Genomic DNA, 70,196 nt, shown 5'->3' with positions numbered 1-70,196 from the left:
GGGAGAGGTCAGCACAGCCCAGCCCATGGCTTTGGGAGGTTTCACCTTCATGAGAACTTGGGCATCACCATGCCTGAGTGCTGGGGTGGCTGGAACGCTCCTGATCTTCACTGGCCCCCCTCTCACCCCCGTGTCTTCCTGCCCCCTCCGCACTGGGCACCCGCACATCCTGGCACTCACACACAGCTGCACCTCTCCTCTACTACTCATTACCTTTCTGTTTCTCATCTTAGATGCTCTGGCCCAAAGTCCTCTTGGGGTTTGATGTACCAGAGTAAAAGGAAAGCAAAGAACAAAGGAAGTCATGGTCTACTTGCCAGCTCTGTGCCTAGAAGGGCTCCAGAGGCCGCTTTCCCTGCGTCCTGGCTAACCCAGCGCTCCTCCCGCCCACTACGCCGCAGGGCTGCTTTCAGGGATCTCTGTGTTCTCCCCTCACCTCGTGTCCTATGTGACCAGGGGCCAGGAAACCGTTAAGGACCACATTGTGGCCTCAAACCCCCAACTCTATGCCCTTAAACACCTTGACCTTGAAGTTCCAGCCACAGAGGCCCAGAGTCACCACATCTGTTTTTGTAGAATGAAGGGCGGATTCTTCTTTACGTCCAGCCCCTTCAAGACTCCCTTCCTCACAGAGCTGCAAGACAAGGCTGCAGCCTCCTTGACTGTGAACACTTCGTGCAATGCCGTCCCCAGCTCAGTGTGCCCAACCCTAGGTCAGGCGCCAGGCAGGCACTCTGAGCCTATGCCTGGAGAATGTCAACCTCCTGAAGAGGGAGGTCAGGGGCGGAGCTCCTGGCAGCTACACAAAGCCCCACCCACTCACACTGCACTTTCTGGGGCAGCAGCCTTGACCGGAGAGAGAAACAGAGGAGGCAGGGGAGAGTGGGCGTCACCTAAGTGGTACAGAGCACTGAGTTTGTCAGTAGGACTAAGCAAGATGCTAAAGACTGAGAGTCTGGGGCGTAGGAAGGGGTCAGAGGTCCGTCTGGAGCACAGGGGTCCTTCTATGGGCTCCAAGGAAATAAATGAAGCGAACTGAGAACTCTGAGATGGAAAGCCTACCCTGTGAGGCCCAGTCTAGGAGTCAGATTGGACATATGAAGTAATAACCATCGCCATGGCAAACAGTGCAGCTCAGGCACTATTCTTAGTGCTTTAAATGTCAACTCTCATTTAATCCTGAAAAACAGCCTATGGAGTATGTGTTACCATCAAACCCACTCTACAAGGAAAGAATCAGAGGGCAGACAGAGGTCACCTGGTGAGTAAAAGATGGATTCCAATCTGCAATCCAGCTCTACCTGCCTTTCTGCTGGTAGGGGAGGGGTGGTCTTCCTGCTGGGTGCTCCTCACTCCAACCCTAGGCCCCTCCTCCCTGGGGAGGGCCACGATGGGCCACCTGCACTGAGGCTCCCCAAGGTAGCTGCCACCCTGCTTCTTGCTCCTATCCCAGTCCAGAGGCTGCGCTGCCAGCTCACACACCTGAGGAAGTCAAATCGGTTCTGCAAAGAGGCCGAGATGAAGGGGCTCCTGCCCCTGGGTGAACACGCACCCACCAAGCTTCTCACCAACTCTAGCATCACACAAACTCAGGAGAGAAGGACAGCAGCACACACGGTGGCTGCAGCTGTTCCCAGAGGGATGGAGAGCTGTTCCCTCAGAAGGGGGATTTGTCTGTTTGCTTTAACCAATTACCGAATTGTGTAGCTGATTAGTCGGGGGTGAGAGCATGGGGTGGGGCAGTGGGGGATTAGCCCATCCACTCCCCTGTCTACTTTCCTACTATAAAGGTTATTATAAAGGTCCAATGAGCTAATATACAGGAAGGTTCTTTGTAAACTGCAAAGCTCTGTGATAACGACACCTAACATGCATTAGGCATCCATGTCAAGCACATTAACCCTTACAGCGGTTCTAAGAAGTGGCTATGATTATGATCATTTCCATTATAAAGATGGAGAAACTGAGGCCAGGAAGGTTAAGTAAGTTGCCTAAAGTCCCAAAGCCAGAAAGCGGCAGAGCCCAGATTAGAACCCAAGCAGTCTAGCTCCAGAGTCCTTCCTCTGAACCACGTTGCTACCCCGCCCCAGCACTACTGAGTGGCTCTGTGCACCTAAGCAAGTTACTCTACCTCTCGGAGCCATTGCTTCTGAAACAGAAAGATGGGGTAATAACTGCCCTTCAGGAGCAAGGGGATGAGCTGAAGCAGCCTTTGTGTGCGGGTTTTATTGCTTGTCTGCCCACACCCATCCCTTCTAAGGGCATCTCCTGGAGGGAGATGGCTCTTCCACACTCCAGCCCTGTAGGTCTACTGAGGGCTGCCAACCGCAGCCCCTCCCTTGTAGCTAAAAGGACCGGATATGAGATTCAGTGTACCCCGGGGCTATCACATTGGAGCCCAGGGAGAAAGGGTGCAAGCAGCCCAGCTGTGACTAGCTGTGACTTGTGGGTAGGGGAGAAGTCAGCCAGCAGCAGACAGGTGACACTGCTGGGAGAGGAGCTGGGAGAAGGGACAGCGCAGAGTCGGGGCTGGGTGTGTCCCTGGCCCTTCAGGTCCCTAACCAGCACTGTGCTGTCACCCAGCAGCTCGCCCGGCAGCTGGCCTCTGCGACCTGGAATCCCTGCCTGGTCGGAGCTACAAAGAGTTCGGTTCCGTCACTTGTAATAACGAGAGATGCCGTGTCAGAGCTGAGCACTGCCTGGCAAACCGCAACTGCTCTTTAAGCACCAACTGTGAATATTATTACTGTTAGCATCCCCAACGCTCTGCTCAGCTCGCTCCCTCGTTTTCTGCTCCTCCTGGGAATGGGAAGAGAGAGACTGGAGCAGGGGAAGGGCCAGGCCCCTCCTGACCTCCCATCCTTGCTCCTCTCGCTGCTCTCCACCCGGGTCCGCATGCTCCTGACGCAAGCAGAGGGCCTGACAGGCTCGGAAGGCGCTGCCTTCTCCCGCCTCGAGAAAAACAGCCTGCGTCACCCAGGCCACAGACAGCACGTCTCACTGAACCAGCCGGGGAACGGTGACACATCCTCCCCGGCCAGCTCCCGGCTGTGGCCCCCACAGACACAGAAGCAAGATAAGCAGCAGGAAAGAAACCCCGAGGAAGAGAAAGCGAATGGAAGATGCCCAGAGGAGGGAGGCAGGCGAAGGGCCGAGGGCCAGGCTGCAAGAGCGGGGAGGGGCAGCGCTGGCTCAGGCAGCAGCTGGGACAGGAGGAAGGGGCGCGGTGGAAGCAAGGAGGGGTGGGCTGCTGAGAGCACACGCGCTTTGGGAGAAACATCAGTCTCCACGCCATCGCCCTCCCCCAACACCCTGGCCGGGCCTACACCCGCCGTCCCCGTTGCCTCCTCCAAGCTTCCTGCATGCCCTGGTCACACTGTGGGGAGAAAATTCAACAGGCAGCTGCTATTCCTGCGAGCCTGTCACAGCCCCGCCCCGGCTGCAGGGCAGCTGCCCAGCGGGCAAGTCCTCTGCTGTCCAGGCAGCCTGCTGAACAGGGTCAGAAGCCCAAGGCCTAGCCCTGGAGGGCTCCGGGCACCCCTCCCCTCTGGCCAGCATGCTCGGTCTTCCTCCTAGAAGCCACAGCCTCCCATGGGGGTTCCTTCTGTGTGTCCCTCTAGGAGGGCTGGGCCCAGAGAAGCTCAGGCAGGGCAAATGGACTTCTGCAAAACTTGGGTGCTGTGCCGAAGGCAGCCTTGGCCTTCCTGTCTCCTTCGGTTTAAGGGAGGTCAGGGCAAGATATATCAGGACAGGGACTTGGTCTTCAGCCCTGGGCCCTCATGGGTACCTGTGTCTGTCATAAGAGAAAAGGGTAACAAATGGGTTCTGTATGTCGCACACTCACCCTGCTCCTATTCCCTGAAGAGACGATGATGGTGGAGATGCCACTGTCTACCACATCTCTGGAAGACACCTTACTGACCAGACAGCTTCACGAGCATTAACTCAAAAGACCATCAAAAGTACAGGGGGTGATGGGCCATTTCACAGGTTAGGAAGGTGAGGCTCAGTCATGCTACTTGCCCAAGGTCCCACAGCTAACAACGGCATGGCCGGCATCAGCTCCCGAGTCTGTGGATACCACATGCCATGCTCCTTCCACTCCATCTTCCTGCCTCCCGGCCAGCGTGGCCACGTGTGGGGCTGAGGAAATGCAAATGCTCACCTCACTCAAGACCAAGCTGCTTCCCTGGGTGGGGGTGTTCTTACCCAGGCTAGGGGGTAAGCCAGGGGGAGAAGAACCCAACGAGAGTTAGAGAGCTTTACTGAACTTCAGCACGCATTATGCCATGTTTTTCCTTTCCCAGTTTCTTGCCCAAATCTGCTCTGTCACTATGACTGACAGAGCACGGACCCTGGTAAGGCTGGGACCTTGGAGCCCCTCAGGAGGAAGGAGGGGACTGGCCTGTCAGCCATTGCTGGGCCCCAGCTGTTCACAGCTCTGCCCCATCACTCCCAGCTGAGCCCCCACATCAGCAGGCACTCTTGCCCCCCCCCCCCGCCCAGCCTCTACCTGCCTCACAACAGTGCTGGGCATCCCGTTGCCCTCTGCCCAGCAGAACATCAGTGCATCTATGCTAGGAGCTGGGCAGTGTCCAGGCCCTTGCAGGTGATCCTGTCCATTGGAGTTCAGCCTACAGGGGATGCCAACAGAATTACCAGCCAGCCCAGCAGCTGCCAGCCTTTCAGAATGGGTGGGCTAGATGCAGATCCCCTTCCTTCGGGTCTGGCTGAGAGTTAGGTTCCGGTGTAGAATTGAAACAGAGACCACCCCTACTCAAAAATATGTCCATGCTCACAGTATCCTCTCAAGGAGAGATTTTTAAATTTCACCAAATGCTTCCTTAAAAGGTAACTACTTCCCATCCTAACAGTCATTTATATCTTGGCCTAAGTTATTTTAATCAGATTGCTCTCCAAACAGCCAGGATCTGCCTGCATTTAGGGAGAGAAATTGGTGGAGAATAGGAGAGGAATTTTGGAACAAGACGTAATTTTGGAAAAAATGGCACCATTACTGTCCCAGTAACCAAATTAACAGACCTACGAATGACCTGCTGCTGTTCAGGACTTGGCTGCTCACTGGGGGCTCCACTCACACAGTCTCTGCCTTGTGGAGCTGCCGTCCAACTGAGTGGTGCTGGTCCACAGGCTGATACGTGGGGCTCAAGGGGGAGAAAGCACGGCCTGTCACCAGGCCCCAGAATCATACTGAAGGGACTGAGAACGCAGACGTGTCCCCAGCAGTGATGGGTGGCACCAACAGTCCCTGAGGTAAGGTGATAAAGTAGCGCTTTCCTTTGTGATCTTCCCCACACCCACACTCCCAGTCTAATCACGAGAAACAGGTCGGACAAATCCCGCTTGAGGGGTATCTTACACCTGACTAGCCTCCTCAAAATCGCCACGATGGGTGACCAAGGGCAAGTCCGAGACACTGTCTGGCCGGAGGAGCCTCAGGAGGCGTGACGACTAAACTAGCATGTTGTGCTGGGTGGGATCCAGGAACAGAAAGGGGACAGCAGAAAAAACTAAGGGAATCACAGTAAACTTTGGACTTTAGTTAATAAGGGTCAATATTGGTTCATTATCTGTGTGAAAAATATTATAAACGAAGCCACTTCCAAATGGTGGCGGAGCTGCCATCCCAGAGGAGCTGCCTTGCGCCTCTCACTCCTCCAGCTCTGGAGCGTTAGCCGGCGAGTCAGCCCTCCGGCTGGCCCAGGGCAGCACTGTCCCACTGACATCTGACCACCAGGCCCAAAACGAAGGACATTCCTTAAGATCAGCAGCACCACGCGTAGCTGAAGACCAGCAAACTCATCTGCACCTATGGGAAGTCCCTCCTTCTGCCCCACGTAGTCAGGCTCCGTCCCTACCCCGTCCCTATAAACCCCTGCTCACCGGCAACTGGAACACGGGGCTTCCGCCTGAATCCGGCTCCCCAAAGAGCTGTTCCTTTGGATCTCAAGTAAACGCTTGTCGTCTCTCACTTTAATCTTTTATTTTTAGGTCAACATTTGTAACAAACTTAAAACACTTCTGTAAGATATTAATAACGGGAAACTGTGGGTCTGTTGGGGAGGGCATACTGGAACTCTGTACTATCTGCTCAATTTTTTTGTAAATTTAAAATTGTTTTTAAAGGGCTATTAAAAATAATAAAACATTTTAAATTCAGTTAAACACAAAAACAGTCCCCTAACCCCATCCCATCACTTTCCCGGCAAGCAGTGCGAAGCCCTGGGCCCTGGTCTGGTTCAGCAGGACAGAGCCAAGCCAGCGAAGGCTTCTCAAGCTGCTTTTGAAACAAGGGTTTTGAGTCCAAACGGGTCACAGATGGATCTTTGCCCTCCAAGAAAATCATCCAGTTCCCTTGGCTCACATTTTAAATGCCCTTGAAATAAACAATTAAACCTCAATTATTCTGTTTAATAGCCTAAGTTAAAGTGATTGACCCCCTTACAAAGTTCTGGAGAGGGTCTGATGAGCCAGCAGGACTCAAGCCTGAGGCTGCAGAGAGTGGAGGGTGGTGGCATTCTAGGGGGCTAAGGGACTCTCCGTGGATGGACACCTGACTGAGCTCCCCTCACGGCCCCAAAGGCTGCTAGACAGACAGAAGCAGGGCCAGCTGCTTTTGGCCCAAACCTTCACTGCTGACACCTCCCAGGTGGTCCCTTCCCACTGGGTCCTCTACTGCTGCGCCGGCCCCAGCACCCTTCACTCACGAAGGGGGCACCCTGGGCCCACAGATCCCCATGACTCAGCTGTTTCTCTGGAGCCCAGAAACCATCCACCTGGCTGCACAAGGGGGGACGAGAGGGACAAAACCCTGTGTTACATAGCAGACGACTTACTTTTTAACCAAGAGATACCTTTCTCTTTAATATGGAGCAACTTCTTGGGAAGAGAAACAGGAAGAAAGTAACTGATCATGAAAGGAAAGAAGTCCCTTCCTTAGAAAGGGAAACAGAACTCACAAATCACAGGCACAGGCCTGTCTTCCGGAAGTCTCCCTGGAGACCCCAAGCTAGGGTGGGCACAGTGTCTTGCTGCCACCCCGTCCCCACAGACGTCTCAGCCATTATCCCATGGGCCTCTCATAATAGCCCTCAGAGGCAGCACAGCACAATGCTTGTGGCCACCGCCAGCTCAGGCAGTTCCAGATGAGTCAAGGGGCAGGACCCTGGCTGCTGCTTGCTGGCACGACCAGGCCCCTGTCCCTGAGGGGCTCTCAGTCCAGCTGCAGGGAGTCTGGTTGGCGGGCAGCATCCACAGAAGCTCCAGGCTGGCAGGCATGAGTGAGTCAGGCCAGCAATAGGACCACCTCCTCCACACGCCTGCTAACAAAGGACCATTCAAGAGAGGCCAAACAGGCAGTCCCAGGGGCAGAAACAAACTCTGAGCAGCTGTGGGGGAGCCAAAGGCCCAGGGGCCAAACCCACCTGACCCACCCACAGCCACACCACAGTGACCAGGCAACCTCTGCCCAACAGCCCACCTCCCTGAAATCCCAGCTCAGACCTTTGTGTTTGAGCCTGCAGAGTACCTTGCATATATTCACACAGTCTTGCTTGGGGGTGGGGGTGGGGGTGGCCTCGGGAGAACCCTGGCCCACAGGGCCTGCTTGGAATCTGTCCTAGGTCTGGGTGGTGAGGGTGGGGTACATGCGCATGCATGGAGTTTACCCAACCTTGCTTATCTTGGCTCCAGGAAACACACTGTCCCCTCCCTCCCGACATGTGCCATTTCCCCTATCCCCACAGAGCCACCGACTACACGTCTCCACATACTGTCATCACTAGTGAGTGTGTCTCCCCCATCAGACTATGAGCTCAGAGGCAGAGCCACATTCTAGGTATGTCAGAATCTCCAGAGCTCAACATAGTAGCTGCTCAATAAATACTGATAACTAACTAAATGGTGCTTCATAATCCAGTCTAAGCTCAGAATAACCTAAAGATCTGTGTTGAATTTCTAAGGAATTTTAAAAGGTTCTCAGTGCCTCCAGCCTCCACCTCATTTCTGCTCTCTAGGTCTCGGTCAACTTCCAATCAAACAGGTGCCAGTGCCAGTGCCAGCACCTGTCCTTATAAGCAGGCAATGGAGAGCCATAGGTCTGACATAACTGGACTGATCAGGTAAGAGAGAATGGACTGGGACTGAGGCGATGGAACTGCAGAGTCCATCACAGGGGTCTGGGGGGGAGACTGCAGTTGGCTGAGGTGAGAGGGCGTGAGAACCTGTGAGCACATGCTCTCTATGTGTTAGGTATGCTAGATTATGTCGTGTGTGCAAGCGTGAGTGAGCCCGTGAGTGAGGGGGGGTCACATCAGTGGGTCTACCCGAGCAGGAGAGCTCTGGTGAAAGGGAAACCATTATTTCACAGCTCTGTGAAATGAAGCCCACAGAGCCTGGCACCTCAGAGGGACTCAATTAACATTTGTTAAAATGATGTATGAGTGAATTTAAGACATTGGCCTCGGGTCTCTTCTGAAGCCTGGCTTTGCCCTTCAGCTATGCCGGGTCATAGTCAGTCCAACTAGACCATCCCTCATTCCTGGCCCCCTCCACCCCAGATCAGATATTCTGAGCTGGAGCAGCCACACTCCAGCATTCCAGCCCTCACCCCGGACCTTGTGCTCCTTCGCATATATTTCTAACAGACTCCCAGTTGACTTCACACTTCCCCAGGTCAGGTTCTCTCCTCCTGCCTCCTATTCCAGAGCAAAAATGCTGCCAAACTGGCCTCAAGCATTTGTCAGGGCTGGAGACACTGCTTCTCCTCCTGTCCCACTCTCCAACTGGCCAAAGGCTCTCCCTACCCCTCCGGAGGATTTCACAGAAGGAAGGCCCTGGATCTCATCTTCTCCAGAGGATGCTTCTTTCAAGACTCTGCCCAACCCCAGCTTTGGTTCTGGCAGAAGACAGCAGAGAGACCAGTGTCTAGGAGGGGCGGCTCCCACAGTGCAAGAGAAGAAAACTTGGTCTCAGTTTCTTGGGCATCTGAGTGCAAGGAGGAGGCTTTCTCTGGAGTAAACAGAGACCAGCCCCCTTTCTGCTCAGCTCAGCTGCAACCCTGCTTTACGAAAAAATGATTACAGTTCGGTACCTAGAGAGAAAAGGGATCTCTTTCAGGTTGTATAATCTACAAACATTTAGAGGAAGAAATGCCTTTGAAATCATAGACCCTAACCCCCCTAAAAAAAAAAAGGCAATGTTGACAGACATGGAAATAGATGTGGAAATTGAGGTCTAAAATCTTGGAGGTTTTCAGTTGCTTAAGATCAGTTTAAACCATTTCTGGCTTTCACCAAAAGCCCAACTTACATCCAAAAAATATCTGTGGAGTAGCACTTACCCTTGGGGCAGAGCCTGGACGAGAACCTGGGTCTATGCCTCCAGGCTCATAGCCTTTATGCTGCAGGTCTCTGCCTCCGGGGGCTGGGGCTGTCAGGACTGTTTAATTTCCTCAGGGCACTCAGGCAGAAGCTGGTGGGTGATTTGTTAGACAGTGAGACCTGGGGCTGCCTGGCACAGTCTGCCTGCCATCCAGATGGCAGCCACCTAAATCCAACAGGGCTGGGGGGCAGGGAGTGTGTACTCTGATTGACAGGGAGTTTCCAGGGTCTAGGGAACTGCTCCTTTTTGCCACACCTTCCAAAAAACCATAATGAAGCAGGCTCCCCCCCACTAAGGACCCACCCTTGGAAGGGACATACCAGTCCCCAGAGAATTGCTATCAGTAAGAAAAGAAGGCAAGAGATGTGAGACAAGGAGTGTGGGGTCACAAATCCTAGATGAAGGGTCAGAAGGCCCCATCACTACTGGTGTGTGAGCCTCAATTTCCCATCTGAGCCTCAGTTTCCCCATATACACGATGTCTTCAAGGTCGCTTCTGGCTCTAAGGTCAGGGACTGTCTTCCTCCTCACCTTCATGTCCCCAGCAACTAACACATAGAAGATACTTAAACCAGTTCACTGAATGACTGAATGAGATGTGTCCTCAGTCCAAGGATCACAGAGGCCAGGGAGAAGACTCGTGCCTCCAGCGTCTACCACCTGATCACAGAATCCACAGGTCTCGGAAAAGCCCTGGTGATCCTGGAGCCCTCTGCAAACCTGCTTCCTCTCTTGAAGCACAGATGTGGTTGGAGGAGCCAAGCAGGAAAACGTGCCTGGGGACAGAGGGAGGCCTGGACCCCAGACAGGAGATCGCCCTACTTGCACTTTATTAACTCACCTGGCCCCTCTCCTTCGTGGCCCTCTTTCCCCATTTGTCGCCTCGCCCAGCCCTTCCCTGTCCTCCCTTGCTCTCCTTGAATAGTCACCTTTTCCTGCCTCCTCTGTGGAGGCTCGGAGCCTTCTGCTGGTCCCAGATTGCCTGATCCTCTGTTAGGCACAGAGGCTCAGGGCTGAGCAGAGACCCCCCAAGATGTCCAGGAGCCTCAGGCTTTCTCAGAGGCAGGGCAAGGAGAAAGTAGCAGGGAAGAGATTTAAATTCTGGTCTGAGATTGGCCTCTGGAGTCTAGCACCCAGGCGACGGGCTCCCTTGGAGGGGATCTGGAAGTGCGCTTCTCTCTATCTCCCTCTCAGGGTCCCTGGGGCGATGTTTCCCTCCAGGCCTCCTGGGCCTTCCCTTTACACCCTGGCAGGGAGCCTGATAAGGCAGGACATGCTTGTCTTCCAGCTGGGACCTATCTAGAAGTACCGTGTGTGTGTGTGTGTGTGTGTGTGTGTGTGTGTGTGTGTGTGTGTGTTAGGGAAGCGATGGAATGGGTGTGTGTGTGTGTGTGTGAGGGAAGCAATGGTATGGGTTATAGTGTATGTGTGTGTGTGTGTGTGTGAGGGAAGCGATGGAATGGGGGTGTGTGTGTGTGTGTTAGGGAAGTGATGGAATGGGTTAGTGTGTGTGTGTGTGTGTGTGTGTGTGTGAGGGAAGCGATGGAATGGGTGTGTGTGTGTTAGGAAAGCAATGGTATGGGTTATAGTGTATGTGTGTGTGTGTGTCAGAGAAGCGATGGAATGGGTTAGTGTGTGTGTGTGTGTGTGTGTGTGTGTGTGTGTGTGTGAGGGAAGCGATGGAATGGGTTAGTGTGTGTGTGTGTGAGGGAAGCGATGGAATGGGTTAGTGTGTGTATGTGTGTGTGTGTGTCAGGGAAGCGATGGAATGGGTGTGTGTGTGTGTGTGTTAGGGAAGCGATGGAATGGGTTAGTGTGTGTGTGTGTGTGAGGGAAGCGATGGAATGGGTTAGTGTGTGTGTGTGTGTGTGTGTCAGGGAAGCGATGGAATGGGTTAGTGTGTGTGTGTGTGTGTGTGTGTGTGAGGGAAGGGATGGAATGGGTTAGTGTGTGTGTGTGTGTGTGTGTGTCAGGGGAGCGATGGAATGGGTTAGTGTGTGTGTGTGTGTGTGTGTGTCAGGGAAGCGATGGAATGGGTGTGTGTGTGTGTGTGTTAGGGAAGCGATGGAATGGGTTAGTGTGTGTGTGTGTGTGTGTGTGTTAGGGAAGCGATGGAATGGGTTAGTGTGTGTGTGTGTGTGTGTGTGTGTGTGTGAGGGAAGCGATGGAATGGGTTAGTGTGTGTGTGTGTGTGTGTGTGTGTCAGGGGAGCGATGGAATGGGTTAGTGTGTGTGTGTGTGTCAGGGGAGCGATGGAATGGGTGTGTGTGTGTGCCTGTGAGCAGGGACAATAGGATGGCACCGTGGGGGGTGCTGAGATCTGTGCATGGTGTATTTGCCATGCATGTGATATGATGTACGTGTGTCAGTGATGGGGTGTGTGCAGCAAGGTTCGCATGTCCGTGTGTTGGGGGGTGTCTGTGACGTGTAGTATGGGGGTGAGTGGAGTGGGTAACGGGGCCGTGTCAGCTGGGGGGAAGCTGGCTCTGCAGGGTCCCCTGCCCAGAGCAGCCAGGAGCCCCAGGACCTAGGCAGCCATGTTGGGGGGAGGGGAGGAGACGCGGAGGGAGGAAGGGGCAGAAAAGGGGGGAGGCTGAGAATTAGAGGAGTTTCCATGGCAACTACCAGGCAGGTCACATGGAAAGGCTGAGGTGCTGAAAGAGACAGACACAGCCTCACATCCACAGTATGCGGGCACCAGGCCCCCGGGCGGGGTCCCTTCCTCCGTCTCCAAACCTGGAGCCCGGCCCAGGCGGAGAGCGGAGCCGGAGACAAAGGGAGGGAGACGGGCGCGGGAGGGCGCGGGGTGGGAGGGCGCGGGGCGGGCGCGGGAGGGCGCGGGGCGGGCGCGGGAGGGCGCGGGTGGGCGCGGCCCGAGCAGCCCGGCCCCACGCCCCGAGTGGGCAGCCGTCCCCCCGCGGCGGCCCCGCTCCCGCCCCGGGCTCCCCACCAGCCACCACTTGTAAGAGCCCGGAGCAGGCGCCCAGCGGGCTGCTCTTCCAACTCTCCCCGAAGCGCAGGGCACACAATGGGGGGTCTGCCAGGGAAGGGGCTGGGAGGAGGGGGTCCGGGGCTACCTGGAAGAGATCGGGCCGAACGAGCAAGGGGGGAAACTGGGGCGCCCCAGCCCTCGCGCCTCCCGCCGCCCTGCCACTCCCCTGCCCGCGAGGTCCATTTTGGATGGCTCGCGGGCCCACAGCCCGCCCCTCCCAGGCCCCGCTCCGGCGCCCCAAGGGGAGGACGCCCCCGGGGGGGCGGTGCAGCCCCTTCCCCTTCTCCCAGAGCCCGCGGCCCGCCCCACGCCGGCGCCCTGCAGCCCCGGCTCGCCCACCGCGGGCCTGCTCCCCGGCCTCTGCCCCGACGCCCCTCCTTCACCGCCGCCCGCGAAGACGCTCGCCCCCAAACAAGCGGACCCCGCAGGTCCCGGCCCCGCGACCCATCCCCGGCCGAGCGCCTCGCCCCCGGGAGGGGACCCAACTGTGCCGCCTCCGCGGCGCTTACCTGCGCGGCGCGGGCCTCGGAGGGAAGCCCCAGGACGTGCGGAGTCCGCGAGCTGGGAGTGGCGCCCGCGGCGGGCTGCGCGGCGGCCAGGCTCCGTTTTCCCGCCTCCCTGGTCCCTCGGGGCGGGGGCGGGGCGGGGCTCGGCGGGGCGGGGCGGGGGCGGGGCGCCGCTCGGTACAGCCGCCGGGTCGCTGGCTGCCGGCTGGCCACGCAGACCCTGTCCCCGCCCCCGCCCGGCGCCCGCGCCCCCCGCCTCCAGCCCGGGCTGCGCCCCCCGCCCCCTCCCTGCGCCCGCGCCCCCGCCCCGCGCCCGCGCCCCCCGCCCCCGCCCCCTCCCTGCGCCCGCGCCCCCGCCCCGGCCCCGCGCCCGCGCCCGCGCCCCCCGCCCCCGCCCCCTCCCTGCGCCCGCGCCCCCGCCCCGGCCCCGCGCCCGCGCCCCCCGCCCCCTCCCTGCGCCCGCGCCCGCGCCCCCGCCCCGCCCCCGCGCCCGCGCCCCCCGCCCCCGCCCCCTCCCTGCGCCCGCGCCCCCGCCCCGGCCCCGCGCCCGCGCCCCCCGCCCCCGCCCCCTCCCTGCGCCCGCGCCCGCGCCCCCGCCCCGCGCCGCCCCGCGGGTGGGAAGGGAGCCCGCGAAGGGCGCCCCTCGGAGGAGCCGCAGGGCTGTCGCCGCGCGCGGGGTGACCCCCGGCCGCCGGGCTCTCCAACGCAGGGACGGAGCTGGTGTCGCTCCGCACAGTAAACTAGGGGAGCCGGGCGTCGGGTGCGATCCCCGCGCCGCGGGCAGCCGGCTCGTGGGGCCGCGCGGAGGGCCGTGCCTGTCATTCAGCGAGAGCCGGGGTGCTGGGGCGCGGACCCCATCCTGGCCCTGCCAGGCCGCAGCACTGCCCCCTCCCAAGCCCACTCCTCAGGCCCAAGTTCAAGATGGAAAACTGCCTTGGAACATTTAAATCCGAGTCCCGCGCGCTCCGCCTGTGGCCTGACCCAGGGCCGTCGCTGCCCGAAGGGGCGAGGCCACAAGCACAGCGGCGGGGCCCTCGGGCGGAGCCCAGGGTGGAGCCCAGGAAGCCCCGCTGCCGGAGCGCTCGGGCCTGAGCCCCGACGGGGGCCCTGAGAGAGGCCGGGCAGGGCGGGGCCTTCGTCACCACCCCAAACGGGGGGGGGGGGGAAGTAGGGAGAGGCCCGGCCCTGCCTCTGACACCCCAATCCTGGGCCTGTTTCTCACGTGCGGCCCCGCCAGCCCAAACCCTGCATGGTGTAATTGTTTAATAAATGGTTTGGTCTTAAAACCTCATGGCAGGAAATACACGTCAATGCAAGAGAGCTTGGCACAGATCTGGAAGCCGTAGATGGCCACTGAGAGCGCGGCCCTGGGGAGGGCCGCTGTGATCCATGTGACTACACAGACTGTCACCTTTGTGCCCCTGACTTTTCCTCGGCAAGCTGAGGACTAGGTTACAGTGTCCTCCCTCTTCTTTTGCTCTGAGAGAGATCAAACCATGCCACTTGCTAGGCCTGTGTCCTTGGGCAAGAAGATGAATCCCTCCCAGATGCCCTTGAAGGCTGCCTGTTGGCCAACTCTGTGCTGCTTTTTGGAGTTTCTACTGGCGAGGACACGTCAAAACCCGCCTTTGCAAGCCTGTTAGGGAGAGGAAAGACCAGGGGTCAGAACTCAAAGCTGAGCCACTTGTTAGTACCAGCCCTTTTCCTGCCAGAGAATTCAAGGTGTTTGGCCACATTACTCCCCAAGGCCTGTGTCTGACACTACTGACCAGTGACAGGTGGCAGAGGGATACCAGAAGCTACATTCACATGAGGAAGGTGGTGGCTTGCCTCTCAAGTGGTGTTTCTTCCCGGTCTGTCAGGGGGCACTGCTGAAGGAGTTTGGGGTGACACAGCTGTGAGGTCAAACATAAGCTTGTTCTAAAGGGAGCATGTCTCGTGGGAGCAGAAACACTTCCAGTGCCTACCCTATGGCACATGCGGGCATGGGTGAAAAGATCACAGGCTGCTCCACCTTCCAACAAGTGGATTGATTGATATGAGGAGCTACCCTTCACTGAGCCCTGGGTACACTGCTAAAAGGAAGGACACACTAATATGTGGGATTTTTATCATATGCCCCATGAATAATTGTGCAATTAAAACATGGCTCAAAGCCCTGAGGGTGTAGCATTTGAGAAGTGAGCAGAAGAGTCAGCAGATGTTAAGGAGATGAGGTGAAGAAGCCAGGATTGGACTGATGGTCAGGCTTGGGAAATGATTCTGACACAGAACAGAAGCAACATGTGCAAAGGCCCTGAGGCAGAAGGAGCATGGCACGAAAGAAGCCATTGTGACTCTGAAACAGAGGAGACAGGCGGGAGAAGGAAGCAGGCACCAGACCAGGCCGGCCTGGTAGTCATGTCCAGGATGAATCCAACCTTTATCCTCAGGTAGTGGGAAGCCTCTGAAAGGCACCAACAAACTGTTGCAAGCAAGGACTGAGGAGTGGCTGGCTGTTGCCAGGGGCCTCTCCAGCCAGGAGTCGGGCTGGCAGGACGGTAGTGCTAATGTGAAGTTAGAAAATGGGCCTGAATCCCAACCGAAGGAACCGTGCTTCCCTAGAGACTTGAGGAGCAAAGAAAGAGAGAGCTGGGGCAGGGGTGTGCAGCCATGGTGGGGGTAGAGAGAGAAACCTTTCTGAAATACTCCTCCCTCCACCTCCCTCACAGAGCTGGAGCCACAGGTGACCTCAGGTTGGGAGAACAGCATAGCTGTTGGGGGCATAAAGGACTTCTCTCTGCTTCAAAATGTGTGCGCAGACTGACGAACTTACAACTGTGCAGCCCAAACCCCATCTGGATAGCACTTGCCCTGGCTCCCTGACACTGTGGCAAAAATAGCTCTTCCTTGTGTCAGTGCCTGGGTCACACAGAGCAGGGAACATTAAAGTGGGAAGACCAGTGGGAAGTCTTGGAGATGGGCCAAGGAAGCTTTTGGGGTGCCATTTCATCCTGGGGTGCAGAGTGAAAAACCAGAGCAGATCCTGCCCACTGTGGATGCCCAGGGCAGGCAGCCCAGATGTTCCACAATGCTGTGTTGATCATTTGGAATCAAAATTACTTGAGAAACTTCCGGGCAAGAAGAAAACTCCGACTTCTCTATTCCCTTAAAAGCATGAGATGAATCTCCCAGACGATGGGCGCCCTCCCTGCTCCTGAGGGCCTAGAGACACCTTTATCATAAGAGTCCAAAGAACCCAGGGTGAGAAGTGTGTAAAACGAACCTAGTGACGCCTTTATTGATTTTTTACCCAAGCCCAAAGTTTGTTCGGATTCCTCACTGAGGAGTATCCAAACCTTACATAGATTCCTTTCCAATGAGCACTAACACTCTTTGTCCTGTCAGTTTCTCACAATTTATTGTTTGTCTAAAAAATAGAAAAAGGTGTCTGGTTTGATCATGTCTCTGAAACTCACTTTATGATCTGAGCAAGATATTGTGATTCTCCCATGGGTACATGTTAAATTGTGTGTTTTTGTGTGATATTCTAGTCTTGTGTCAATTTTATTACTAGCTCAACCATAGGAACTAAGAGAGGGGAATGGGAATTCTCTCCACCCCACCCTCCAGCCAAATGCTAAGCCCCCAGCCCCTCAGACAAAACCGTTCCCCAACTCCTAGGCTGGAAGAGCTTGCTCACTTCCAAACCACTCCTCCTCCCGGCCCCTCCCTCCCTCACTGCTCTTTCTCTGCAACTCTGGCTTCTCCCTTAAGCAGCTGTGCTGAGAGCTTACAATGGGGTCAAGTTAGTCTATTCAACAAACAGTGCCTCCCAAAAAACAAACTAGACCGCTTTCTTACACCATATTCAAGAAAAACTCAGAATGGATCAAAAACTTAAATGAAGACTTGAAACCATAAAAATTATAGAAAAAAGCATAGGTGGTAAACTCTGACATTTCTCATCAATATTCTTTTATGATATGTCTCCTCAGGCAAGGGAAACAAACAAAAACATAAACAAATGGGACTACATCAAACTAAAAAGTTTTTTCACAGCAAAGGAAAAGATAACCTACTGAATGAGAGAAGATATTTGCCAATGGCACATGAGATAAAGGGTTAATATCCACAATTGATAAAGAACTCATACAGCTCAATACCAAAAAACCCCAAATGATCCAATTAAAAAAATGGGCAGAGGACCTGAATAGACACTTCTCCAAAGAAGACACACAGATGGCCAAGAGACGTATGAAAAGATGCTCAATGTCACTAATCATCACAGAGTTGCAAATTAAAACCACAATGAGATATCACCTCAAACCTGTCAGGATGGCTCCATCAATAAATCAGCAAACGACAAGTGCTGGTGAGCATGTGAAGAAAGGGGAGCCCTCGTGCACTGCTGGTGGGAATGCAGACTGGGGCAGCCACTGGGGAAGCAGTATGGAGTTACCTCAAAAAATTAGAAATGGAACTGCCTTATGACCCAGCCATTCCACTTTTGGGAATATATTCCAAGAAATCCAAAACACTAATTCAAAATGATATATGCACCCCTATGTTCATTGCAGTGTTATTTACAATAGCTAAGATTTGGAAGCAACCAAAGTAGAAGAGCGGATAAAAAAAAGCTGTGGTACATTTATACAAAGGAATATTACTCAGCCAAAAAAAATGAAACCTTACCATTTGTGACAACATAGATGGACCTGTTATGCTAAATGAAATAAGTCAGAGGCAAATACCACGTTTTCACTTATATGTGGAATCTGAAGAACAAAATAAATGAACAAACAAAAATAGAGTCATAGATGCAGAGTATAAACTGATGGCCGCCAGAGGGGAGGGGGCTGGGGGCTGGGTGAGAAAGGTGAGGGATTACGAATTGGTAGTCACAAAACAGTCACGGGGATGTAAAGTACAGCACAGGGAATATGTCAATAATATTGTAATGACTATGTGTGGTGCCAGGTGGATACTTGAATTATTGGGAGGACCACTTTGTAAGTTGTCTGTTTGTCTGGCCACTGTGCTGTACACCTGAAACCAATATAAAAGGGTGCTGAGTGTCAACTGTAATTGAAAAATAAAATTTACAAAAAAGAAAACAAAGTAGTTGTGTCAGGCTTTTGTGGCTCTGCTCTGCCGGATTCTGGAACAACCCTGTCCACAGCCATGGTTTTAGTGCTCACTTGGGCCTGGTCCTCACCCCAGAGACCCAGCCAAACACCCGGGAAGCAGAGCTGCGCACACTGGGTTCATCTTCCCACCCAATAGCCTTCCTCGGTCCCCGATTGTCACCGCCTGGCCCATTACTCATCCTCGCTGCTCCCAGCACTGCTGCTGCTCTAGGCCGGGCTCGGAGGGACCAGCCTCGCACTGGCGACTCTGGCTCTGTCTCCCCACCCCAGGCTACTAACTCTTGTTTGGGAGAGTTATTTTCCAAAACACAGATATGGTTTCAAACCTTCAGTGGTTCCCTAGTTTTTAGTAGTTAAAATCCAACTTTAAAAAAAAAAATTTTTTTTTACTAAATGATGAACATTTCAACAAATTAAAATCCAAAACAGTTTATATCATAAACTCTTCAAGTATTAATTACTCTTTCAAAATCATGAGTTACATTATGTTTATAATTTTTGTCTGTATGAAGACTCTGAATTAGCCAGAGAAGTTAAAGCTTAAGTTTCCTTTAAACATTTAAAAAAATTTTTTAACCACAGGTTACATTTACTATTTTATTAGTCTCAGGTGTACAGCATAGTGATTAGACATTTATGTAACTTACAAGGTGATCCCCTCGATAAGTCCAGCACCCGCCACACACCATGCGTAGTTATTACGTGATTGACTATATTCCTTATGCTGTGCTTTACATCCCTGCCACTATTTCATAATCCCTTCCCCTCCTCACCCAGCCCCCAAACCCCCTGCCATCTTTGTTCTCTGTAACTATGAGTGTGTTTCTGTTTTATTTGTTCATCTATTTTGTTTTTTAGATTCCACATTTAAGTGAAATCACATAGCATTTGTCTTTCTCTGTCTGACTTATTTCCCTCTAAGGGCATCCATGTTGTCGCACGTGGTGGGATTTCATTCCTTTTCGGTCTGTGTAATATTCCTTTGAATATATGTAGCACCTCGTCTTTATCCAGTCTTCTCTCGATGGACACCTAGGTTGTTTCCATGTTTTGGCTATTATAAATAATGCTGCAGTAAACATAGGGATGCATACATCTTTATGAATTATTGTTTTGAATTTCTTCAAATAAATACCCACCAGTGGGATTGCTGGGTCATATGGTAGTTCTATTTTTTAACTTTTTTAACAAATATATCTTTATTGACTTCAGTGAGAGGAAGGGAGAGGGAGAGAGAGGTAGAAACATCAATGGTGAGAGAGTCATTGAGCAGCTGCCTCCCGCACGCCCCCGACTGGGGATCGAGCCCGCAACCCGGGCCTGTGCCCTGACCAGGAATCGAACCCCGATCGCCTGGATCCTAGGTCGATGCTCAGCAGCTGAGCCACACCCGGCTGGGCCTATTTTTTAACTTTTTGCGAAACCTCCATACTGCTTTCCACAGTGGCTGCATCGGTTTGCAAACCTACCACCAGTGTAAAGGGCCCCTTTTCCCCACACCCTCGCCAACACTTGCTGTTTGTTGGCTCCTTGATGATAGTCATTCTGACAGGTAGGAGGTGGTATTTATTGTGGTTTTAATTTGCATTTCTCTGATGATTAGTGACATTGAGCATCTTTCCTATTGGCCCTCTGTATGTCCTCTTTGGAGAAGTGTTTATTCAGGGTCTCTGCCTATTTTTTTATTGGATTGCTTGGGGGTTTTTGGTTTTAAGTTGTATGAGTTTCTTAAATATTTTGTTATCAACCCCTTATCTGACGTGTCACTGACAAATATCTAGTTCAATTCAGTAGGCTGTCTTTTTGTTTTGTTGACAGTGTCCTTTGCTGTGTAAAAGCTTTTTTATATGTCTTTTGTTTGTCTTGTCCAAGAAGACATATCCAAAAAATATTGCTAAGAGAGATGTCGAAGAGTTTACTGCTTATGTTTTCTTCTAGGAGTTTTATGGTCTTGATTCTTACATTTAAGTCTTTAAATCCATTCTGTGTTTCATCTTGCCTATAGTGTAACGAGGTGGTCTAGTTTCATTTTTTTGCATGTATCTGTCTGGTTTTCCCAACACCATTTATTGAAGAGACAGCCTTTACCCCATGGTATATTCTTGCCTCCTTTGTCATAGGTTAACTGACCATATAGCCATGGATTTATTTCTGGGCTCTCTCTTCTGCTCCATGATCTACCTGTGTGTTTTATGCCAGTACCAAGCTGTTGTTGTTTTTTTCTGTTTGTTTTTTTAAAAAATATCTTTATTGATTTCAGAGAGAGGAAGGGGGAGGGAGGGAGAGATAGAAACATCAATGTTGAGAGAGTCATCCATCGGCTGCCTTCTGTACGCCCCCCACTGGGGATCCAGCCTGCAACCCGGGCATGTGCCCTGACTGGGAATCGAACTGAGATCTCCTGGATCCTAGGTCGACGCTCAGCGGCTGAGCCAGGCCCTGCCAGGCAGTACCAAGCTGTTTTGATTACTATAAGTTTGTAGTATAGTTTACTATCTGGTAGCAGGATACATCCAACTTCGTTCTTCTTAAGATTGCTATGGCTAGTAGGGGTCTTTTGTGATGCAAATTTTAGGATTATTTGTTCTAGTTCTGGGAAGAAAATTTCATTGGTGTTTTGATAGGGATTGCATTGACTCTGTAGATTGCTTTGGGTAATATGGAAATAAAATCTAGCTTCTTAACATGACATTCCATCTTTACCACCAACACCCTTTTCTGTTTCATCTCCTGAGACGTTCTGTGCCCTGCCTTCCCCATCCCATCAAGCTGATCACCCCAATCCTTACTGTTTCCAAGCCCAAGAGGGCCAACCACAATTACCCAAGTACACTGCTTGCTTTTCTGTCCCCAAACAATTACTCAGATAATTTTCTCTGCTTAAAACATCCTCTCTCTCACTTCTCTACTTATAAGAATCCTGCATACTGTGCGAAGCTAAATTTAAATGTCACCTTATTGAATGGAAGCTATCTTGTCCATGCTGTTGTGAACAGACTTATGCCTCTACGTCTGTCTTTGTACATATCAGAGTCAGAATTTTATTATGTCTAATTGCATGTGTGTGCTGCCCTAATAGAATGGGAAGTCCTTGGGGTCAGCTGGGCATCTTACTGCATTTATAGACCCCAGTGTCTTGCTTAGTAACACGCTTATTCTGGTTGAATTGAAATGAATTGCAGCTCACAAGACCCTACACGATCTTGCCCCAGGCAGCCTCTTCAGATCCATGTTGACTGCTTTCCTGCTTGCTCTCTCTCCGGTCAGCAGTCTCTCAGCTTAACCAAAGGGTCTTCAGCGCTGGCCCCCTGAGCACTGGTACTTTGGGCCCAGACCGTGCGTGTGAGATGCATTTTCTTTATTCTCTCTTACCAAGGTGAGCGGATGCAGCAGCTTGTGCTGTCGAGGCTGCAAGCAGAAGAAAAGTGGGTGGTGCTTCTCACAGGGCTCCTGGGCCAGGCTGCCTGAGAGGAGGAGCGGCGGCCCTGTCACTGACACTGGGGTTAAAGCAGGACGCCTCCGGCTGTCTGTGGAGCTGTAGGGACGGGGCAGGATGGCAGACACCATTGTTCCCGAGAGCACGCGGGTTCCTTCTTTTTCCTTCCCATCAGAGCTGTTTTCCAGCTGAGCTGCAATGCACTCGGTTTAAACTGCTGGCTTTCGGATTCCTTTGCCACTAGGGGTGTCCACATGGCCCAGCTCTGGCCGAGGGGATGGGAAGAGGATTTTCCTAAGGGCCCTACGAGAGACACGGCAGTGCGCACCCTTGGCCTTCGCCCCTTCTCCTGCCTCGCCCGTCCCCTCTCCCTCTCCCTTCCTTGCCCCCCTCTCCCTCCTCTTTCCCCTGAAACCCGGTGTGATGCCTGGAGGTGGAGCAGCCGCCTTGGAGCCATGAAGAAAGAAGCCTCCCACTCAGGATGGCAGGGCAGGAAGCAGCAACAGCATCCGAATGGCTCCATTCTAGAGTTCTGTTTCATGAGAAAACTCAGCTCCCATTGCATAGATTCACAGCAGCTGGTCATCAGCTCCACGCAGTTAGCACGATCCTAACAGGAACAAGAGGGGCGGAGCAGCCGGGAGGACAGCCTTCCATCCTCTGACCGCCTTCCTCCCCTGGAAGGCCTCTGCTTGCCACCCTCAGCCCCCCGAGCACCCCGACCCGTGCCAGCACCGAGAGCGCAGACAGCGCCGTCCCTCCCTTGGAGTGTGTCCTGCAGGGCCCTGTTCCTTAGCTACCTTTACGTCAGGTCTTGATTTGGGGAAGGGAAGAAAGCAAAGGCAGCCATGGCAGGGGGTCTGAAATGAAACCTCGCTCTGCCCTTCCCCAGGAAACTATAACGCACGTCGGGAAACAAGGCGTGCCGAAGCCTGGGTGAGGTCTGTTTCTAAGTGAAAACTCCACAGCCACACCAATCCCAGCCGTTTGGAAGACCAGTTGCTGCCTGAATAACTGAAACTTGTCTTAGAAGTGTGAGCTGTCACCTCAAGGTGCTGATCTCAGTTATGAGCACACGCCTTCCAGGGCTGCTGGTCATCCAGACTGGAGCGCACGACACCTCCTCCCCCCAGCCTTTCCGCCCGGAAAATATGCCACCATGCCTGCTCCCGATGAATGCTAATGGAAGAAACCCAAGCGATGTGGCCCCTTAGAGACGCCGGAAATTCAATACATAATGGCTCCCTGGACAAGACCAGAATAGCTCCGCGCCTTCCTAGTGCAGGGAGTGGGCAGCCTTTCAGCATCAGCAGGCGTCTGAATCCCCGCCCTCCCTGCGTGCCCGGAGCCGGCCTTCACGGAGACAGCCACCTGTTTATCCTCATAGAGTTTTGTCCAACCCGCTGGGTCAGGCTCCAAACAGGCTGCAGCTGAGCTTTTGAGCCGCGGAGAATCGAGGCGACCCAGCAGACACCTCCCCTCAGTCTGTACACTGGCTTTGCAAGCTGAAAATCACCCACTAGCCCAGGCACGTTTGCCGGGCAAGTAAGACTGATCTGAATCCGCTTCCTTTCTTTTGCATCCCCACCTCCCCTGCCCACCCGAGCCTGAGCTGCAGTTTAAGAAAACAATGAAAGTGATTGGGGCTGGCAGGCTGTTGAACTTCTTTATAAGGAAGTCACGTGAAGCCTGCAGACTAACTGCCACGCAGAGAGAAGAACTTCCTCAGGGAAAACTCGAGGCCTGCAGACAGACCTGCACTTCTCCCGAGGACGCCTGGAACCCTGGGGGTGTGCCAGGCATCTTGGGGCAGCACCTAGCACCCTGAGGCTGCACCTGGAACCCTGGGGCTGCACCTGGAACCCTGGGGGTGTACCAGGCATCCTGGGGCTGCACCTGGAACCCTGGGGGTGCACCTGGAACCCTGGGGCTGCACCTGGCATCCTGGGGCTGCACCTGGCACCCTGGGGCTGCGCCAGGCATCCTGAGGCTGCACCTGGCACCCTGGGGGTACACCAGGCATCCTGGGGCTGAGCTTGGCCTGTCTTGGGAAGGGGCTCAACTCTGATGACAGTGGGCATCCAGGAAGGATGCTGGGCAGGTCTGCAGATCACTTGTGGCCATAGAGGCACTGCCTCTCTTATCTGTTTATAATGGACTCTTGGGTCCTTCGGCTTCTCCATCCCTCCCAGTCCTCCTGTAATTCAGTTATCTCTTTAATGACGATGTTCATGTAATTGCCTCTCAAACCAGAGGCATATTTGATGTCCACTATTTAAAGCACTATCTCTACTGGCTTTCATTTCTCAGGGTTTGTGTTGAAACCTAGGCGTGGCTGGTGGGCTCACCATTGGCCATTCGCTCTAGCAGTAAACGTCCAGTCCTTGGACACAACCACTTCCTGGCACGTTGTTAAAAAGAGAGTCCACAGTTGCCCTCCTAAGTTTAACTCACAACTTTATGCTTTAGAAACGGGAGGAGGGATGCGGTGAGTTAGCCAGGGGGTCAACTAAGTTGTTCGCTCTCCGCTGGTGAGTGACTTCAAGACCCGAAGCCTTGTTTCTGTTTTTAACTCTCTTCCCCCTCCTCCCCCACCCGCCAATATAATTGGTGTATAATCGGTATTTGCTGAATGCAAAAGACAAGAATGACTTTGACAGAGGAAAACGACACGTATTAGTTAGCCCCACGCTGCCGCTCCGAGGGGGCCTGAGGGGCGGCAGGTCTGACAGAGGGAGAGCAGGCTTCCTGAGACAGTCACGCACCTCGGGCACAGCACACTCATCTAAAGCCTCTTTTTAAATTACTGTAAATCGTGTTTACGGAGATGGCCTCAGTAATACCTCCGGTCCCATGGGCTCTCCTGCAGTGAAACTTGACCGCTCCTCCCATGAAGAGGTGGAGTCCGCTCCCCCCCAGTCTGGGCTGGCTCTGTGACTTACTTTGAGCAACAGAAAGAGGCAGAACTATCACTGAATAACTTTGGAGACTGGGCCTCTAAGGCAACTGTGCCTTAGAATTTTGGAATGCCACCTCTGGGAAGCCAGCTGCTCAGTAAGTCAGACGCCCTGCTGCAGAGACCACATGGAGGGCATCCTGAGGCCACCTCCGATGATCCTGTCCCTCCCGAGCTCCTGGCTGAGGGCAGCCCCTTGAGTGACCCTGACCACAAACCATTCGGCTGGGCCCTGCCTGAATTCCTACAACTCAGATCAGGAGTAAATAAAATGGCGTTTTAAACATAAAGTTTGGGAGTATTCTGTTTTGCAGCAATAGATGACTAAAATGAGGCGATTGGGCCCCACCCAGGCTCATGAATTGGATGTTCCAGAGATGGAACCTGGGCATCCACATTTTAACAGCCCTTCCTGCAACAGAGAAATAGAGTGGAGTCTCCCACTGGCTGCTTCATTTGTGATTCACAGACTCAGCGGGTCTGAGCCTGGACCATACAGTGAGTCTGAGCTTCAGGGACACACAAGGCAGCAGAGACCAAACGGCCTCAGAACGGCAGAGTCTTGGAAGAAACAGAACGGGAGAGAGTTCTGTGTGCAGAGCCTAAACCAGATACGGTGCGGAGAGTCAAGGAAACAGCCAGGGAATATTTGAGCTGAACAAGATCTTGAGAACAGTTTGCAAAGTGTAAGCCAAAGGCCCAGAGAAGGGAGCTGGCTGGCTCTGTCTCGCAGCCCATTAGTGGCCAGCCAGGACCAGAGCAAGGTCCCGGGAGAACCGATCGGGCCCCCTTTCACATGCCCATTCATCTCTCAGGATCTCTGTCTCCTAAGTGAGGAGTGAAAACACACGCTTCCCAGATGCATGGGCAACATTTTAAAATATTGACTAAGCCGTGTACATGTGAGTACAGATTATTAATGTCCCAATTAAGGTGAAATATCAAAAACATCCAAAGTAAGAGAGGGATCAGAGCAAGAGGTGGGACTGACCAGGGACATCTTCCTGGAAGAAGTGGCCTTTGAAGGAGGAGGCTGGGGGTTGGGTGGAGGCACTGAGGCTGGAATGGGATGTGCTGGAGGTACAGGCTGATCCAGCTGGCTGGGTCAGGAAGTCCTGCTGGGAAGGAACAGGGGTTTACAAGTTTCCATTTAGGCTCCATTTTTCTTATCTGGTTCTTCCAGCAGCAGAGGGGAAAGAGGCTTGGCTGGTGCCCAAGTGCGAGGGCCTGTGACACAGGCTTCCCAAGGCCCTGCGCTGGCCCTGCTGTGGGAGAGGACCTGCCCAGGGCTAAACCAGAACCTGGTGTCAGGATCTGCTCCGCTCATCTCCCCTCAAAGCCCAGCCCCCCGGATCATCAGAGGAGGCCTCAGAGACCCCACCCAACTGAGTTTGTTTTTGTTTCCCATCCTATCCTAAGGACCACTGGACAAGGGGCACACACTTTGCATGTTACCAGCTACCCTTTGCTAAGGACTGAACAAGAAGAAGGGAATTTGCTTGTGGTAGGAGAGCTCAGCACCAAGAGGAGGGAAGAGCTCCCTGTGGTCAGAGTGGGCAAAGTGAGCGAAGCTGGCAAATGTATTTCTCTGGCAAATAATCCTTGCTCAGCGGAGAGGTGATAATGCTGCCTGCAGCGTCCACGCCAGAGGACAGTTTCCACGGGAAGGTGGGAAGAGCGGGCAGGTGGGCATGGACAATCACTGATTAGAATCCAGTGCTGTTGGTCTTGAACAAGTCACTTAGCTCCTGAGCATCAGTTTCCTCACCCGTGAGATGGTATTAATGCTGTTCCTGTTCCATAGGGTTGTCATAACACATGGATAATACCTGCCTGGTGCCAGGCGATGGCAATGGTTCAATACTCGTTTCTTAACTTTTCTGTGCTAATTAAACCCACTCTGAGCAGCCCCAAGATAAAACTTCCTCTCTAACTGCCAGGCACAGAGCTGGGCACGCAGCACACCTTCCACACAACGACTTCACTGCTAGGTATTGCTTATCCCCATTTTCTTGTGACTCTTTTTATGTGAACCCTACCCTGTAGCAGACCATTGTGACAAAAGTCAGCAGATGCAAACACGCAAGTCAGCAGCAACCAGGGGCCCGAGGACACACGCACTGCTCTGAGCTAACCCTGCCAGGACACGACGTGCTCCCGCGGGGGAAAGCACGCGGCCCTGCCGAGCGTCTGGGCCCTGCCAGGCCAGCTTAGCTCACTGAGCCGCTCAGCCGATAGAGCAGCAGAGCTCAGGCGACTCTGGGCTGGGGGGCTCCAGGACAGGCCTGCAGACACAGGAGCCACTCGAGTATTTACCGCCCGCTGACACGGTGCCAGGGAATCAGTCCCACGCCACCCCTTTCAGTCTGCACGGCAGCCTGCCCTGCAGATCCTACCATCCCCATTTCAGAGATGTGCCAACGGAGCCGGAAAGAACTGAAGCAACTTCCCAAGGTGGCTCAGTTGGTAAGTGGCGGAACCGGGCCTGAATCTGGGTTTTGTTTGGTGAAGGTGCGACCTCAGCTTGTGTGTTCAGGTTCGGCACTCCTGGCCCCTGCTTCCCACGAGGAGATCCCGCTGCAGGGGCTCTCCCGAGTCCATCCTGTGACTCAAGGGCGCCCTCCCCAGCCCCAGACACCCCACCCTCCCCGCGTGGACTATCTCTTTCCACAAACCCCACCCTCCTCACTCTCTCTCCGCACACTGAGCTCCATTAGCCAGGGCAGGCAGAAAACTGTTTACTTTGTCCCAGCACCCTGGGGAAGTGCAGAGAGGTGTTTTTCCACTCCGAACCAGCCTCTTCGCTTACCTTCCCATGTGAACTCCCTGCTTTATGCCCTGGTAAGGTTATAGTTTTGTCTGTAATAAAAGAAGGTGCCTCGTGGCTGCTCTCCCCAGAGACTGGTAAGCAACAGGGGCTCAGCTGGAGACATTTCTGGCCTCATGATTATCACCATCATTGATATCTGCTAAGTGCCCCTAGTGCCTGCTCTAGACTTGGCAGTGCTCTGAAGGGCAAAGCTAAGAACAATGAAGTGAGCGTCCTGCCTCCAAGATGCCCAGACACAAACCTCCACCTGCAAGTCAAATACCCCAAAGCCTGGAGCGCACGGGGCACTCAGACACCCAACCGCAGAAGGGTTGTTAAGGCAGATTGCTGGGCTCACCCCCAAGGGATGGCGATGCTCTGGTCTGGGGACCGCGCTTGGAGAACCAGTGTACTAATACGCCTACTAACAGCACTTAGATAGTCACACGTGTGCTCAGATGCAGGCACATGCTCAAACGTCCATAGTCAGACACGGGTCCTGCCATCTCTTCAGCGTCCTCTGGCCCACCCTCCCCCTCACTCTTTGGGCTCCAGCATCTCCAGTCTTTGCTTTCTTCAAGACATGCTCCTCCTGCCTCCGGAGGAAGAACAGGTGGGGCGGGGGCCTGAGGGAGAAAGTCAGGAACGCCCGCGTGTGGAGAATAGCTGCGGATTCTGCCAGCGAAATGGTTCCCACTGAGGGTGGAACGAGAGCAAAAAATTCTCTCTGCCTTGAACACTACTACTACTACTCTTCGTCTAGTGACTGTCTCCTTACCCTTCAGATTTTAGCTCTAGCATCTCTTTTCCAAGGAAGCCTCCCTGATTCCCCTTGCCACCCAGACCAAGGCAGAGCCTAGTTATGGGGGGTCACATCTGGTCTTCATGCACTTACGGTGGGTTTTTTTTTACTGTATGTTGACTTCATGAGATGTAGGATCTTGTGTTTCTCTCAGTTGCAGCCCTAGCTGAGTGCCCGCTTCATGGCAGATGCTCAGAAATATTTGTTAAATGAATAATTAATCCCTCAGGCATGTGGAGAGTTCACAGGTCCACACAGGTGGTCACATCAGAACACATGTACTTCTGCCTTTTATGCCGGCCTCCAGCATTATTTGAAGTGTAAGGCAACAGACGTAGAAGATGTTGGTGGAGTATACCTTAGTAACTCTTCTGAAGATAGCATTTTGGATGAAAATGTAAACAACCCTACTTACAGGAATTGACCCTGAGAAGAACATTGCTTCAGAAAAAAGCGAGCACAAAGAAATCCGTGGAGCCATGTCTCTCTCATCAAAATCCGGACACTAGCTACTTGGATGCCCACTGACAGATAAAGTGAATTGGTGCATCTCTACAATGAAATATTCTACAGCTGTTAAAGATAATGCTAATATCCATCCCCTTTCTCATGTCATTGAGAAAAAGAAATCAAGATACAAAATAACTTGTATCACATGATCTTATTTTTGTAAAATTATAGACCTCTCTCTTGGATGCATAGAGAGTTCTAGAATTTACCAAAATGTTAATAATATTTACCTCTGAGTAGTGGGATTAAAAGTGACTCTTACTTTCTTCTTTGCAGGGGTGCCTGTTTGAACATGTTGAGAGATTAAATGAATACAGTATGCTATGACGTGGAGAGTTTACACACAATGCTTAGCACAAATACATGGTATCCTTTTTATTATTTTTCCAATTTTCAGGATGGTTTGGATGCTTTCCCTTTGCTTCCTTCCTTTATTAACATTTAGCTACCTACACTAACATATTCCCCCTGGGAAACCTTGGGCCCTGTAACCCTGCAAGGGTAAATGAATGAAGCTTTCATCGTCTATCGTTCCTTCTTGCTGTCAAGGGGCAGAGTCCTGCCGATTCCCAGGCCCAGGGATTCTTTCTATCTGCCAAAGGAAGAGAGGAGCAGAAAGTAAAGGGGGTCTGCAAGCAGGGGAGAGGGACTTTGCAAAGTCCAGTTAGTCCTTGGGAGGAGGCATACACAATGTCTAGAGGCTGGCACTGCTGGACATCTTTGGCTGGCATCTTTGTTGTATTCTAGAGGTGACAAATTTGACAAGAAGGTAAAAAAGGCATGGTCCCAAAATGAGGAGAACTGTAGCAACTGAAGATCTGGTGAGAGGTAAGGATCAGGTGATAGAGGGAGGGACTAACTCTACAGTGTCCCAGGTTAGGCTGGAGGAGGGCCTTCCTGGAGGAAGGTGTGTCATACTTCTCTGGAGCCCTCTTGTTTACCGAACTTAATTTAAATGAGGCCACAGGGAACATTCTAAGATCACCCCCTGAAAAATGTCGGACCTTTTCTGTCTGAACCATTTGGGCAGGAAAAGGAAAGCAGTTTCAAGAGAAGCTTATAGATCACCCCATGCTTCACCGACTCAGTCGTCTGTCTATCCAGCCATACCGCAGAGTCTCATTTCCAGAGGCAATGGTGCAGATGGGCTGCTCAAGGAAGCTATACTGTGTAAACAAGCAATCAGGTAAGTAAGGTCATGGGTATACACCCTGTGAAAACGGACAGAGAAAACAGAAAGGTTAATGAACACAGCAAATCCTAAACCAGTTTCTGAGTCTGCAAGACTATCAGTTGAGAAGACATCCAAATGCAAGGCTTTTGCTGGAATGAAATCAAGCAGGACAATCTGCCAGGCCCTCTTTGTCTGCAGTTTGAACATCTCTGGTGATGCATCAGGTGCTGAGTAAATTCTGCATGGTGTATACAGACACAGCCTTAGAGAAAAGCTTTAGTTCCCAGTAATTCCTAGTCCAAAGGTGGGAGAAAAAACAATATCCACAAATGGGCATTATGATTTCTATTGAAACACAATTTTTCTCCCCCAAATTACCCTTATTTTCAAAGAGACTGCATTAAGTTTAGTCTCCATTTGGCCTGATTGTTTGCATAAAACAACAAGAACAATTGATTATATAGGCTCTTTTAAATCAGCTTGCTGGGATCTTATAAGGAAACTTCAGACTGAATTTCAGCTTGAAATTCAAGAATCAGCCTCTCAGGGAGAAGCCCAGCCACATCGTTGCCATCAGGTTTGCTGCAGTACCTATAGGTTTGGGTGAATTCCTCAAGTCCTTGAGGTCCCCAAAAATGTCTTGAGGTTCCTTCCTTGCCATCTCTCAGGAAAGCAACCTTCATTCCTCACCTGGAAAGACTGTCAGGAATCACATGAATAAGCAAGCTACCAGGCTGTTTCTCCAAAGGGCTTTTATTAGCTTCAAAAGTCAATCTTAATTCCTTCCCGCTTTCTGGTGACATTTGGAGTCCGGGCAAGTCTCTCTTAGATACGACATTCCAGTCAAAGTCTTGGTTAATAAAAACATAATTGGGAGTTTGTCTTATTAGATTCGTACAAACATACTGCCTTGACTCACTCATTAAGAGTTGCCAGATCCTGGAGGGATCAGGTAGGGAGGAAGATTTAAAGCAAAAGGACAATCTTGTCCCTTTAACAGTGAAAATGAGCAAACTCCGATTCTGAATTAGCATTTTAGATTGGCAAGCATATTTCATAACTTCTAGAAACATAGGCTCCTTTATGGCAAACGTTAAGAGACTTTTTCATGAGATAGGTATTATAAAGTAAATCTTACTGATCTAGAAAGAAATAGTTCAAGTAAGTTAAACTGACTTGCTCAGATGGCTGAGGTTTTTCTCTCCATAAGATTTGCCTTCAGAAATTTGCGTTTCAAAAGATGGCCAGGAGAGCTCCTGGAGACCGGGCATTTGCATTTTAAAGGTCCAGGCTTTGGTTTCATAAAGCCAATCATCTATAAGCCATTTCCTTGAGGGACCCAACGTTACATTTCTGCCAGTGGGTGAGTGTGGACCCCAAAGCGGCTCTCCTGGCACTGTGCATGGAGGCGGTATTGTCTACTGTCTTCGGGGAGAGAAAACTTCTTCCTTGTAAAAGAGGGAGAAATGGGATAGCTGAGGGAGGCGTGAGCACCCTTGGTGCTCGCTAGCCTGTGTCACATGACCAAGGCCCGGGATGGTGTGTGACCCCGTTTTTGCTGGCCATTGGCTCCCAAAGCCTGTTCCCGCCTGCGCCAACCACGGTATTCAGCCCATGCCTTGCCCCTCCCCCAGCTGGGGTGAAGACCCTCCAGAAGAGGGCAATACGTGCCCAGGTGCGGAGCCTAACCAGCAGTCAGTGGTGATCAAGCACTGCTCAGTTAGATTAATTTAACTCCACATGGGCAACTGTGATGGCCTTTGGCCTTAACTAGCCTCACTGAAGGTTCCAGCTTTCGTGTGTCTGTACAGGGATGCCTGGTACCTCTGCTGCCTCTGGCGGAAAAACTCGTCCTATGACTCAAGCCTCCTCTAGGAAGATCATAAAACGCTGGGTGCCCCTGGGTACAAGCGGGTGCAAAAATTGTGGGAGAGATTAGCAAACCTGTGGTCAGTCCCAGATTAGTTTACTATAAGCCTTCCCATTTTGGTGAGCACTTGCTCCTGAGGCTTTCCACTGGTTGCGCCTCTGCAGGAGCGTTAATGAAGGCGGGCTTCTGCCCTGGAGGCATGGTTGCCCACGTTGAACTGCATGGCCAGGGACACCAGGGCTGTGGGCTAAGGTTGCGAACGCTGCACCCTGTGCCCGCAGATGAGGGGCAGCCCCGGCCGGTGGCCTCCTCTGGCCCAGGATGCGCGAGCTGCGCTGCATGGGTGAGGCTGGCAGCCCTCCAGCGGTGCCCACCTCCCGTAGCGCCCAGCCCCAGGCTGCACAGAGGCAGCCACTCGCCTAGGGGCCCGGTACCGGGGTGCGCCACCAAGGTGGAGGTGGGAGGGAGTGAAAGCCCAAGGGCACAGGGCTTGGCGCCCCTCAAAGGCGGCTGTGGGGCTGTGGGGTGCGGTCGGTGCGCTGAGCACAGGGATGGAGTGGCAGGTGAGGCCGCCAGGGGCTCGCTCAGGCCTCTGGGCTGCGGGCTGCGCTCTAAACCAGGGACTAGTACTGTGTGAGGCCTAAAGAGGAAGCATTCCTGAGCTGGGATCTGAGTCCTGTGAGGCATCAGGCCTGGGCAATCTGGGCTGGATGGCAGGGAGGGAAGAGGGAGAAGATGAACTGGAGAAATGCAGGCAGTCATGGGGAGACCAATGCAGTGAAGATCTTCCAGCAGTTTCCTCACCACGAGCCATGGCACCTGCCCTCCTGGCTGGCTCACCAGATGTTGCCAGGGGAAATGAAGTTCACAGAGTTGCAAGGAAAGCATTCCAGGGAGCCACTCTAGGAGGCTGTGGCATGGTAAGGTTTATTGTGGCACCAGATGCAAAGTCAAAAGACTCCCACTGTCTCATCTCTGTCCATCCCGCTGTGAAAAAAGTTCAGCTTTATCTTCATCAGGCTCAGAAACAGGGCCAGTGTCCAGACATTTTGTGCCATTAGTTCAGTCCATGTCTTCCCAGCTGAGCTCTGGCTGGCGTGGTGCCCAGCCTCGTGTGCTCTGCCAGGGCCCCAGGCAGCTGCCAGGTCCACATGGTTGTATGGGGAGAAAACGTGACAATGTGCTAAGCCCCATTACAGAGAGAGAGGGGGAGAGAGAGGGACGGAGGGCTGTTTGCATTTTTTAAATGCTCCTGTGTGAGAGTTAAATTAGAAAATTACTGAAACAATAGAGCCTAAAAGCAGAGACCGGGGCAGAAAGGGCCAGGAGGAAGCATCATGGTAGATTACCTGGAGGTGCGTGCAGTGTCCTCCGCCCATCCTCAACCCCTGCTCCAGCACTTAGTATCGCCCTCAGCACTTGTGACAATGTGTTGAATTCAGCTGAATTTGGGCCACCTGTTAGTCCAGTTAGAGGGATCATCGGAGAAGACTCTGACCCGTTCTGATCTCTAGTTCCATCCACTAAGCGGCCCTCGCCCACACATCACTGGGGACACTGAGGGCATCTAGGTAGGCTTCCCCAGGCCTGGGCAACATAATTGAAGTGTCTCTAACTAGAATTAGTACAGTCGCTTGGGATGCATCAAGCTCAGGAAGTTAAGAAAATGCAAATTTTTAATCACTCTTCTTTCTCCCACCCACTGAGCTCTTCATTAAACTGCAATTAAATCAGCATCCCTCTTCTCCAACAAGCTCGGTGTGGGGCGCAAAGCCGCCTGGCCTCCAACCTCTGCGGGGCAGAGCTGGGTCTCTTTCCCTGAGAGCGCCGTGAACGAGGGCAGGATGGAGACAAGGGTCCAGGAGAATTTCCAGGGATCCTACCCGCCCCAGTCACTGCCTGCAGCTTCCCTCCTTGGTCCTGCTGTGTGGTCTCTGCAGCAGTCCTCAGAGTGCCTAAGAGGGTCCCTGCGGCTGCCTGAGACATCTTCAGGGGATCGGCAGAGTCAAAACTCTTTTCATAACAGTGCTATGATGTCATTTGCCTTTTTCACTTTGTTGACATTGTTGGTGCAAAAGCAAAGGTGGGCAAAACTTCTCTGTCCCCACTATGAATCGAGGCAACAGCAAGAAGCTGGACTTGCAGTCACGTGTCCTTTATCGCCACACGATGCCTTTGAGGAGGCAGTAGAAATGATTAATTCTTACACATTTTATTTTATTAATAATATTATCTCAATCCTGAATACCTGTCTATTTAATTTTTAGGGTAAAAAATGGGAATTATGCATAAAACACTTCTGCTGCATACTAAAATACGAGGGTTTTCTCAGGGGAAAGTGCTTGTATTTTCGAGCTGCAAGCTAGACTAGCCAGTTTTTTCATGAAACACCATTTTTACTTGAATGAAGATTGACAAGCTACGATTATCCAGACTCAATAGCTGGCAATCATATTTTCAAAAATCAACAGAATGAGCTTGCTACCTCAAGGAAAACATCTGACAATATTTATTGCTAATGATGCAATTTAAAATTTCAACTGAAAATTAGAATTTTGGAGAATTTGCATCCTTCCCCATGAGCTTGACAGACCCCAATCCCTAAAGATTCTTCTCTGAGGTCAGTGGTAATATTAATACACATCATTTTTGGTCTTGTATAAGGAAATTGTCAACATTTGGAAGATGTTCATAACTCAAAACCAGTATTTCCAAATGCATGATGTTACAGAATCAGACACGGGTCAAAGCTCCATTTGGACTGCAGCACAGACCAAGAGATTCTAACGTAACCAAGTACAAAAAGTTCACTGACCGGCTTCAGGTTCCACAACGAAACGCATCTGTAAGAAACTATTACTGGTCAGCTTTGAGTATAGCATCCAAGAAAGCTTCCACAATTATCTGAAAAGACTATTAAAATAAACTTCCACTTTCCAACTCTCTATCTACGTGAGATTGGAATTTTCATATATTTCAACCAAAACAACATATTATAACAGATTGAAAACTGAAGCAAGTATGAGAATCCAGCTATTTTATTAAAACCAAACACTAAAGTTTTGTAAAAATGTAAAACAACACCACTCTTTTTTGTTTTGAAAAATATAGTTATTTTAATAAAAATATTATTTATGTTAACATGTAATTAAATAGTTATAATTATAATGAAAAAGGTATATTTCAGTATAACAAGATGCTGAAAACTACCAAACCTAGATGTTTACAAAATCAAAGAAGAGCTAAAAAAAATGGAGAGACACACTGTGTCCATGGTTTGGAAGATTCAACAGTTAACATGTTAATTCTCTCCAAATTGATTATAGGTTTAAGGCAATCTCAAAATTCCAACAGAATTCTTTGTAGATACAGACAATCTGGCTCTAAAACTTATATAAAAATGTAAGGAACTAGAATAGCCAAAATAATTTTGAAAAAGAATGAATTTGGAGGACTCACCTGGCCAACTTGAAGACCTACTATAAAGCTGTAGTAATTAAGACAGGATGGCATTGGTGAAATGATAGACACTTAGGTTCATGAAACAGAAAGAAGAGTCTAGAAATATGCCCACACAAATATGCTCAATTGATTTTTGACAAAATGCAAAGACATTGGATAGGAAAGTACAGTCTCTTCAACAAATGGTGCTGGAACAACTGGACATCCATTCAAAAACAAGCAAACAAAAAAATGAACCTTAATACCTCAACAGTATCCAAGAATTATCTCAAAATGGATCATAGGTTCAAATGGAAAACATAAAACAATAAAACTCTTAAGAGAAAATATCTGAGAAATTCTTCATGAGTTTGGATTTGGCAAAGAGTTCTTAGCACAGTCCAAAAGGGGAAAAAATGATAGATTGGAATTCACCAAATTAAAAAATTTTGCTCTGTAAGGATAAAATTAAGAGAATGAAAAAACAAGCCACGTGAGGAGAAAATTTTTACAAATCACATATCTATAAAAGGCTAGTATCTATTCATGAGAGAAATGCAAATTAGTAGCTCAAGGAAACACCACTACTCATCTGTCAGAAGGACCGCGATAAAAAATCCTGCTGAGGAGGTGGAGCAGTGGGAATGCAGAACGGTGCCCCCCTGAAAACAGCCTGCCAGTTTCTCATAAAGTTAACATACAATTGCCATGTGACCAAGAATTCCACCCAGAAGAATGAAAACTTAGGTTCCATGAAAATCTGTACACAATTATTGAAATCTGTGCTCCTCTTGATTTCTACCATGATCTCGTAAGGAAGGAATGGCTTTGACTTGAAAGAGAATTTGTAGGTCTTTGTGCGATGTTAATAAGAGAGACAGGCCTGAGCTCTCTCCAGGAGGAAGGCTTTAGGGGTTGAAGAGAGAGGAGGAGCCTGAGCCTGACCCAGGGCGAGTGGATGCCTGAGAGGAGGAGCCTGAGCCTGACCCAGGGCGAGTGGATGCCTGAGTAGGTTTGTGAGCCACTCCCTTGGCCTGTAAAGTCCCCTGAAGGCGCTGGGGAGGCTGCACCCCCAGCCTGCAGAGCAGTGGGCGCGCTCTCCCAAGGCCACAGGTCCTGGGGGAGAGCAAGACAGAGGTGCTTTCTAGCCGGGCTGCTGCAGTTCACCAGGCTTTACTCTTCTTTTAAAGAGAAAGGTAACATTTCTTGTACCCTAGTGACATGGAGCAAATTCCTGCTGGCTCCACAGATGTCAGATGGGAACCCTAGGAACGGATGAGATAACCCAGATGAGCATTTACCAGGAGGGATCTGAGGGTGGTCTCCCGGGGAGCACTGTGTGCGGAGCCTGTGGAAGACAGGAGGCCCAGCCAGAGGCCCAGAGGGGACCTGGGAAGCCACGGCAGTTTCACAGAGTAGGGGGCACGCAACAGCTAAATGTTGCAGAAAGTTCCAGTAAAATGAGGGCTAAAAAGTGTCCGCCAAATTTGGCAACACGGCGGTTCAGCGATGTGCTGGGGCAGGAGCACATGGCTATGGACTGAGGAGTCCACGGGGGACGAGAGTGTGTGCCCCTCACAGCCCTGACCGCCAGCTCCTCTGCTGGTCGCCAGACACTCCCAGAGCAGGGCCCGGGCCGGGGGCCATTCAGGTCCCCTCGATGAGCAGGGCGAGCAGGGCGAGCAGGGCGAGCGCAAAGCAGCGAAGCTAGAGAAACCACCACGAGGGGGCGCCCGCCTGCCCATCTCACCCCCAGGGAAGACCAGCCCATCCCATGAGGCTAAGAGGAAAGTTTACGCAGAGAAATGGCCCAGTTCCTGACACTTAAGGTTTATCCGGATTGTCCTCTCCTATCTCATTGGTTTGGTAAAGGGTTGCGTGGGTGAAGGATCTGGCCCTCTTGCTGCAAATTCAGCATTTATCGAGAGGCCACAATATGTCAGTAACTGTGCCCTGCGCGTTTACCTGAATCATCCCATTTAATCGTGCAACACAAGTGAGACAGACACACCCATTTTACATACAGACAAACAGAGTTTGGCTTGTCCAAGGTCGCATAGCTACGAAAGTGGTGGAGCTGGGATCTGTACCTCCAGATGCTTCTATTCCAATTCCCGTGCTCTCTCCACTACAACATGGTATAGTTACAAGGAATTATTCAAAGAAGATTCCCTGCACTCCCCTTGTGTGAAAAGTGAAGAACTTCTGGGACTCAGGGCTTGGACAGAAAAGACATCCTGTTATTGCCTCCTGTCCGGCTGGCAGGAGATGAGCTGTGGAGAACCAGAGACCAGCTCTGCCCTCCCTTCTCAGGGACTCATGTGATTAAGCCTCCTGCCTGGACAGTCGGGCCGCTGATCTCCGGAGCACGTCGTCCGCGTTCTCCGGGTAGGCCCACTGTACGGCCAGTATGGAGCTTGCTGCCTGGGCCAGGGGGCAGATCTCCAGGAACAGGAAGCCGGGGCCAATGTGGAGGAGGCAGGGAATGAGTGGCATGTGCTCTCAGAGCCACCCACCCTCATCAATGAGACATGGAGGTGTCCTGGCATGACAACTTGGCATGGCTTGAAAGAGCCTTCCAGAAACCATCCACTTGGGACGTGGGTGGGGGCGGTGCCAGGGGACCTCCTCCCACTCCTGATGTGCTTGTCCCAGATTCCAGAAGACACCTGTTCTAAGCCTCTGGGGGCTGTGCCCAGCCTTCTCTGGGGCGTGGTCCCACCCTGCCCCTCCGGCATCAGAGGCGCAGTGGAGAATAGAGGGGCCTCCCACCCAGGTCACAGAGCCTCTGAGGTCAGTGAGGGGTGGAAAAGCAGCTTTAGAAATGAAGCCGCCTGGATTCAAGGTCCAGCTTCACCACTTCGTTGTTGTGTGGTTTGGGGGAAGTTTTATTTCATTTCCCTCGGCCTTCGTTTCTTCATCCATAAAATAGCCATCACAGCAGTGTCTCTGTCGTACTTCAGGAGATGACACGCGTCAGGTGCTTAGCACGGCATCCGGACATAGCAGCCACTCAGCAGATCCTGGCTGCTGTCATTATCCCCCTCGCTGTCGTTACGGGGAGCTCGCTGCCTGCGTCTCAGTGTCTTCCCAACTGCATCGGGACATCGGCTGAACAATTATGGGAAATAATAGCCTTGGGAATCTAACCAAACTCCAGAGGCGCTGGATGGGCAGCGAGGCTGTAACTGGCTCTTTCTCTGAAGAGCCATCATCTGCCCCAGCCCAACACACTCATTTGGCCCTCCCTTCCCTCCCCAGGGAAATTCAGCAGTAAACAGAGTTGACAGAGCCAGGAAATCGGCGCCTGGAGATGCCTGGGACCCAGGGACCATAGGGCACCATTACCAGCAATACCTCCCCCAACAACACACACACACACACACACACACACACACGCACACACACACACACACACACACACACATGTGCCCCTGGAGATTCGGAACCAATTTGAGAAGTCCCATCACCCCTTCCATGATTCTTGTAGTCTCTATAGACGTCCTGAGCCTAAGGAAAGTGCTCTTTTCTTCCTGTCCAGACACTGCTTTTTCTCTCCCTTACCTCTCTCCTGCAAATCAATCTATGCCCCAGGAAGCCTGAGAGAGGAGGGAAAGGGTCTGGTCTCTAAGGAGAAAGGAACAGAAGTGGCCTAAGCCCTAACTCTCTTCCCCAAGGCCTACCTTCCGGGATAACCAGCTTCCTCTGATGACCAGAGATAGCTGGTTGTCCTCCCAAATGAGTGCTGCTCTGACATGGGGACTGTCCCACTTGGCGGAGGTGGTGCCACATGACATGTCAACACCCGTGAAATGTGAATGAAAAGGATGCGTGTCCCTTCCGGGCCAGAGCATTGAAGAAGTGGGTGTGCTCTCTCCGTGCTTTCGGTCTGCTTTCCACTGGCCAGAAGCAGGTGATAAAGTCACTGGGCAGAAAGAATCTGAATCCCTGAAAATCAGGTGGAAGGAAGCCTCCCACGGATCAGACATCCTCACTGGCTGGTGAGGTGGGTGAGAAATAGGCTTTGATTGGGTTAAGCCACTGAGACTGGAAAACTGTGGGATCCATTACAGTAGTTGTGTTACACCTACAGGTGACCCAGTAAGCCTGGCATCTGCCTGCTCCTCATACCTTCTTGCTGAGAAGGAGCGAAACAGAATTGAAGGAAGGACTCCCCCTAGCATTGATATGAGGCCAAAGCAAACAAACCTGAGGTGTCCAGAGGCCAGGCCCCTGGGCGCCAGCCTGAAGAGTTCTGTGCTGATGGCTAGAGGCTTGAGTGCGTGTGGCCCAGGCACTGGGAGTGCTGGGCATTCATCAGTGGGATCATAATGGTTGAAGTCAATATATTAAATGCAGGAAAGGTAAGTGCAGAGCAAGCAGGAAGGCACCTTTCGGAAGAAGCCAATGCGACCACCACCCAATTCTCTTGGAGAAGTTGAGTAAGCATTGAGGCTTCCTTGTAAATATGCCTCTCATGGAGCTGAGACGTCAGAGGTAGAGAAAGGGGAAGGAGCAAAAAGGACAGACACGAGAGTGTTCTTCCCCCATTCCCATCTGCTTTGTCTGCTCATGTACCCTTTAAGATTCATTTCAAACCTCACCTCCTCTGTGAAGCCTTCCTTGACCTCTCTAGGTACACCTGGTGGCTTCTTTATCCATGCCTCAAGTATGGTGCCCAAACTCAATCACAGCTTCCATCACATAGGATCACACCATGAGTACCTGAGGACACCATAATGGTCTTTGTAGCCCCTGGGCCTGGGAGGAGTACCCGGTACAGACTAGGCACTGATATGGGTGGTGAAGGGATGAGTAAATTAATGTGTGGTTAAGAGAGCAGAACCCAAAGCAGAGAAACCAAAATTCAGAACCGAAACTGGGGATGTCTGGGCACCTGGGTAGACAATCTCAGTTTTCTACGTAGGGTACCAGTAAAACATCCAATGACAAAATTTTCAACCTTTATTGCTGATGACCATTTCCAGAGGCTGCTGGGGAAGTCACTGTTGCCCTCCCCCTACCCCCTGGCCTTCAAAACATGTAGCCAACCCCTCAGACTCTGCCATGAAGCTAGCCAACTCCAGCCTGTCTTCCAGGGCAGTCTGTCCCCCAAGTGACTGCCAACCTTGGCTGGGCTGGGCTGGGCTGGGTTGATCTGCTTGGGCCCTGCCTCTGGAAGTCATGGCACCAGCAGACAGGCCCAAGCAAGGTGAGGAGGCTGGGGCTGGAGGATTAGCGGGATCCAAGGCTGGGAAGGTCCAGGCCTCCAGGTGAAGTGGAGGCAGGCACACTGATGGCCGCAGGAGCGGGATCCTTCAGAGGGCTGTTTGGAGGGCCTGGGGGGCAGTGTCAGCTTTCTTTCCATGGCATTTTCATGTCGGTGTTATGTTTCTAACACAACTGAGAAACTGAAAGCTGGGAAAGCTGAGGAAAACCCTGAAGTCTCCAGACAGCAGTGAGAATGAGGGATGGTGGTCCGCCTGGACTTTCCCAGCATCTGGGGGGCCCAAGAAGCAGCAGCATCCATTTCTTAGTGCCCTGGCTGTACCCTTGAATAAGCAACAGCTGTGGCTCTTTGTCCTTTACTTGTCCTTTAGTCCAAATGAGGACTCATTCCCTGAGTGTTGCAAAGGAGTCCCCCTGGTCCCTGAGGCTGGGAGCTTCCACAGGACCTTCGAGTGGCACAGCTCCCAGGGGCTCCTTGGTTCTCAGGGTGACTGATGTTAGCTCTCCTGGCTCCAGGAACTTTGGAAGAATCTTTAAAAATACATCTACTTCTGTTTCTTAAATATAAAAATATTTATATTTTTTTGGTCACAGCCTGTGACCAAACAAGAACAGCAAGCCCTGTTCACACTGTCAGCAGGAGCAGCCCCATCTCCGCACTCACAGCCCCGCAGCCTGCGAGAGCAGGGCGTTTGCAATGACAGCGGGAGCATCCTCCTGCTGGGGACAGTCCGGGCACCCCAACGAGGCCTGTCACTGTCCCTAGACAGCATTGGTGTCACCAGGGCTGCTGGGTGGATGCCCATTCTGGGCCATTCTTCGAGTCAAGGTCAGAGGAACGACAATTCCTGACATGACCTTCCAGGCCCTTCCTTGGCTCTGTCTCCTCCATCGGTGAGGACGCACCTGCAGATGTCTCCATGTGCCAAACTCTTGTCTTCAGTTATGTCCAGCCTGGGGTTTGAAAAGAGCTGACAGCTCTCCTGGTTTCTGAAGACTTTGGGAGAGCAATCGGACACACACACACACGCACACACGCACACACACACACACGCACACACGCACACACTCGCACACACATGCACGTGCACTCACACCCACATGCACCCACATTGCATATTCATGAGGCAGCAGACGATGGAGCTGACGGCACTGAGGGTGTCTGGGCGCCTTTAGACACGGGATGTTGCACGTGGCCCGGGGCTCTGGCGGAGACTGCTGCGAGGCAGAGGACAGCTGTCAGGATCTCCGGAGGCGCACCTCATTCTGAGGGGAACAAGAGAACAGATGCGGGTGAGCTGGGTGGGCCCAGAAACCAGACACAAAGGCAGGGCCACAGAGCCTAAAACTCAGGCCCTGTCCCCCGGCACTGGCCCTCGGAGAAGAGGGGCAGTGGAGGGAAAGCCATGGAGCGCCTCCGAGAGACCCCACCGAGCTCCCACCGTCTGCCCTTGGCCAGCGGAGCGTCCCTGCCGTGAAGGGCCCGAGGAGCAAGCTCGACAGCAGGCTGGGGGGTAGGGGGCAGCGACGCGGGGGCGGCTCCGTTTCCTGACACCCGCTTCCCCAGGGCCCGGCTTCCCGCCTGGGCGCGGAGGCCGCTGCGGGGCCTGTGAACGCACAGTCACTGGGAGAGGAGTGGCACCGGGCCGCACCCTGCAGCCCGCCCCTGCCCACCCTCCGAGCTCTGCTGTGCCAGGGGGAGAGGGGGCAAGGACTGCAGGAAGAGGGGCTGCGGGCACGTGACTCCTGCCGGCCCTGGTCCTCTGCACTTGGCGAACACCCCAGCAGGAGGCTGGGAGGGCCCCCTGCCGAGGGCCTGGGGAAAGCCGGGCCCCCTTCCCCTGGGAGCCCTCCGGCTCGGTCAGCGCCCCGCGGCTCTCACCTCCATCTTGCTGTATATCCAGGGCAGGAGTTCAGTCACTTTGGTGTACACACCGGGCTTGTTTCTCTGGCCACAGCCTGTCCCCCAGCTGGTGACTCCGGCCAGGTACCAGCGGTTGTTCTGCTCACAGACCAGGGGTCCCCCACTGTCTCCCTGCAGGGAGAGGCCCACATCAGCAGGCGTGGAAGGGGTCCTTGAGCAGGACAGCTGGGCACGGGGTTTCCGCTCTGACCCCACACCTCGGCCTTCCCCATGCCCCTGGGTCCCAGAACCTGAGCCCCACCCACGAGCAGCCTCACCTGGCAGGAGTCTCTGCCTCCCCGGAGGTCCCCGGCACACATCATCCTTGGGGTGAGGTAACTGTCATAGACCAAGTAGTCGTTGCACTTCCTAAAGTCTATGAGGCCGACCTGCACCTCCCGGAGGAAGGGGGACGTCTTCTCTTCAGTGAGGTGTGGGGAGAGAGGATGGGAAAAGATTCAGGCTCTGGTCAGCTCCATGGCCTTTCGCTGCCCCTCCCAGGACCCAGTCTGGGCCTCCTGGGAGTGGAAGGCACCGTTCCTGGGGGTGGCCACCCAGGAAGTGCGGGCACACACACCCTCACACCACTCACAACTCACTACAAACAGAGACAGATGGACACGGACAAACTCACAGCCTGCCGGCGGCCTTGCATGCTGCACGGAGCTCTGTGGTATTCAGAGCACCCTCCAATAAATAACTTCATTTGTTTTCAGTAACTATGAGCTCTAAGGAGGCCTAGTTAACCCATGTGCAGATGGAGAAGTCCAGGCTGCAGAAGTGACCTGCAGTCACACAGCTACTCAGCTAGGGAGCCAAGGTCAGAAAAAGCCGCTGCTGGGCCAGTCAGCACTTGTCGCACTGAGCAGGGGAGCCTGGCCTGAGTCTCACAGGGGCCAGAAGGCTCGGGCACTCTCCTGCTGCATAGAAAAGCCCTACGGAGCAGACAACAGATAAGGTCACTTGGGGCCATGGTAACTGAGGTGAAACCAGGCGGGTCACCATGCAAACCACAACTCCCAACACCCCTCCCAGCCCATAGGAGCAGCTGCGGCTCCCTCACCAACCGTCACTGTAGGCCCAGGGCAGGCTTAGCTTCTAGATGAGATTATAGAGACCCAATCATAGACTCATCCTGCTCCCTACAAGCGTCCAATCTAGAGAAATGCTCCTCTCCTTTGAAGCCCCAAGCTCTCACATCCTGTGCTGAGTCCTTCCTGGCACCTCTGCCGAGATGTGGCTGGTTCTCCGTGGTATGTGTTCCCTTTGGTGCAGAAGCAATAAGCCCAACTGTTCAACTACAGAGGTTTCCTGGGGCCTTGGCTGGAGGCATTGCCACAATAACTGCTTTGACATACACGCAGGTATATAAAACACACGGTCACGCCCAGGCCCAGCCCTCATTAGATAGGCCCTTACCCATCTACGCCAACACAACACCCCCACTTGCCCACACAGACACACGTGCATACGGGCACACGCACGCTCGCACCCGCACACGGCCTAGCATCTCTGCCTCTCACCATCTGTCTCCTTGGTCTTGCCGAAGCCTGTGATCCAGCAGGTCTCGTTGAGGCTGAAGGTCTGTCCATGCATGGGGAGGCAGGCGGGGTGGATGTGAGCTGCAGCAAGACTCAAGACATCAGTGAAGGCTCGAGGCTGGAGGTCTCGGTGTGGGGTGGAGAGATGGGAGTACTAACGTCCTAGGAGCCCCTCCCTGCCTCCAGAGTGCTTCTGCATCTTCCAGGGCCTGGGGCTGACCAATCACTTTATCAAGGCCCTCCAGCCTTCAGGGCTGATTTCCCTGGGTACCACGTGGACAGAAGCTCCCCTGTACCAAATAGCCACCGAGAGTGGCTCTCCTGACAGAGCCTTGGCCCTGCCCACCCGTTGGAGCAAGGAGCAGCAGCAGGCTAAGTCCCAGGCGTTCTGGCCATGGTGTCTCAGTGGAGTGCCCAGCCCGGCCTGGGAGGACACCTGCTGGTGACCAGGAAGAGTACATCCTGGTAAGAACCTCTCCCAGCAGGGAGAGAACATCCTCCGAGGCATGGACCACAGAATCCCCGCTCACTTGCCCCCAGGCTCAGAAACAGTGAGGCGGCGCTGGCACTGGTGCTGGTGCCTATGACTCTGCAAGTGCCCCTGAGGGCTGCTGCTCCTAGATGGGGCCGGGCATGGACCACCAACCTCCAACTGGCAAGAACATGTGAGCTGATGGCTAGAATGCTGGCAATGTTCTCAATTGTTTGTTCTGCTCGGTGCAGCTTCCTGCACCTGGGATAAAAGTGCTCAACAAACTGGAGAGACAGGAGGAGGGAGAACGTTACATTCTCCCATCAACGGGGCTTTGCGCATTGGCGCCTAACACGCCTGTCTGCCAGAGTAAACAAGCAAAAAATAAATAAAGGGTGTATCGATTATTAACAAAAAAAGCAAAACATCACTTCTTAAAATATTCTATCCATGTTTTTGCAACACGGAGCCTTAAAAAGCTGTAACTGTTATATACTCCACTATGTTCATGCGGAAATTTAACTTCCCAGTGAGTTTTCACAAGTTTTCTCAGGTGGCTCTGTGACTTCCAGGTGCTCAGCCTGCAGGGTGAATGTAAGAAAATCTGCCCTGGCCCGGCCAGGCGTGGCTCAGCGGTTGAGCATTGACCTAGGATCCAGGCGATCAGGGTTCGATTCCCGGTCAGGGCACATGCCCAGGTTGTGGGTTCGATCAATGACTCTCTCATTATTGATGTTTCTATCTCTCTCTCCCCCTCTCCTTTCCTCTCTCTGACATCAATAAAGATATATTAAAAAGAAAAAAGAAAAGAAAAGAAAAGAAAAGAAAAGAAAAGAAAAGAAAAGAAAAGAAAAGAAAAGAAAATCTGCCCTGGTTCCCAAACCAGGAGGCAGGTCTCATGGCCCACCCCCGGGACCACGTGCATCGGGGCTGCGGCTCCTGCCCGGCAGGGCAGAGTGAGGGGGTGGCCTCTCAAGGCTGGGAAGGCCCGGCCTGGCCCTGCAGGCCAGCTGCCTCTTTCATGGGTGTGTGAGGGGCAGGCAGGGTGGGCGGGGGCTCCACAGACAAGGCTGGAGGACAAGGCCTTGCCCACTGGAACGCGGGGTTCAGGCGGGTGCAGCTGGGGGACAGCCCTGGCCAGCTCAGCCCTGCCAGGGCTTCCTCCTGCCCCACTCAGAGCTTGGCACTGACTCACCACCGCCCCCAGAGTTAAGGTGGCAGGAAAGACCAGCCGGCAGGCCCTAGCGCAGGAAAGGCCGGACTAACCAGAGGACCTTCCCGGGCTCCCAAACCCCGGCCGCTGTAGCTGCCCTCCCTCGGGAAAGCCTCCCTGTCCTGCCAGGACTGCCTGCCTGCTCCTGCCTGACCCACGGGCTGCCCAGTCCCCTCAGTGCCCCGTCTCTGGCCTCCCCTGGCTGGCTGTGTGGATGTCACCCATATGTCCTATTTGCAATTGCAACTACAGAGCCCACTAAAAAGTGGACACTCAGAATTTGAAAGTGAACAATTAGTGAATGAGTTGATGAGTGGAGCTCTTTGGCTTCCTCCTGAGAGCCTCAGGGGCGTTTCCTCCGTGTAGCCTCATGTGGCCCTTGGCCCCGACCTCGCTGCAACTGGCTGTCTGCATGTGGCCGCTTGTTTTCAGCTGCCGAGCTAGCAACTCGCCAGCCTCAAGCCGGGTGGGAAGAGCAAGAAAGAGCGAGCTCGGGAGCGAGACCCACCGGGATCCAGGCCTGGAGCTGTCGCGTCCTGCTCCGTGGCCTCTGGTAATTCCCTCTCTCTAAAGGGAATTAGCATCTCCTCATATGTACACTGACGCTGAGAACAGTGCCTGCTCCACGGACTGGTGAGCGAGCAGCTGAAATCATAGATGTGATATGCCTGCCGAAGTGTCTGGCCCCTGCTGAGTGCTCAACAAATACCAGTGAAAAAATTTCACCTATTTATATTGATTATATTGTATCCAAGCCCTGGCTCTGTCGCCAACTCGCAATGTAAGTTATGTCATTTGGGGCAAAGTTATTTCCAACCTTTGGGCCTCAGTTTCCCTAACTGTAAAATAAAGATGTTTTATTAAGTGATCTCTGAGCCTGACTCCCGCCCCACCGAAGCTCTGGGGCCCAGGACAAGGCTGGGCCCCAAAGGCTGCCGAGATGAGCCAGAATGGGGTGTGCAGGCGATGCACTCACCTGACAGGGTCAGGGGCTTGGAGAGGCGCATCAGCGCGATGTCGTAGTCGTCCTGCTCGTCGGTGTAGTTGCCATTGATGATGATCTGGGAGATGGAGGCTGCCTCGGGCAGCTGGTGCAGGTTGTTGGTGCCCGCGTACACCTTCCAGCCCTCCAGGATCTTTTCCCGGGTCCTGCGAGAGCCACAGGAGAGCATGATCCCATTACCTGCCTGGCGAGCCCACCGGCAGCAGGTGCTACACACAGGGAGCTGCGCTCGGAGCACCAGCATGGCTGCCGGAGAACGGCCGAAATGACCTCCGGGGGGAGCCCTCTGTCTTAACTCAGGGGTCCAAAACTGTCCCCTAACCTCCAAAAAGCCATCTGAACTGGCTGCTCTGCACCTTCCAATGGAAAGGGTCGGGGCTGAGTAGGATCTCTGAGCAGTCACCCACTGTCCCCTCTGCATGCCACCAAAGATCAAATAAGGTGGGCAGCACACATCTCAGCATTACTATCCTCAGCAGAGATGGCGTTTAGGCAGGACAAAGTGACCGCGGAGGACTCAGTGCTGGACAAGCCAGTGCCCCTGAGGCCTGCTCTCCAGAGCCCTTTCCTGCCCACCAGTTCAAAGTGACAAGCCTGGCTGTGACACAGCAGCTGGCTGCACCCCCCCCCTCCCAACACCCCCCCTCCAATTCTTGGGACAGTGGTCCGGAGTTCTCAGGCCCCTCCCCTGGAAGTTCCAGGTACGGGAACCAGCAGCTACAAACCCAACGCCTAGCCTTCAGGGGCAGGCTTCCAGGTCCTCTTCCTTCCCTCCTTACTAGGGGCCACCAAACAAGAGCATTTTCCCATTCTGGGCCTAGCTCAGAACAAGCACGCCCAACTCACACTCCCAGGACCAAAGTGCCTCCTGCCTATCACTGAGGGGGAGGGGCGGCCTCACGCCAGACCCTTCATGGAGGGAAGCGGCCTGCCTCAGCCCTTCCTGGTGACCCGGAGCCCCGGCAGCATCTCATCACCTGCCCCTCAGGCACTTACACAAAGAAGCAGTGGGCAGCAGTGAGCACCCACTGGGCGTCGATCAGCGTGCCCCCACAAATGTGGGTGGTGCCGTAGTGCAGACTGACTTGCCAAGGCCACTTGCTCTCTGGGGCCAGTGCCCCTCCCACGATCCGCCCAGTCATGGCCCTCAGTCCACAGTCTGGGGGGAGCAGAAAAGATGACCGGTGAACTCTGCTCCTCTCAGAGCCCTGCCATGCTCCCTGGGCCCAGGGCAGGCTCGGCAGCTAGACCTGAGGGCAGCCACCCACCCATGGACACCACTTCGCCCACGGTCTGCTAGGGCACAGCTATTTCCTGCCAAAACAGTCTCACATGGCAGCTAGATCTCTAGGATCATCCAGTGGGAAGTTTGATCCTAGGCAGGTTCCCCGTTCCTCTCACTCATTCATTCTTTCAGGAATTCAGCAAGTGCTCACTAAGTGTCCTTATGCTGGGCATTGTGCTGGGCAAGGTGGCAGGATTAGGGTCACGATGGGAAATCTCAGGACTGCTGTCAGGAGCTTGGGAAAGCAGATCAAGTCTACCGTGACCCTCAACTAACAGGCACTGTGCTGGGATCTCTATCACCTCCAAAAACAGAGGAGAAATAAACTTCTCATGATACAGAGGTGGGCTTGTGCCCACATGGTTCCCAGTGGGTCATTTAGTGCTGTTGGGGACCCTTCATCCAAGGGAACATTTCCAAGCATTTTCTGGAGTGGGTCATCCCCCCAAAATCATGTACAAGGAGGGCAGCCCTGAGAGTCTGTTCAGACGTATGTTCTTTTCTTTCTGAGGAGGAAAGTGAGGAACCAGAGGCGTCTGAGGGGTGGGCACCCCATGCATAGCACCGTGTGCCTGGCCCACTCAGAGAAGCACCCCCCTGGTTACTGCTGAGAACACAGCACACCCATGGACCAATTACCAACTTGGGCTTAGGGGTCAGGCCCTCGGTCAAATGCCAGCTCCTCACCTACCAAAGGTCTGACCTTGGGCAAAGTGAACGCTTCAGCCTCAGTACCTGCCTCGTGAGGGTTAAACACAACTGTCTGTAAGGAGATAGGCACAGTGCCTGGCACATAGCATATGCACAGGGAGTTTGACTCTGGATCTAGTTCTTTGTCTGTTGCTATAGGAGCTGTAAGTGGCCCAGACCTGCTCTCCAGCCCTCTGCCCCCACCCAGAAGCCAGAAGACTTGAATGGCTTCTCTGGTGTGAGCGAGGCTGCTGGGCAGAACGGTCAGGAGGAAGGGAAATGCTATTCTGGAACTGCTCCAGTGCCTCCCAGGAATCCTGGCCCTGACGCAGCCTGCTGGCTAAGCCCGTCTTCCCGGTGGACCTCCTGGGCCAGCCACCCCCCAGAGAGGTCCCATCCCTCTGCCCCTGACTCCCATCCACACAGGCCACATTCAGGAGGAAGAGCATCTTCTTACGGGAACACTGGAGAGAGACATACCGCTGGGAAGGGCATTCAGACCTGCGGAGGAAATACAGAGGTGGGAAAAGGCTACATTAGCCGCCTCCTCTAAGAAGGCTTCCCTGATTGAGTCCTGCTCAGTCCCTATCCCATTTCTTTTGCAATGGATCCAGCCCTTCTCATGCGTTCTCCAGGAATAGAAGGAGCTCAGTGCAAACCATCTCCACTCCTCTCCTCACCCCCACTGTCCAGTGGCAGATGACACACATTGACCAGATTCACATCCTTTGAACTCATGACTCTTTGTCCCAGGGTCTTTCCACAACTAAGCAGGTAGCCTACCACTCCCTGGCAGGTTCCTCGATGCTCACCAGCAACACTGCATGCCCGTCACCTGGCACAAAGTGGGCGTCCAGGGCGCAGCTCATTCCCATCCCTCCCCTTCCTCATTGCTCCCCTTCTCCCCCTTCTCTCGGAGCCTTGTTTTGTGCCTTCTCTCCTAAGCTGGAGTCCCCTCCGCCTCCCCTCAGCGGGCTTGGGGCAGGGCGGGCTGCAGTGCAAAGATGACATGAGATGAGGGGGCTCAGGGGGAGGCCAGTGCCTCCCAGACAGGCCCCGTGCCCCTGACCTTGGGCACCTGGCACTCCCCTGCTGCTGCTCCCCCCAAGCCCGCTCCCTGTAGCAGTGTTCACTCCAAACACCTGGATGATTGGTGGCCCCCAAGTTTATTAATTGTCTCTGGCAACCAGGTAAACTCTTGGGGACACCCCTGACCCCAAGGGGCTTTCTGCACCAAGCCTCCATAAGAAGTCAGGAGGCGGGTGGTGAATGAGTTCTGTCTCTGAGATGCTCCTCACATTCACAGTGGACTCCTGGAGCCTGGGTCCCCAGAAAGGCCAAGGGAGAGGGGCTCCCTGACTTCAAAGCCCCCTGAACCCATATTCCCCTGCTCATGACAGGCAGCCTGGCCCGCCCGCCACACCTGTAGAGGCTCTCCTGGATGGTGGAGTTGTATTCGAAGACCGAGAAACTGCTGGCAGCACCCCTATAGGCCACCTCGTTTGTCCAGTACGCACTGCAAGGGAAGAGAGGGGAACAGAGGGAGCCCTCTTGAGACGGCATCCACCCCCAGTCCCCCAGCTGCCTGCAGTCCTGGCAGCCCTGCTGACAGGGGCCAGAATCTGTCCCAGCCCCATATGGTCTGACCCCAACCACATAACCCTCACTGGCCCCCACTAGCCCCGTGTGCACATTACAGTGTGAGAATCTTGTGCTCACCTGTCAGATCTCAGACCACAGTGTGTGTAAGAATCACCTCAAGGCGTTTGCTGAGCAAATTCTAAGACCTGATCCCAGAGATTCTGAATTTGGATGCATTTTAACAAAAGCCCAGGTCATTGTCACATGCACACCATGGACTACTATCCATGTGGCAACTGTGTGCTTTTCTAGGACACATGCATCTTTACAGAAGAGCGGCCCTTGTGCATGCTGTTCTCTACCCAGGGACTCCTCCATTCTCTGCTCCCCGCCAAGTGCAGCCAGGCACCCTATCTGCTGTGCCCAGAGAGGTTCGCACATGTCCTATTGTTGCACAGGACATTAGGGCACTGTGCTATAATGATTGGTATCAGCCTCTGTCGCCCATTCCATACTAGAGGCTCTAAGGGCAGGGATCTTGTCTTGTTCCTTTGTGTCTGGGTGCCACGTACTAAAGCTCGGTGAGTGTTCTTTGAATAAATGACACTATCAACTGAAGCCCAGGGGAGGTTCAGACTTGCATAAGGTCACACAACTAAATGATAACAATGCCCGTGATCTTGCAACTAGACCACCCAGACTCCCCTTTCACAGGTGGGAACCCTGAGACTGAGGCAGGGACAGAGAACTGCTTCTAAGACCTAGTCCCCCAACCCGATCTTCTAGAAGCTTCTTCTACAGAGAGCCCACAGTGAGACCCTAAACCCTCCTCCCCACACCCTCACACACTGATGAACCCCAAAACTATTTGGCTTGAAAACACAGGCCAAGAGGGAGAATGGAGATGACTGTGTGGCCTGCAAATCAGGATCCTTTTCAGGTCACGTTCACCCCATTTCTCCTCCACCCACCAGATCAGCTTTGTTTAAAATCTTTACAGCCAAAGATTCTTATGACTACCTGGCCACGCCCCCCCATTTCCTTCCCATTTGATGAGCTCTAGCCTAAACCACGATGCCTCAGCTGGAAGGCCACTGAAGGGTATGCATAGCTCAGGCCTCTAGTTCCCAGAAGTGAGGAGACCAGAGCTGCTCACACGCCTTCCCACCTCAGAGGGCTAGAGTGACCATTCAATGGGACAACGGGCATGAGGCTGCTAGAATTCAAGGGTGTCCTGGGCAGTGACCTCAACCCTGGTCCTCAAAAGTCTTTTTAATATGAGGTCCCTGCAATAAGCCTGGGACACCCTTGCAAAGAGCCAGAGACATCCCTGAAGCCAGGACCCTAGGGCAAGGGTTACCTCTCAAAACCCAGCTGCTGGCAGGTCTTCACAGAGTAGGAGCTGTTCCAGCTGTCGCTGCAGACGGGAATCCACTGATGGGAGGATCCCGAGTAGACTTTAAGCAGAGACTTGTCCCAGTCAAACCTCACTGCAGGGCAAGAACGGGACAGAGCAGGTCCTCAGACCCTGGGAGCTCCAGGTTTGGGAGAATGAACTGAGTAATGCTCTGAGAGGCTCCGCCCTAAAGCTCCTCACTAAGGCCTGGGTAATGCCCAGGAGCTTGGCCCCAGGGCTGATGACCATCAGTCAGTGCTTAGAAGTCCAAGACACTCAGTGAGGGCAGAGCCAAGGCAAGGGGCTGGAGCAGGGCAGAGAGCTCTCCCTCTGACAGGACCCAGGGGACCAGGAGCTGTCACCCCTAGAGGGCAGTGAGGTGCCCACATGAGAGTGGCAAGCGGGGCAAGGTCTATGATCTGACTGAGTGCTCACTAGACAGGTTCAGTCACAGACAGACGCAGTCATGGGCAAGGGCACAAGTAAATGCTCAGATAGAATGGATGGGGCATGCACCCACAGACTCCCACATCGGGGCTATGCATGGACACCTGTGACAGCCTTGAGAGCGAGAGCCCAGTGACACCTCTGTGCTCATCTAGACCAGTCGTTTGCAAATGGGCATTTATGAAACTGTAGGGGTGGAAGTCAGAGGTCACATGCTGGGCAAAGAGGAGGGGCACACAGACTGAAGCCCAGAGAAGGTAAGTGATATGCCCAAGTCACACAGCACTCAAGGCCAGGTTTCAAATGCAGCCTTCCGTGACTAGAACCCAGGTCCTCCGATTCTCCATCCATTGCCCCTCATTCGAGTTTGCAGTCACTGGGGTGCACACATGCACACACACGCGCGCGCGCGCACGCACACACATGCACACACGCATGCACAGCCTGCTTACCACAGCCCAGCTCGTCGCTCTTCAGCTTGCAGTCAGCCACCCCGTCACAGCGCACAGCGTGCTTGGGGCAGCTCTCGGCTGCCTCCCTGTACTTGATCCTTGTGTGGCCCCGCCAGAAGTAGACTGGAAAAAATGAAGCAGACAGCGGGGTCACTGCCACCCCAGAGACAGGACACGGAGCAGCCCAGGCCCTGGGGGTTCTGAGACACCGACCTGCAATCCCTCTTGGACTCTGGGGCTCTCGTCCCCCATCTGTATGAAGAAAAAGGCTACTCAGGAATGCTCTGGAATACTCCAGAAAGCTCCTGCAAGCAGGGCAGCACCGGGCAGGCCAGAGCAGCCACCCAGAGGAAAAGAAGGAAAGAGAGGGAGGGAGGTGTGGGCGTGGGTACTATTTGGGAGGTCCCCTGCCCTATATGGGGCCAGAGCGGTGGCCAGGGAAACGACCTCCCCCCGTATCCCAGAGCCCTTCTGGCCTCTGTCTTCCCTGTGCTCCGCAGGGTGACAGCAGAGAAATTTCTCAATCTGCAGGCTCACACACACCTTCAACCGCCACCTGCCCTGTTTTCTCCACGGTGGTCCTTCCAGCCTCAGAAGCTCCTGGGTTGCCTTCCCCCCCCTCTCCCCGAGACAAGGAATGTCTCCTGTACTCAGTTTTTGCCCCATTCCTTGTCTTTATGCTTTTAAATGTCTTCCCACTAAAAAAGCAGCTCTGGATGCTGGTGCCCGAATGCATGAGCTTTACAAACCTTCTGTGAAATCAGACCCCTGATTTCTCCCTGTGTCTCTGACACCTTTCTCTTTCCAAACTAGGAACCGTGGCCCTCCTGGCTGGACACGCGTGCCCTTGGATGCCAAAGAAACCTGAGTCCTGGCTTCTCACTGTCCGTCGTCTGCAGCCGACTCCTGGCCCTGACCCCCACTTCTCCCTGGCCCCACTTCTCCGTCACCCAAGGTGAAGGTCACCCTTGGGACTGCTCCTTCCAGGTTTAGACACCGATCCCTCCTGCTCTCGTGGCTGTGCCCTTGGCTTCGGCGCTCTGGTGCGTTCCCCTGACCTGTGCACTGAACGGGCCGCAGTCCCTCGACGAGCAGTGGGGACAGCTCAGGACTGAGTCAGGCCTGGGCTCTACTCGCAACCCCCTGATATAGCTGCTCAGCGGCCACCTCCCTGGTGCTGGCAGGCCTACGGTCAGGGGACTGGAGGAGGTGTTGGGACCACGCCGAAAGCTCTAGCAGTCGGGCATTTGCTCCCGCTCTCAGTGGACCGCGGGGTTCACCTGGAGGGTGCCTGGTGTGAGGGGGGGAGAGCAGGGCAGAGCCCGAGCCCTGAGGAGGTTCACGTGGACACCCTGCTAACTAACCTGCGGGGGTCACACAGCTGGGAAGGACCAGAGACAGGCGCTCGCAGGGCTGTGTGGTGCCAAAGCTGTATCCCTAACGGGCACACTACCTGCTCCGGCACAACCTTTCTCCCACAGCCCTGCTGCCATCCTGCGTCCGCCACGCCCTGAATCTTGAGCACCATCCCGCCCCTCAGCCTGGCATTTACAGCCTTCTAGGCCTGGCCATGCTGTACCCAAGCAAACAGCCATCCCCCAGGTCCCCAAAGCACATTCTACTCTCTGGTTAGCGGCCCCCCCCCCCATGCCCCCGCCCCCTGCCACCTTTCCTGTAGCTGCCCCTCCCACTCAGGTGCCCTGTACCAGATGCTCCCCCATCTCCCAGGGCTCATCTGGCCCCATGTCCTTTGTGACTGGCCCCTGCCTCCAGGCCACACACCTGTCCCCTCTTCCTGAGGGCCCTATGTCTTCATCTTCCTCACCCCAGCTGCATCCCCACAAGATTGTACTCTCCCTGACCACCCGGTGTCCCCTTTTGCCCCCTCCCACTGCGCTGGGTTTGTAGTGGACGCCCTGACAGAGGGCCTAGGGATACATCCTGGGAATATTTTCCAAAGAGAGGGGGTAAATCGTGGGCATATTTGTCCCTGAACAATTTATATCAGTGATGGAAAATGCCTGGGAGACTTTTCTAATCAGGGTTTTTATGTTTGTTTTTTTAAATGACCCACATTTTTAGAGTGGGATTTTGTGCCAGGCATTGTGCCTTTATCTCACGTATTCCTCATAACCCAGTGAAGTCTTCATGAGACGTTACTGGGCACATAGTAGGTTGAATGAATGATGAATGAATGAATGAATGAATTTAATCTTACTCGAAGATGCAGAGCCGAGCTGAGTGGCGAACTAATCTGCTCAGGCGGCTGCACAGTGGGGACTCAAGCCCCGTTCCTCTGACTTCCCACACTTCACCCGTGTTCCAGAGGCGCCCGGCAGGAGTGGCTCCTGTCTCTGCTGCGTGCCCGTCCCCAGGCCCCACTCCGCGTCCCTCCGTTGAACTCACAGAGCAGGATGAGCGACACCACCAGGGCGATGAGAAGGAGAACACACCCGATGAGCGGCAGCCGCTTCTGGCCCTCCTGCCAGGTGAACTTGGGCAAGCTGGCACCTGGGGGCAGCAGCAGGGGAGCTGAGGTGCGGGCGTGAGGCGCGAGGAGCCCTGCCCTGCCCCGCTGAGCCCCCGGGAGCCAGTGCCCACTGCGCAGCCTCCAGTGACCCCGGCTTTGTCCCCCTGGTCTCTCAGCCCCTCCCCCATTTGCCCCAATGCCCACTGCCTTGGGCTGCATGTAACGATTCCTCCTGCCCCTACCTCCCAGGCCCCAGGGCGTCGAGGAGGAGCACAGCCCCAAGGCCAAGACTTCCCCTCCACCCACGACCGCCTCCCTGCAGGATGCCCCTTACCTGGGGTCTCCCCGGCGGCCCTGGTGGCTGGTGCTGATGCGGCAGGAGATGCCCGGACTGGTGTGGCCCCCACTGGTGTTGCTCTAGCCAGGTGCACTCTCCTTGGAGAGGATGCAGTGGAGGCTGGCCTGGCAGGCGACGACCTGCTGGATGACGACCTGGCGGGTGATGCCGGAGCTGGGCCTGCCCGGGTTGCCGACATCCTTGCTGGGGAGGCATTCTGAAAGGGAGTAAGGGCATCCCTGAGGCTGCGTCCTGCCCACCCTCCCAGCTGTGAGCCCTGCGAGCCAGGAGAACAGCTCTGAGGCGAGCGGCTGGGGGCACAGAGCCGAGGGACAGGACAGGAGTGTCCAAGGATGGAATGAAGCTCAAAGAGCCTGTTGTCCCCAGCTCCCTATGGTCTCTCCCTGTCACAGGGGCCTGCAGAGGTGGGCAGGGGGCAGTGGCCATCTACCTGGGGCTTGGGGGCACCTGCTTTGGCTACACAGGTCTAGGGACCCTCAAAGAAGAGGCGCCTGGGCTGGTTCCTCACTCTGAAGGTGGCTCAGAGATGTGGGTCCCTGTGGGGGACGGGACCGGCCTTTCTGCTCTCTTCACTTCTGCTCCCCACATCCTGCCCTTTCTTTTGTGTGTGTTTGAGCTTGTAAAACACTGGTCTTACTATGAGCTGTCATCAAAAAGTGTGAAAAGCAGAGCTTCAGAAAATCCCTGACCTGCCCTGTACCCCGACGTGTCTCAGTAACCCCGGAATTAACACAAGCACGCACACACACACTCATGCACACACACACTCATGCACACACACGGCTCACACCAGTACCCAGGGACATGGGAAAGGCAGGAGCAGGAGAAGGTCGGCGGAGCTGACCTCACCACCCTCAGACCAGATCCCTAACCTCACCCAGCTGCAAAATGTGCTCATTTATGTTTAGTGCTTCAGGGAACGAGCGCTTTGTGTGCATTTACTCAGTAACCGTCCGAACAGCCTGTGAGATGGGAATTCTCACAACCCCACTGTGCCGAGGCAGAGAGGCTCTGCAGCTGGGTCAGCTGCAGAGCCCAGGGGTGAGCCTGAAATCAGGTCCTGGACGCCACGCTCTGCCCACCGGGCTCGCGGCAGCTGGCCGCAGCAGGCCGCAGCAGGCAGCCAGTGAGTGCCAGCCCTGCTGCCACCTAGAGACCCGAGCCTTTGGGTAGCCTAAGCTGGAAGAGGGAGCCAGGGCAGCCAGGGTGGAGAAGGGCCTGAGCAGCCTCTGCTGGTCTGCAGGACCCAGTCCCCATCTCCAGTCTAGGCATCTTCTCACCCCCTGTGGCCCCTTATAGAGATCTCTTCAGCCTCCCTCACACCATCTCTGCCCCTTAAGTCCCCTCTAGAAGTCCCCGGAGCAGCTGGGGAAGCTGGGAACTGACCCGCACTGTAATTTCTGCTGAGCCACTGCCCGGCTGCTCAGAGGGCAGGTCTCCCAGGGGCGGCAGGGACGGTGGGGAGGCACAGCTCCGCTCGGGACCCCGCGCTGGGCTCAGTCTGCAGGGGTGTGCGGAGGGCCCTGGAGCTGGGCCCTGGCGCCTGTCTCCCTCCCTTACCTTCCACTGTGACCATATCTACCGAAAAGCGCTGGGCACGGTCACTAAGCAGGCCAGCTAATAAAATGTCCTCCTCATTCAAACACCCAGCCCACGTCAGCACCATCATCCCGACCAGGCAGACACTTTTAATTTTATTTATCTTATCCTCTGTTCTCAGAGTCAGAGGTTATTGATTTGACCCTTTCCTCATTTTGCAGAGTCTGTGGGATGAATTTAAGGAGTCATCTTCAATCCTGATCACAATCGGTCACCAGAGGCAGGGGCCCGGAGCAACTCTCCCAGCAGTCAGCGGTTCATTAATGACTGTGGGTGAATACATGCGGGTCCTGGTGCCCCAGCTGCTGAGCAGGGACACTCTCATGTGTATTTAGGAACCTGAAGGGCACCTGTGCCACTGCAGAGCCAAATGGACCAGAGCTCAGATTTCCCTCCCCTCATTCGCATTGTGCAGATTTCCAGAGAATGAAAACAGGGTAGCCCCTGGAAGCCTCTTGGGGGGCACAGGATTGGGTGGGGCAGGGCGATGGTGTGGCTCCGTGGAAACGTAGAGGGCATCACTGATCAGCTGAGCACATGGAAGCCAGGCGGGCAGAGCCCAATCCTGGGCCTAGCAGTGTGACCTTGGGAAAGCCACATAACTTTCTCTTTTTCTTGACCTGGAGAATTGGAGCAATAATCCTGAGGATTCAGGGAGATCAACAGGCAAGCTCTTGCCCATGCCTGGCACACAGCAGCTGGGCAGGAAGTGGCCATTCCTCTCCCCTTTCACTGGCACATGCACCGACTGCCTGAGAGGCAACACCATGGGGCATGTCCAAAAGGCTGAAGGGCACTGTGAGCTCAGCTTAGGGAGAGGAGAGGGCGCTGGACAAAGGCCGGACTAAAATCCTTCAGCGAGAGGGATGAGCCCGGCTTCCCACCAGTGCTGGCCTGAGCCTCAGCATCTGCCCAGGACCCTGGCATTGTGGCCCTCAACTGGCCTGCCAGGCCTTTGTCCTGTTCGGTTCTCACTATAAGTCTCCCCCAGCCTCAAGGAGGCAACTCTCATCACTCAATACAATACAATGATAACAGCTCACATAAGTGTGAGTTCACAGTACACTTCAGTGCCTCCGGCCTCATGAGGTCCTCACTCCAGCCCTGAGACACTGGCATTTTTAGAAGCACATTTTTACAGACGAGCAAACCCAACTGAGTGTAGATTGCTCAGAATCCTATAGTCAGAAATCGGCCCACTCCATGTGCGCCCGAAACCCTGCCTTCTCCAGTCAGCAGCCAGGGCCTCCCGACACCGTCTTCCCCCTGAGACTTGCGGGCAGTTGCTCGTCTGCACTGTGCCCTGGCAGGGGGCTCGGCAGGACTGGGGGCACCACAAGGAGCCTCCAGGGGGCTGGGGGTTTCCATGGGGACCTTGGTCTTGCTGAACTTGATGGTGGGAACCAGAGTTGGGCCTGGTGGCCTGCCAGGACCAGGCAGAGCCTGGCGTGGGGGAGCAGCGGTGTCATAGCCATCAAGGACTCTCTGAGGCAGCTGGGGACTCTGGGCAATGGCTTAACCTCTTCACACCTCGGTCTCCTCATCCTTACAGTGAGCCCATCAACCAGCTCCTAGTAGTGCAGGGACAGGTGGCATCCATAAAGTCAGGACTTGGTGACCATCAGCTGTGATGGCTGCTATTTGTCTGTTTGTTTGCTAAGATGCTGGGCTAGAAATGGAAAAATATGTGTTTAAATGTGACTTCACCCACTGCTAACTGGGTTACTTTGGGGCAAGTAAGCTCGCACTTCAGAGCGTCTTCACACGCTTGAGTGGAACGAGTCTGCTTCTGTCCCTCGGTAATGCAGATAAACATGAAGGAGCCTGGTCTGTAAATGTGTCACCGAAGTGAAAAAAATAGCCCATCAGGCACTTTACTTGATCCTATTTCAACCTCATAGCAGCAATTTGTGGTTGGTATTTTAAGCATCATTATATAGATTTTGAAACTGAGGTCCAAGGTGGTTAAGAACATGCCCAAATTCACTTCTCAGTTGGTGGCCAGGCTCGGGTTTTAGCCAGGCTGCCAGGAGCAAGTCGGGTCTGGGTCAACAGTCTCCAAGCTGGCCCACAGCACCTCCTTTGCTTCTTTGGGGTTCAGAGTTTGCTTCTCGCAAGCTCCTAGTTAGCGAGCTAGACAGGGATTACTATCTCCAGTTTATATACAAGGAAACTGGGGTTTGGAGGAGCTGCAGAGGGTGCCTGAAGCCCCTAAACTTGTGGTGACCTTGCAGGGGCTCTGTCAGTCTTCTGATGCCCAGTCAAGGGCTCAGGCCATCTCCACCTAAGCAGGACCCCGTAACCCTGATCGTGCCACCCCAGCATGGCAGGAACAAAGGAGCCAGCCTCAGAAGAGAGGCCTGAGAGGCAGGCAGAGGCCCAGAGGAAACGGTGTGGGAAGAGTGGGGAGGCTGAAGCTGCGAGAGGGAGTCAGACGAGAGGTGACTGGTGGTGCGCAGGCACAGTGGCACAGTGGCACGGCTGGGGCAGCCAGAGAGGCAGAGACCTCCTGAGCTGGGTTTGCTGCCTCTACCTGCAGGTGTGTCCCAACTGCCCACCCACGGGAAGCGGGGAGGAAAGGCCCTGGGAAGGTGAGCCCTGGGGTGCAGGCAGGGCATCCCCCTGGGTCCCTCTTCTCTGAGTCTGGAGACAGGTGGGACATGGAAAAGGGGACTGATCTTGAGCTCAGTACCCAGGGATCCAGAAGGAGCGGTGAGTAGCGCCCTGCCAGGCTCTTTAAAACCATTGGCTTGGAGCCTCCATGGCCCATTATAAAGTCTTCCAGGGTTGGGAAGTGTGGGGTGTGGGGATGGAGGAGAAGCGGGGGGTGGGGTAGGAAGAGCAAGATCCCAGAAAGAGCCAGAAGTCCTGGATGCCCTGGCCCAGTAGAGCGGGCACTGTGGTGTCAGAGCTGGTGAGAAGCAGGAAGAGAATCTGCGCCCCCAAGTCCCACCTGAGATCTGCCCATGTGGGGAAATGCAAACTCCAGCAGGGACAGCAGGATGGAAGGGCTGCCCGATGGCCAGAGGAAAACTCACTCCTGGATGTGGTCATCGGCTCCATTCCCAACTCTGAACCTCAGCTCAAACTGCTGCAGAAGCTAGGAAGGACTTTCTGGGACTACAGAACAGGAGACTCCACAGCCATCCTTCTTCACCCATTCCACAAACTGCCACCCACCTGCTGGAAGTTCCTCCTGATGTCTAACTTACAACAGCAGTAACTCATTTCCTTGCCCCAGTTCTTGGAGTGCGGTGCAGAATTCCAGCCTCCCTCCCAGAGGCCTGACCCCACGCTTCCAGCAGATACCTTGAGCACATGGGGAAGAAGGAAGGGAGGAGACATCTTCAAAGTCCCAGATAGAAGGGACAGACCCCAGACCAGAATCAGCCCACCTCCAGGCCTTTGCCAGTGAGCAGATGACCCAGGAATGGAGCTCAAATAACCATCTCCTGGGCCAGAGCCCCAGGCCCCCCACAACCTGCCTGCAGCCCAGAGGTCCCCCTGCCTGACTGGCAGCAGGTGAACACAGGAGTCAGCATAGGTGACTCTGGGCCATTGCCAAGCATTCTTTCCTGGTCCTGTCTGTTCTCCCACCCTCCCGGAGGTGGTCTCTGCGGTTACCCCCCGGTAACACAGTCCTGAGCCCTCACCGTGTCATGAACAGGCCTACACCCCAGGCTGTCACTGTGCTTCCACAGCTCCCGAGGTTCCCACTCAAAACTCATCCAGCCCCCTCAAGATGATCTGGGGCAGGAAGCGGCATGGCTGGAAGGCAGGGAGAGGGCTGAAGGGAGCAATTCCCAGCACTGGGGCTTTCTCCAAGAACTTGCCTGGACAAGAGTTAATAAGGATTATTATTCCCATTTTACAGACAAGGAAAGTAGAAGCCCAAACCATTTGTGTGCTTTATCCAAAGTTACTCAGGTATATCTGAGCACACAGTAGGGACGAGACCCCAGGCCCCTTGTGCCTAGTTCACCGCTCTCTGTGGCACAGCTTCCAGGGGTGGCTTCTCCACCCCAATGTGAGAGGGGTATTTGTATGATTTTCTATGGCACACTCTGCCCAGGGCCCTTACCTGGTGGAGAATGGGAGTAAGTCTACAAACCCCTTGGCCTCTCAGGCCTCCTGCGGGCCCAGCTAGCCATGCGGCGGAGGAGAGGCTGTGCTGAGGGACATCACAGCCCCTTGTGGGCTGCTTCATTGCAGCAGTTGTGTGGCCAGCCATGGGCTGAGCCCGGGGCTCCTTTGGGGACTGCTCTCCAAGCACAGGCAGTCCCCTGTGTTGTCTCTAAACAGTGTCCACCTGAGGCAGCAGCAGCTTCGACACTTCTTCATGCCCCGAGGGCAGGCCCACCAGGGCCCCTGCATGTCCAGCCCAAGCCCTGGGCCTCCCTTCATAAAGCCCCACCCCAGGGTAGGCTAGGCCCAGGCTGTCAGCCTTCAAAGGACCTTGAAAACTCTCTGGTCCAAATCTTTATCCTACTGATGAGGCAGTTAAGGCCCAGAAAGGCAATGAGACCTGTCTAAGGTCACATAGCCAGCTGGGGGCAGTGCCAGGACCAGGACCCTGGTCTTCTGGCTCCTGCCCCTGGGCTGCTGCAGCGCAGTGTCCTCCCGCGCCAGGTCCGTGTGCCAGGCTCTGCCAGAACAGTCCCTCCCCAGACCTAAGCATCCAAGGCAGCCTGTTCTCCCAGTGACTCTGAGTGTCATGGATGTTCAAAGGGGTGGGCACAGGCAGGACCCCAGGCTGACACCCCAGCACCCTGGGTTAGGCAGAAGGAAGTGCCCCCAAACCCACTGGAAGCACTGGGGGTACCGGGAAAGCTCAAGAGTTTGATGGGACCTGACAAGCACCCTTGCCTACTGGGAGCCTAGGGCACCTGGGCCGTGGCAGGGAAGTCCTGCACCCATTTCAGTGTGCACTGGCCGGGACTAAACTGCCTCTGTGGAGCTGGTCCAGGCTGGGGTGGGGTAGATCATGGTGTTTTTCCATTCTCACTGCTCAACTGAGGCTTCATTTTACCTGCAGCTACATGGGGCTCCTTCCTGCTCTCCCCTCCCTGAACCTAGAGAAACCCCATGAGACGGGCTCCCCTCGGAGCACAGGCAGATCCCTAGCACCTCCTCCCACCCAGCCACCAGCATGTGCACTGTTTACCCCCGAGATCTTGCTTGGCCTGGAATCAAACTGGGCTCCAGACTAAGAGCCAGAGCCACAAGACCTCTTCTGCTCCAGGTGTGGAAGACATAGGGGACCTAAGGGATAGTCACATCCCTCTCAGCTCCTTGATCTATATAAGAGGGGGTTGAACAATCAGCTGTTTCCCAGCAGGGTTCCACACAGCACTCAGGGTTGCGTGGAGAGGCCTGGGAGCCAGAGAGGTCCAGTTTTCAGTTGTGTACAATGGGCTCCACATAAGATTTCATTTCAGAAAAGAGCCTGCTGCTACAAAGAACCTGAAAATTGATGGCCTGGGTGAGTGCTGAAGTTACTTCTAGTCTGTATTGTCTCCTATGTGCATGAAAAAGCCTTGGCGTCCAGAATCGAAACACTTCCTTATCCGTTCATTCATACGCCCATTTTTCATTCATTTATTATTTATTCATTCATCAAATAGTCTAAAGAACATTGAGTGGCCACTGTTGCCAAACAAATAACATTCCATGGTCTAGGAAGGTACTGCCTCAGTTTCTCCCCATGTGCCCTCTCCGCTGATGCTGGTACATAACGGGGGGCTCCCTGGTCAGTACTGGTATTGCTTCCCAGTAATTGTCACACAAGCCACACTCCACCTGGAGGCCTCCACCTGGCTGACAAAGACCCCGGCCCAGAATTCCCGGGCAGGCTTCCCTCGTGCCTCCGCCCGGCACCCTGCACACCTGGCTGGGCACAGTGTGCCTCCGTTGTTGCTGCACCAAGAGGAAGCTGTTTTGCCAAAACAAGACACTTAAGCTAAGTGGCTATTGTTACATCAGCCGGCCTTCCTGCCTGGCACCCAGGGCCCCGTCCACGCACTCCCACACATTCACACTCACATTTGCCAAGTCACAGAACAACGCAGGGGGTGGCAGGGCGGGATGGCGGAGGTGGACGTCTGCTCAGCACCCGCGGCAGCGTGAGGCAGAGGCCTGAGGCGGAGCTGCGTGCCTGCAGGACAAAGGGCGGGTGCCTGGGGTCCTAAAGGCGCCTACACTGTGAGAGCAGGGGGATGGCAGAGTGACCTGGGCCTATGGGTCTGCCATCTCGGGGACCTGCCCAGCCCCCTCGGGAGGTGCCTGGTCCGGGCCATTCCTGGGACCTCCAGCCGTTCTCCAGCGCACAGCATCTGTGGGCTTGGGCTGCCTGAGAACTAGTTCCACCCTAGGAAGACCCACTCAACAGAGGATTGCTGCTTTCATCGAGGGTCCACTTCTGTTTTTCTTTAATAAACACTGCACTGCTCTAAGCATGAAGAACATGACTCATTTCAAAAAACACAAAACACATACTACTTTTCAAAAACAAATGCACGTACCCAGTGTGGTGCACCTGCAGTCCCATTCTATGTATTTCAGAGGCTGGTATGGGACCACAAAGGGGCCCCCAGGGACGGTCTGTCCAACCCTCTGACTGGTAGGTGGAAAAACATAGGCATGGAGAGGAGACATTCGTCCAAATGTTTAAAGGAGCCAGGGCTAGACTGTAGATGATGATGATATCAATAAATCTTGGCTCTCTATGAATCTGTCTCTGCCTCTACCTCACTCTCTGTTTCTGTCTCTACCTAATTCTCTGTCTCTGTCTCCACCTATGACAGGGACTACTCTAAAAGAGCCTTACATGTGAAACTATTCTAAGACTCCTTTAAGTAGATACTATTTTTATTCCATTTTACAGATGCCAAAGTCACAGCTGACCTGGCGCGCGGTCAGTGTTCTGTCCGCCACGTCCTGCAGCTCCTCTTTTGAATACAGGGGATCGGAGAACCTTCTCCACCCCTTCCCCAACATCCCCCTGGAGACCCACCCACTCACACAGGAGCTTGGTCTGGCTTCGGCCACTGGCATCACCTTCCTCACAGCTTCTGGGGCTGAGGAACAGATACCCTGGTGCGTTTCCCAGTCCCTCCCAGTCGGCCCCTATTCAGTGTCATCAGTGTGAAGAAACCGGCTGGTGGCTCCCCCGGCCCCCACCTGTTCTACCTTAAACAGGGGTGTCAGAGCCTTAAGCTGGGGAGCGGGGGCGCTCTTCTCATCTGACATGAGTTAGGCCAGCCTCCCAGAGTGGACGTGGCGCCTGCCACACCACTGGAACTTACCCACCAATGACAAGCCTGCTCTTCCCCCTGTGCCCTCCAGTGTCCTCCCATAGTGGTCCCTGACTGCACAGAGGGGCCTCCTAGGCCTATGTCCCCTTCACTCTGCCCGGTAACTGGCCCTTCTCACTCTCTGTGTTTAGGGGCCATCGCATCAGACTCCCAGCAAGCTACCGAGGAACATGACAGACTGTGGGTTCCGTCTCTCCGTGCCCCAGACAAACTCCATCTATCTGAACTTTATCCTTTTTTCTTTCTTTTTCTTTTTTCTTTTAAAAATTTTTTTTCTAATATATCTCTATTGATTTCAGAGAGAGGAAAGGAGAGGGAGAGAGAGAGATAGAAACATCAATGATGAGAGAGTCATTGATTGGCTGCAGCCCGCAACCCAGGCCGGTGCCCTGACTGGGAATCGAACCCCGATCACCTGGATCCTAGGTCGACGCTCGATCGCTGAGCCACGCCCGGCTGGGCTCACCCTTTTTTCTTACCAGAGGCTCCAAAGAGCCCTGCAGGCCTAGGGCCAAATGACCTTGGTGGGATGGAGACATGAACCAAGGAGACCAGGGAAGAGGGCCGGGGAGAAAGCCTGGGAAATGAAAGTCGGGATGGAGCTGATGAATGGCGGGGGAGATGGCGGTAAAGGTTGTAGAAACACATCCGGAGTCAGAATGGACCACAAGCCAGCTGTAAGCCAGAGCGTAGGCTGAGCTGATCTTTCTCAAACCCGGCCTTGCCCACTCTTCCCAGAGCCCCAGAGCCCAGTCACTTCAGTAAAGAGCAAGAGAAGGGGAGGGGCGGGAGGAAACAAGACCTAAGGAGAAGCCAGAGCTCAGGAGGAATGTCCCTCAAGAAAAGAAGGCCGAGGCACAGTTGAACAAAATCTTTGGACGCCTGCTGGTGTAGATGACTGACTCTCCCACAGAGCACCTCTAGCTGCTCTCTACCACCACCAGGAGCCTGAGAGGAAAGGAGCCTGAACTGCAGCAAGAGGAACTGTGGACGGACGGAAGGAAGCACTTCCCAAGCATGAAGATTATTAAGTCCGAAAATAAGTGACCAAGGGACACTGGAAAATCCCCTTCACTTTAAATGCTCCGAGTGGCATTTTTAGAATGGTACATGAGCCTGGTGAGGGGTGGCCAAGAAAACCTAGACGCCCCGTTAAAGTGCTAAGTTTCCGTGACTCTCAAACCAGCAAAGGTGGCAATCTAACAGCACGAATGTCCTGGCTGGGGTGCTCCCAGGCCACAGAGCGCGAGCCCAGCATTCAGCCACGCAGCCCTGAGGTGCTTCCCGAGCAGACCCCAAATCCTACCAGCCTCTCTCCTTCCTAGAAGAGTCCCTCCCTCCTAGGAACCATGATAAAAGGAGGCCAAGCGATCCTGATCCCCAGTGGCTTCAAAGCAGAAAAGGCAGATTCCATTTCCCCCAAACCTGAGGCACACCAGCGGCAGTGCCCCGCCTATCTCCCAGCCCTATCCCTGCTTCCTCATCTCCAGGAGCTTCTGGCCGTGGCCCAGGGACTCACCGGGCGGCTGTCCCTTTCCATGGTCTCCCAGGGAATGAGGCTTCCAAACTCAGCTGATATCGATAGGAAGATCCATGTTGGCCCCTGGCTTCCCGGGCATGTGGCGAAAAGGGGGCTGGAGGGCCGAGGGCCGGCCCCCACCAGATGGGGTGGGGAAGCCGGTTGGGACTGGGACGTGTGAGGTAATCCCAAGTACAAACAACAGGGCAGAACTAGCCAGACCTGTCTCTCACCCCTCCTCCGAGGCCACCCGGTTACTCAGCGAATACCAAATGAGTGGGAGCTACCTCTACTCCCGACACTGCCCCACAGAGCCAGTTGTGGGGAGCAGGCTCCAGAAGCCTCCTCAAAGGGAGGCTCTGAGAGAAGGCCCAGGCCCTGTGGGACAGTTTAAGCCCAGTTGACCTGAGCCCCTAAAATAGGTGCCCCTGTCCCCAGGGGGGATGTCCAAGGCCAGGGCCAGGGCAGGGCAGTGTGAACACTCATCTCAGGGACCACATGTCCAAATCCCGTTCAGCCATGTGGACTGGCAGGTTTTTTTCCGGAACTTTATTTCTCAAAAACTCCTAACAAATTTAAATCAAATGACCTCAATTATGCACATAATGAATTGTGTCTATTGAAAACAATAAAAAGCTATGAAACAACAAACCAAAGTCAATTAAAATAAAATCTATAAATAACTGAATGGAAACCGTTCTAAGAAGTATTGGGCTGACTCATGGTCCCACACCTATGCCCCCTCCTGACTCTCAGAGACACACGAAATGAAGAACTGCCATGAGAGGGGTGCTCAGCACCTCCAAACCCAGCGGAGCTGCTGCTGAGAGCTGCAGCGGGAGCAGCCGTTCGGACAGAGCATTTGGAGGTGTAAAGATCAGAGAACTGCAGCTCTTTGAAGCTCAGAGAGCACTAGTGGTCCAGTTTCCTCGTTTAATAGATGAGAAGGAACCTGCACGAGTCACGTGTAACAGACAGCAACAGACACAACAGCAAGGTGCTGGGGTCCTGTGAACGAGCTACACGCAGCCATGCCCTCCCTGCAGCATGGGCAGGGCTCCCGTAGGCCAGGCACAGCTCCGGGCCTGAGACACAGCGAGCAAAGTGGGCAAACACCCGCCCTATGTCACGGGCAGTGGGCCCACGACAACAGACGGTGGGTATGTAGGTAGATAGAGACAGACAGGTGGACAGGCAGGTAGATGGACAGACAATACAGTGTATTAGAAAGTGAGAGGTGCTACAGAGAAGAGCAAAGCAGGGAAGGGATGGAGAGGGCTGGCCGCGGAAGGGTTACAGTTTGAAACTGGGAGGTTAGGGAGGGCCTCACTGAGGTGACATTTAAGCAAAGACTTAAAGGAAATGACTACTATTCCTCATTTACAGGTCAGAAACAAGAAATGCTTAGCTCAGCGTGGAAGCCATGGGCTCCAGCTAAGGGCATGTAGAGGGGAACTTCTCAGGGCCCAGGTGCGGACCTGGGGTCTCCAGCCTTGGGCTATTTGGAGTGTCAGTTCTCTGGCTCTCTAAGAGAGCAGAGCTCAGCCACAGGCCACATCCCCTCCCTGCTCCCTCCACAGCAGAGGGACCCTCCCTCTCATCTAGTCCTGAGACACTGCTGGAACTCTGTCCTGCGGCTCCTCTTCCCAGTCCTGGGGCAGGGGGTGCTCAGCAGGGAGCTCTCAGGCTGTCACTGAGCCTCGTTTCCCGAGGAGCCCCACTCTGTCCTTAGGCAGGTCCCAGGCTCCCAGGGTCACTCTTAGCTTCGTTCCCTGAAGGTCCCGCTGCCTCAAGAAAGAGCTCAGGCTGCAGTTTGGGGCCAGTCAGAGGCGATGGAGCCCTGACTCTGGGATGCAATCCCCCTTCGGGGACCTGGAGGCCCTCAGATTCACCAGCTGGAAAATGGTGACAACACATCAAACCAGAGAACAGGTCTGGCTCTGCAGGAATGTCCATTTTATTTCGTGCTCTGTTCCTTGGCTTCTATCAGAGACACAAGTTGGCCCAACCTGAGTCTTGCTGACCAGGCCATCTGACCCATTCGATACTCCCGCCGGCCACTGTTCATCTCAATTAGCAGTGTGACCGCTCAGCCCCAGACCTCACAGTGGCTGCCGACGGCACAACACAGCAAAGAACAGGCAGACGGGGCCTCCCCCTCTGAGAACACAGCCCAGCTGACCCCTGGACGATGCCCTGCACGGTCAAAACGTGATTACAACTTGACTCCCCCAAAATATGTGATTAACCCATATTGTGTATGCGGTATGTATTATATTCCGCATTCTTACAATGAAGTAAGCTAGAGAAAGAAACGTTTCTGAGAACATCATACGGAAAGAAAGTACACTTAACACTGCTGTGCATGTTTATTTTCAAACGTCCCCGACAGCGGCCTGGTGCAGTGTAAGGCCGTGCTCTCTGGGGCTCAAGTGCATATGTGTTGGGGATGGAGGGGACATTGAGGCATGAAGTTCTTTGCTGCTCCCATTTTGAGACTGAGTGCCCAGCTCTCTGCTCTCCTGGCTGCGCCAGCTGCCTCGGCCCAGGGCGTCGGGGTGCCTTCCTGGGCCTGCAGCCTGGGATGCACGCTCTTGGCCATTCCATTCCCACCTTGTTACTGGTGCTTCCCTTTCCTGAGTCTTTCTCCCTGAGCCTCACTCCCACACTTCTTCAGCTCCCCAGTGGAAGCCCTGAGTTCCTCCCTCCTTTGCACCCCACTTCTGGGAGCACAGCAGAAGGGGTTCCCTCCAGGCCCGAAGGGCCGGGACACAGACCACAAACTTAGTGGGCAGAGCAGGGAGGAACAGCTACCCCTGGGCCTGACCCCAGCTCCTGCCCAAGCCCAGTGCACCTCCCTCTGCCCAGACCAGCAGGGCCGCTGCTTCAGGGCCCACGCCAGGTCCTCGGCAAGGGTGCTCCTGGATGTTGTAAGAGGAGGCCAGGTAGGGGAGGTATTATTTTTTTAAGCCAGGAGAAAGCCTGTGAGGCTGGTTCCCAGCTGGCCTCTCGGGCATCCTAAGGCCGGGACCCTGCCAGTGGAGCAAACGTGGGCTCCCTCTTCCCAGCAGACACTAGGCCTTCTGGCTGGGGAATGGTGACGGAAGAGGGAGGCCAGGAGGGAAACCAGAAAATCAATGTAAGTGGGGAACTGGGGTGGGCCAGAGGACCAGCTGGTGACCCCATAGCAGGTCTGTGCCTAGGAGAGTCTTGAACCCTAAACCCAGGAGTTTGTTTCTCCCCTGTGTCTCTTCAGTCCCAGGAAGGACAAAGCTGCTCTTCTCCTGTAAGTGTCACTGCTCTCTCGCCATCAAAACCCAGGACTAGATGGGATGGACCAGGTAAGCAGCCCCTGCAGAGCCCCCGCCCCTCAGCACATGCCAGCTCCACCCCACTGAACCGTGGGCAGAGAGCAGTTAAGAAGGGGTGCCGTCCAGGGCCCCCGGCCAGAGCAGCCGAGCCTCTCCATGACGCCCCTACCGGGCAGCTGCCCAGCAGTGCAGTGCCAGATGGCTCCAGGTGTGGAAAATGCCACCACCTGTTCTGTTATGGTGCCGCCAGTTTCCGAAGGATTTGACACAGCTGCTCTTCCTCGTGACTCACCTACATCCATTCCCCTGCGGCTCCTCAGTCCCCTCCATGGGGACACACTGGGAAAGTTAAATCCCACATCCACGTGTCGGCCCTTCGCACACTGAGGCGACCATGTGGGGACCTTCAGAGTCTGCCTTTCCAGCCTGAATGCTCCCGGTTCCTTCATTTGCCCCTGGTGTGAGGCAGCGAGGCCGTCTGAAGTCCCCTCACTCCAGTAACTTCTCCAAAGCAAGACCAGTGGGGGCCTCGCCCTCCCACCACCTGGGCCGTGGGCACTGCCGCCTTCCCTCGCGTGGGCCTGGAGCCCACAGCCTCGCTCACACGGCTGAGGAACTCCAGAGAAAGCTGTCGGGTGCTTGCGGGACCTGAGGTTGGGCAGCCGGTTCCCCACAGAACTGAAGCCATTGAAGACAGACGGAGACGCCGAGGGCAGTCAGGGCTCCAGGCCCCAGAGGCCAGTGCAAGTCCCTGCACACAGCCAGGGTCTCCCGTTCACAGTGCGGCTGAGTGAGAAGCTCAACACTGTGGCCGTGAGACCCCCACATTCAGGCAGGAGCATCCTCACTCTCTCCAGTTCATCCGAGGCGGCCATCCGGAAGGGACTAGAAGGACAGGCAGTGAGACAGCCTGGCTCGGTGGCCATCAGGGGAGCTGCACGGGCCTCGGAGGAACACCCAGAGCAGTGAGGCCGAGTGGTTTGTAGAACAGAGTGTGATCGCAGACAGAGTCACAGCTCTTCCAGGTACAACCTCTGTGTCCTCAGGAACCTACCATCTCAGAATCCCAGTTTCCTCATCCATAAAACGGGAATGATGGTGCCTCCAGTAGAGTATTTATGTCCATTCAATGAGAGCATTTGTACAAAACCTTAGGCACAGCACCTGGTATGTGGTGCCCGTCAATAAATAGTAGCCGTTATGATATGATTATAATTTCTAAATTTGCTTGAAAACAACAGTGTTTGAGCAGGAGTGGAGAGTATTAAGATGTGTGCTTTGATCCAAAGCCCGAGAGGAGGGGCCTTGGCTGGCATTTTGGTGGAGATGTGACAGGGATTTTGCTGCAGCCCTGCTGCTCTGAGCCAGGCACCTTCCTTCCAGGGCC

At 54.1% G+C, this 70,196-nt stretch overlaps 2 protein-coding genes across 2 annotated transcripts in view; both read right to left on the bottom strand.

Moving 5' to 3' along the window:
- Positions 1 to 13,028, bottom strand: part of FXYD6 (FXYD domain containing ion transport regulator 6) — a 30,031-nt gene extending 17,003 nt beyond the window's left edge. The window contains exon 1 of the mRNA XM_081155590.1: positions 12,904 to 13,028. The gene's annotated coding sequence lies outside the window, so the exon portion shown is untranslated. The remainder of the gene's footprint in view (positions 1 to 12,903) is intronic.
- Positions 13,029 to 39,975: 26,947 nt separating this feature from the next.
- On the bottom strand, positions 39,976 to 65,592 carry TMPRSS13 (transmembrane serine protease 13). Its single transcript, XM_081154420.1, has 13 exons — positions 65,499 to 65,592; positions 55,044 to 55,263; positions 54,646 to 54,750; positions 52,240 to 52,362; positions 51,305 to 51,434; positions 49,787 to 49,879; positions 48,821 to 48,864; positions 47,385 to 47,547; positions 46,362 to 46,534; positions 43,683 to 43,781; positions 42,438 to 42,580; positions 42,139 to 42,291; positions 39,976 to 41,522 (listed from the first exon to the last, which is right to left on the bottom strand). The coding sequence occupies exons 1-13, from the start codon at positions 65,517 to 65,519 to the stop codon at positions 41,496 to 41,498; spliced, it is 1,494 nt and encodes a 497-aa protein (XP_081010546.1). The 5' UTR covers positions 65,520 to 65,592; the 3' UTR covers positions 39,976 to 41,495.
- Positions 65,593 to 70,196: the final 4,604 nt, after the last annotated feature.

This window comes from Miniopterus schreibersii, assembly GCF_964146895.1.
Source record: "Miniopterus schreibersii genome assembly, chromosome: 12".
NCBI classification, from domain to species: Eukaryota; Metazoa; Chordata; class Mammalia; order Chiroptera; family Miniopteridae; genus Miniopterus; species Miniopterus schreibersii.
Note: the sequence above shows the minus strand (reverse complement) of the source record. Positions and strands in the feature narration are given on the sequence as shown.

Coding starts and splice junctions, on each gene's coding strand:
- TMPRSS13 (XM_081154420.1), bottom strand. CDS start 65,519: ATGGAAAGGGACAGCCGCCCG. Junction 51,435..52,239: donor GAGCGACGAGCTGGGCTGTG/GTAAGCAGGCTG, acceptor CTTGCCCTGCAG/TGAGGTTTGACTGGGACAAG. Junction 49,880..51,304: donor CAGCAGCTGGGTTTTGAGAG/GTAACCCTTGCC, acceptor CTTCCCTTGCAG/TGCGTACTGGACAAACGAGG.